At 39.3% G+C, this 72,089-nt stretch overlaps 1 protein-coding gene across 2 annotated transcripts; it reads left to right on the top strand.

Moving 5' to 3' along the window:
• Positions 1-35,823: 35,823 nt before the first annotated feature.
• On the top strand, positions 35,824-37,491 carry LOC143539769 (uncharacterized). 2 transcript variants are annotated; one of them, XM_077032986.1, is made up of 4 exons: positions 35,824-36,153; positions 36,222-36,338; positions 37,283-37,384; positions 37,462-37,491. In XM_077032986.1, exons 1-3 carry the CDS (start codon positions 35,830-35,832, stop codon positions 37,358-37,360), a joined length of 519 nt encoding a protein of 172 aa, XP_076889101.1. In that variant the 5' UTR covers positions 35,824-35,829; the 3' UTR covers positions 37,361-37,384; positions 37,462-37,491. The 2 variants fall into 2 exon arrangements, with proteins under 2 accessions (XP_076889101.1, XP_076889100.1); XM_077032985.1 differs by having other exon boundaries at positions 37,283-37,491.
• Positions 37,492-72,089: the final 34,598 nt, after the last annotated feature.

Here is a 72,089-nt window from a genome sequence, read left to right as displayed (position 1 = left end):
ATCCTGGAATGCTATCCACCTCAAGAAATACTTTTTCTGATAAGGAGCAAGTATCATCTAAGGATCAAGTATCCTTAAAGGGTCAAGGATCCTAAAATCGGTAATATCTATCTAATCACTTATTCATTTATGATTTTTGCTTATTTAAGGATAACATATTCTTAATATTTATATTTTCCAAGTTTTAAGTAACAATGCAAGATATTAATGAGATATTCAATGATCAAGAGGTTGGCCACCTCTCCTTTACATTTGAGGTACAAAGCTATTTCCCTTGGCCTAGCCCACGAATGGGTATGACCCCCGATGGTCATATCCTCCAAGTTTTATAGGTTTTCTCCTTTCTTATAAATTAGAGTTTCTACACTCTCTCCTAGAGCGCACGGTATCCAATGTATAGTCCGGGGTGGTGGGACCAGTACACGCTTAGTGGCTGACAAAATAGTTGTCCTCGGCAATATGGAGGATCCTAGGATTTATGGTAGACATACCATACCACCGGTTTATAACATTTTCATGTTTTCTCGCATTTGGGCTAAACCCCGGTTTGGGGGAGTCCCCAGTTGACATCCGTATCTTAGACCAGTCCCAGTTTTGGGCTAGTCCCCAGTTTTGGGCTTGTCCCAAGTTCACGAGCTTGTCCCCAGTTCATGGGCTTTCCCCAGTTGCACGGGCTTGTCCCCAGTTTTTTATTTGGGCTTGTCCCCAGTCTGATGGGTTAAACCCCAATTAATATTACAATTTGTTTGCAACAAATTTTCTAAGTTCAATAACAAGAATAAAAAATCATGGATTCAAAACCCTTGGCCTATTTCTACAAGAATCACCGAAGTTCTGTACTTATGATAACTTAGGTCTACCTAGACCCTATGGTATGATTTCTGGTAATGAATTTACATCGCCTTAGCTGGAATGATTTTAAACGATTCCCCCTTTAAGGATATTCTATTCTAAAAATCTTTTATCAATTTTTAAGGATATTCTATCCTACAGTTTCTTTTTTCGGAATATTCTATTCTAAATATTTTTCATGAGGATATTTTATCCTAAAATGTTTTACTCAAGATTATTGCTTAAAACATTCAACTAGATTAAATCTATATCAAACAAACTTTCAAAATAACAAGTAACAAACAGATAGTTAAAAGTTTTATATTATTTAATATAAGTCGCTGGGACTTATCCAAAATCCTTAACCCGGATTTCACCATGCAAAAGATGGACCATTGATGTGCAAAACGGTCTATTAAAATATAACATAACCTAGACACTCTAGTTTTAAATTTATAAATCTAGACTATCCTAATGCTAGACCACTAGACAGGAAAGTGTACCTATCAACTGTAGTAAAGCCTAATGAAGTCCGGATATCGAACCCAAAGGACACTAGCGACACCTAAACTAGACTCTGACTAATAACTTAAATAAATTGATTTTATTGATTTTTTTTATCTTTTTTAATTATTAAAATATAAAATAAATAATACTTAAACTAAAACTGACATGAACAAATAGGGGTAAAACTCAAATAGGAGAAACAACTACCTAGGTAAGGAATCCTACTAGTCACTCGTAAACTCTCGGAATTGGATTATGATTGGTACCGTATTCTAAAAATATGAAACTTAAGGAATAACTAAAGTATGCTAGATCACTTCCCAGTCTCACCAACAACACCTAAGAACCCTAAATATCATGTAAGGCTCAACGGTTAAATGGTTCGGATCACCTCCCGGTCTCACCTTACCCAACTATGCTAAGGTACCCAAAGATTAAATTACCTCCCGGTCTCTCTAATCACAAAACACCCTAAGGTGTAAAGGGGTATTCTGATTCAGTTATAATTCGGATCTGTAAGAATCTAAGGGAATCTAGGGTAACTCAATCTCGTACAATCACTACCCAAACCCGCAAAAGAGCAAAACAGACGACACTTAATTACCTCCTAGTCTCTCAAGAGACAGAAAATAAGATATCTTTAAACTCTCAATTATCGTTCCTGTGGAAAACGTTAACAATAAACCATAAACTAGTTACAAACACACAGTAAGAAACCTAATACGCATCCATACATGAAAGACATTCACAAAGAAGCATATGGAACAAAAACTGATAATAGAATAATACCAAATATGCATATGTATCACAACAAAAAAAAATAAAAACTTTACCAAAACATGAACCAATTAATATATAATCCAAAACCAAAAAATAAAATGAGTCTAAAAAGTATTCATTCAAACCCAGGCTGTATAACAAGTTTAGCCAACCATAATAATCAATGAAACAAGAATAAAAAATAAGGTGCGGTTCATCGAAAAAAGTAATAAATATAGTTGAGCTACTAGCCTGTGAGCTTAAATTATTGAGTTGTGTGCCTTGTAGCTTAAATTAATTCACCTGCCTGGTTGCCTGCTTGAATAATTCTCTTTTGATTCTAGCCGTGAGCAATGTTTGACGTGCTTTCTTGTTTGACTTTTCAATTAATTCTGATGCACAGCCTAGGGACGGCCCCCCTGTTCACCTCCTTCCGTCTCTCATGCACCTTTCTTAAATATGCCCCAAACTCCTTTTTATTTTCTTACGTGGATTTATATCCACAGCCCATACATATGAGAGGCCCCAAACTTTTCATAACATGCTGATGGGCTGCTCTAATCTTTTATTTCTTTTTTGCCTTGCAAACATGAATTAGTTCTCAAATAGTGGAGGGTCCACTAAAATCAATGATTTTTCCTGTACGAAGCAAACAAATAAATTTGTAATTTATGTTCATACATTTAAAATGTTAAATTCATATAAACAATAATGCATATTCTTTACACACCTCAAAATTGACTCCATGAGAATAAAATACTAACAGCAATACATCGTTTGACCATTTATTCTTTACTCTCAAGTTTCGAAATAAATAATTTATTTTAGATTGTTGTTTCTTGTAACCAATAAAATCTGAATAGAACTAATTAGGCAAATTATTCAATAAAACACTCCAAAAGTTACTCAAAAGTGTTGGAAATACTTATAATATTTATATAGAATTTTGCCCATATCAAATATCCCCACACTTAAACTTTTTTCGTCCCTGAAAAAGTACTTTGCAATGGAATCAGAATTCGAAACTGATATTTAAAACATATATGTTATCTTTTAAGAATAGATAAGCGCAAAAACCGCGATTGCCGATATTGTTGTCCACTTAAACCCAGCCACCAGCCTGTTAAGCCACCAATTGCATTAAGCGCTTTAAGTTTAAAAACCACGGCTACACCTACCCCATCTCAGACAAAGAGAGCTACAAAAACTAGAGTCAAAGCAAACAGGTTTGACAAATCACCGTAAGCCAAGGACTCGTTGATGGTACTAATTAGATGCACTCGGTGAAATTTGATGGATGAATGGTCATGTGGAGGCCGTACGAGCTATTCCTAAATATTATTGGACTTTGTCCTATATATTCCCTAAAAAAAATATTTATTGACTAAGAACCTTCGATCCCCAATAGTGTATCCTCAGAGTCACCATCCCCAAGGTAACACGTAAACTCTAAGTCCCGTCTAGTATGTGCAACTTTGGCCTCTTTTTCTATTTTTAAGAATGCTTCTTTGGCATTTTACAATACATAACTTTCTCTTTCTTTGGCTTTTCGGACCAACTTTTGGAATACTTATAACTTTCATAACATACTTTTTTTTCTTTTTTCATTTTTTTTACCACCCTAAAGTATATAACTACTTCTAAGCTCGTAAAAAGATGGACATGTGGTGGTGTGCTGGTTTAAGTGCATCTAAGTCTTACCATCTCAAAGTTTTTAGATTATGGTAATCCTCCCTCTACATCGAAATTCGGTTTCACCGTTTTTAAAATTATTATATATATATATAATTTGCTAAAGAGGACTATCAAAGCTAGTTGGGTCTACCGACACATCCCAAGCTTAGTGCGTTATCTTTTATTTAATCTCATATATAATAGTAGTTTTAAAAACCAATCTCAAATTTTTCTATCATTTTCCATTATTTGCAAAAATTTCGGTAAAAATTCGGGACAATTTTTTTTTATTTTGATATTTTTTCGAATTTTTTTTAATAGAATTTTTTAAAAAAAATTTTAGTATATTAACTTTTTTTATTATTAATTTTTTAAAATTTTTGAATTTTTTTTAATATAAAAACGTAGTTTCCCATCTCCACACTTAAATGTCACATTGTCCTCAATGAGACAGAAAAAAAGACAAAAATTAAAACACATTCAAATATAAGTAAAGTGGAACAGACTCCCCTGGTAAATATGACGATATTGCCTTGCGATTCGTGTCCAGTGCCCTCCAATTCGAAAGAAAGCCTCATACTCCAGTGCTCTCTACCAAGCTGTCACTTACGAACAAAAGTGGCAATCAATCAACAAATGGCCTACCCACACTTGAATCAAACCATGTATCATCAACCTTCATCAAGCAATCCTGGAGCAACCTGAAAGAAAAACAGAAAACACGAGGCCAGCAAACGAAAGCAAGAAACCCAAAATAATAATAATAATAATAATAATAATAATAATAATAATAATAATAATAATAACAAATAAATAAAAACAAAAACATACTACCGGGTTGCCTCCCGGGAAGCGCTAAGTTTACAGAAGAGTTCAGCCAGACTCGCTCCCGAAATCTCAATCATGAGGCTTTTCTTTTATCCAACCCCGGTCTAACCCGTTTAATTCCACCCCAACATATTTAAACAAATAGCACAATCCGGAGGCTGGAAAGAAACCAAAGGACAATTAGAGTGGGAGTTGGTGACGAATTAAATGTTGAAGCTGTTGGTACCATGCAATTAATAATGAAAACTGATCATTGTATTAAACTTTTTGATACTTTGTATGTTGTAACGATTCCGGCAAATTCAGGTATACCCTAGCCGGTATATACTATTTATGTGTTATTCAATAATGAATATATGAATTATAATGCGTTTATACGAGTATATATGATTCACATTTCGGATTATACTCGATTATACAGTTAATCGTATTGGAAATACGATTAACCGATTAACGGTTATTGAAGCCCGAACGAATCGAGGATTACATTATAGACGAGATACATGATATTTAGTGATGTTTACGAAGTATTAAAGCTTCGGGATAAGTGAATTAAAGCACAGAAAAAGAAATTTCGATTAATGATACGTCGGTACGTTAAACGAAACATTTAATACCAAACCGAGCAAGAGACGATCGATCAAGCCGAAAAAGATGCGCAATTATTAATAATATGATGTTTTAAGTTAATGAAAGTCATGGTTTAAGTTTTTTAAAGTTTTTAAATTGGTTTTAAATAAATTTCATTTTTTAAGCCGAAAACGACCGTTTTAACCTCGTTTTAAGCCGAATTAGACATTTAACCGACAAACGAACTGAATCCAAAACATTATCCGGATTTCGAGAATCCGAATGTGTGGCTAGAAATGGAGAGGTGGGCCCCACCCCACCCCCCTTGACTTCCGATCGGGATTAAAGGGGTTATCCCTTTTTCCTTGTTATTTTTTTACACAAACACATCAAGATCCTCATCTCCTCTCCACTTTAAGATCCCAAAATCCGGAATTCTAGCAAGAAAACCGAGGTAAAAATCGTGTTATTTACGTGTTCATCTTCGTTTCTTGAGTTTGTTTGCAAGAAAATGAGGTTTCAAAGATGAAAACCGATTCTTGCATGATCAAGTGATGTATACGGGTTATACAAGGGATCTTGGTCCAAGAAAGGAGTTAAACGAACCAAAAACGAATGTTTACGGTTAAATCTTTGTTTTTAAAGCATAACCGAAACCATGAAAGAAATGGCTTGATTGTGGGTGTAACTTGCTTGGTGTGGTGTTATTGTGCTTGTAGGTGTTGTATCTAGTTGTTAGCAAATGCTAGAAAGCGAGATCCTTGCAATTTGAAGCTAGAAACACAAGGTAGTTCGGTTTTTGTATAATGTTTGAGATTTGGACAGATTGTGATACGTGTAGAGTTAGGTCATGAAATTTTACAGAGGTGTTAGATATATGAAGATATGAGTTCTGTGAAATTTTGGTAATTTTTGGACAAAGGATGAATATTTGGTGAATTTAATGCTCGGTTTTGGCTAAAAATGGTGAAAAATAGTTAAATATCATGATAAATTCTGGAAAATTCCAGATAAGCTTTTTATAACATGTTAAAGTCAAACACAAAATTTTAGGTCCGTTGGAGAAGTCTAAGTAGGCTTTTCGGTTAAACGAGTTCTAGGGCTTTCTAGCTCGGTTTTAGTGAAAATGGCATGTAAAAGGGGATTTTGGTTCTAGAAAAATTACAGGGGACTATGGGGATCAGGGGTCATCCAGGAAAAACTTGGGATTTTTCTAAGGTCGTTTGGTATTTACGACATATTTAGTGTTTAAATGGTGTTTAAAAATAGATAATTAAATTTTAAATATAAAAATTAATTCTGGAAATATTTTTATAAAATTTCCCACTGTCAAAAAGTGGTTTGTGCAAAATTTCAAGATCCGAGACTAAACGGATAATTATTTGTGCTAAAAAGAAAATAAAAACAAACTTTTAAGGCTTAAAACGCGTAAACCGGTAAAGTTCGCCTAAGCGAGCTGACTGGTGTATAAAAACCCTAAAAATGGACTATTTCATATAACTAAGTTAAACAAGTAAAAATAAATCATCCGAAAATAATTCGGATGATTTGAGTAATTTTAACCGATTTAACAGTTTCCGATACGCTAAACACGGAAACGGGTCCCGCGGCCAATTGGGGCGTCTAAACCGAGCTCTAATTTCACCACTTTAATTAAATTATCAGTCAACCGCTATTTTCGGGTCGTGTGTGACCAAACTCATTTTTGAAACGTAAAAATGGATAATCGTGCTAAGCACGCAAAACGGGGAAAATAAACTATAGTAATTTTGACTGTTGAACTCTAAACGATATCACAATCTGAGTCCGGAAAAGTGTTTCTGGGTTAACATTGCCCCCAGAACGGGTACAGTACTGGGTTAACAGTGTCCCCAGATGTACCGGTTAACACGGTTAAAGTTATATTAATAGTGATTGAATAGTAACGAATTTAGGGATCGTATTACAGATCCGGATTAGTGGCTGTGTATTGTGTTACTGCTCGCTCGCGTTAAGGTGAGTTTCACGAGCCCCTTTTTCTGAATTGTTTTTAAATATTTTCCCGGGGCGGAAAGCATGTTATTAATGAAATGTTTAAGTACTTACTGAACGCATGGATTTGCGTGTATTTACATATATTTTATTGTACGGGAATCGTACGGAAATGTACTAAGATGGTAATTGTCTGAGTTGCTAACATTGTAAGGCCCCGCAACACGAGTGATTAACTGAAAGCCGGTAGAGTGTGAATAGTACTATTGGTCTGACAAACCCAACTGGTCCGGCATGGATTTGCTGATGTTTCCCAGCCAGTTGCACATGTCTATTTTGTTGTTATTTATTTTTCTATGTAATGTTAGACATAGCGGTTTGGGGCAGGTTCGTGGGCGGAGTATGCCACGGGGTTGTATGTGGATAGTCAGAGGTTTCACTTGTGGGCTCAGCATAATTACATCGCTAATATACGATTATTATAATGATTTGTCACTGTTGTTTAAATTAGTGAAACTCACCAACTATTCGTAGTTGACCCGTTTTCTTTCCATGCTTTCTAGGTACTCCCAAACTGGAATAAGTGCTACATGCTCGATGATGCGTGCTTTTTGTGGATGCTTAATGATCTTTATGTATTAAATATGTTTATGTACTGTTGGTAAAACTTATGTGTTAACGCCTAGACGGTAACTAAACTCGGAACAATGTAATATGATGTAAATTAATGTAGTGGTGTTTTCTTTATAAGCAATGCTGTTGATATCAGACGTGTCTGTTGCATCCCGTTTACGTTTCCGCTGCGGTTACGGGGTGTTACATATGTACTGAGAACAATTTCAAATTTAGTATCGGTACCAAAGTTGGATTATGACGGTTATAATGTTTTGCATGGAAATGGAAAAGTCACTATTACTTTAAACTCTCATGTCATTGGTTGTGGTTCTCTAGAAGGAAGTCTCTATAAGTTAGAACTAGAAGATCAATTTTCAGAATTATTGTTATCATGTAATGTGAATGAAAACGCTAATAAACGAAAACAAGATTTGGAAACATCATCCATGTTGTGGTATCAACGTTTAGGCCACATTTCATGAGATCGAATGTTAAGACTCGTAAAGAATAAAGTATTACCAAATTTTGATTTCTCTGACTTGGAAAAATGTGTTAAATGTATTAAGGAAAAAAGAAGAAAGGTGCCACCAGGAGTTCAGGACTTTTAGAACTCATACACACTAATATTTACAGCCCTTTCTATCCTGGTATAACCATCCATACGTCTTTCATAACTTTTTTAGATGATTACTCTCGTTACATGTACTTGTATTTACAAAGAGAAATTTGAGGCACTTGATATTTTTAAAATCTTTATGGCTGATGTTGAAAATCAGCTTAACCTTAAGATAAAGGTACTCAGGTCAGAAAGAGGAGGCGAGTATTATGGCCGACACATTGAAATTGGTCAAGATCCCGGTCCTTTCTTTGACTTTTGAAAAAGAAACGGGATCATGAACCAATTTAACATGTCGGATACTGCTCAGCATAACGGTGTTGCTGAGAGAAGAAATAAAACCCTTGAGGCTAGGGTAAGAAGTATGTTTGCAAACTCAGATCTTCTTCATTTTTTATGGACTGAGGCTTTAAATACGGAAGCTCATTTATTGAATAGGGTTCCTTCTAAGTCTATCCCTAAAAATCCTTATGAGATTTGGACAGGAAGGAAACCCAGCTTAAACTATCTGAAAGTATGGGGTTGTCCTGCTGAAGCTAAGTTTTATAATCCTCCTCAAAAGAAACTTGACATGAGGAGCGTAAGTTGTTTCTTTATTGGATATCCTGAACATTCAAAGGGATTTAGATTCTATTATCCTTCCCATATTACTCGCATCCTAGAAACTCGTAATGATGAATTTCGAGAGACCTCTAAAGGCAGTGTGAGCAGTATAAGTCAAGTCTTTGATGACAAAGAAGTGCAAGAGGAGGGGGATGGGCTCTTCTGCAAATTTACCTCCTATTACACCTCTTGTAAAGACACTTCACCACTTAATACTCCACATATCCTTGTAAATGAAGGCACATCAAACACACAAGAGTAACTCCCTGAGACAACTACTGAAACTGTTGAACCTAATAACTAGCTAAGGACTATTGAAACTATTGAACCCAATAATCAGCTAAGGAGGTCATCACGGTCTAGATGACCAACTAATTTTGACGATTATGTAACCTACCTCAATGAAGCTGATATGGATATAAGAAAATCTAAAAATCCATCCTCCTATAAAGAAACCATTTGCAACGATCATTCTTCTAAATGGAATAAAGCTATGATTGATCATCTTAATTCCATGAAACAGAATAACGTTTAGGAATTGTTTGTATTGCCCAATGGTGTAAAACCCGTAGGATGTAAATGGGTTTACAAAACCAAATTAGACCCAAATGGAAATGTTGAACTCTATAAAGCAAGATTGGTTGCTAAATGATATACTCAATATGTGGGAAATGATTATCAAGAAACCTTCTCACCTGTATCACAAAAGGATTCCTTAAGGATCGGTATGGCATTAGTAGCTCATTTTGACATAGAGCTACATCAAATTGATGTCAAAACCGCTTTGCTAAATGGTGACTTACATGAGGATGTGTTCCTGACTCAACCTGAAGGTGAAGAACACTTAGTCTGTAAGTTAATAAATCCATATATGGGTTAAAATAGGCATCACGACAATTGTACTTAAAATTTGATGATGTCATGAAGAAACAAGGTTTCATAAAAAATCAAGTGGATCAATGCACCTACCTCAAAATGAGTGGGAGCAACTTTGCTAAATTTGTCCTTTATGTGGATGATATCCTTTTGGAAAGTAATAGCATAGATTTGTTGCATGACTCAAAGTGTCACACCCGGCCCTAAACGGCGGAAACAGCCGGGCGCGCGCGAGTGGGGATTTATAGTCAAGCACGGGTCATTGCAAACATTCAAGAAAAATAAAATTTCCATTGCGCATGAAATGTCTAGTACAAAATACATTACATTGTTTAGAATTACATAAAAACATCCAAGTATGAAAATCATTGAAGATTTCCGCGCCATATCCCCTCACACGGCGGGAACAACCGCGCGTGTGGAAGGGATAGAACTAAAATCTTCCAAAAAGCTAATTTTGTAGATGTTCTGCGTGAAGTGCTCTATGTGTGACTCCTTGCGCTACTTACCTATCACCTGAAAGACACGTAAAAACATTTGAATCAGTATAAACTGGGTGAGTTCACAAGTTTTGGTGACTTGATAAATCGTATTGCAACATAATCTTGATAAAGCCATATTGAAACATATTTATGATATCATTGTTTAAACATATGCTTGATAAAACCGTCCCGCGGGTCACGCGCAGACATTCCTGAAAACCGTGGCGCTGCCACTACAACAATTTAGTTATACCGTCCCGCGGGTCACGCGCGAACGTTGTGCCGGAAAACAAGGCGCTCGTCTTTGTAAGAGGTGCGACCTCTACGAGCGGGCTCAATCCCATAGTACTACCCCGTGACATACTAGGCACTCGTCTTTGCAAGGGGTGCGACCCCTACGAGTGGGTTGATCAAACACAGTAGTCCCTACCCTTAGAGTTCCAATGGTAAAGTGATCACTTACTCATATCTTGCGCACTCACATTGAAAACCATAGATAACCGTTTACATTGCTCGAAAATATTCCATAAAGAAACATAATTTAAACAAATAATCGCTTGTATTACTTGTAAGAGTACCATGATAAAGCATAATTTAAGTACGTGTCCCTCGCCCCGAAAACAGTTTAAAACAGTGAAAATAGTGAAAATAGGGGCTGTGAGACTCACCTGTGATTCTTGTTAAGTAGTGGTTTAGATTAAACGAGATTCGGGTTCCTTGGTGTTAGCCTCGAAATTGGAAGTCTAGTGATGGAAACGGAAATGGATGCTTGGGAGAGAATTACAGATTTAAGAGAGTTTGGGGTGTGTTTGTGTGATGTTTTATTCAAGGATTGATACATATTTATAGGAAGATTCAAGGGAACACAATCCCTTGATTTAGGGGATTAAAATCTTATCATATCTAGGTGTAATGATGACAAAGTATGGGATTTATTATTATTTATTCAGGGATGGGGGTGATAGTTCTAGGGAGTGGTTAAAAAGATTCTGATTGATTTTGACAGGACATGCAGGACTGTGGTTGGTGGGAGTAGGTACGGCTGACAGCTGACATTTCGTGTTACAGTATACTTTTCCTGGTACTGTTGTCAGTGTGTAGTCAAAAGGTAAAAATATCTGAAACACGCTACTGGTCCCTTCTGGGCGGGGGAAAATCCCCTTACATTTGAGAAATAGACTTAAGTGTTTTGTGCGTGTAGCCTTGTGCGTATAGCTTTCTGCGTGTAGGCTGTTTCTTTGCTGCGGGTAGGTGCGTAACCTTCTCGCAGTCAGGGACGTTGAGTTTCATTTGTAGATTTTCCATGAGGTCTTGGTATTTCAACATAGTGATCAGTTATGTTGAAGTCAATTCCATCCTGGAGCTTCAGACAAACTAGCTCTCAATGTTCCCGCCATGCGGGGAGGTTGGCCCCCTTTCCGCACGCGCATAAATGATTTGGGATGCACCCGCCTTAGCATCAGGCGGGGCGTCCACCCATTAGACAAACGACATAAAGCTAAGTTATATGGAAACATAAAGCCAAAACATCCGCGCTTGGCGCATATAACATATGCCCGCGCTGATTCTAACATGGCGCGCTCGCGCAGGGCGCATATAACATATGCACGCGCTGATTCTAACATGGCGCGCTCGCGCAGGGCGCACATAACATATGCACGCGCTGATTCTAACATGGCACGCTCGCGCAGGGCGCAAATAACATATTTACCTAATAATTAGGTTGATTACTTGGTTTATGGGATTGGGAAATTACCGGGTGTCACATTCTCCCCCTGTTAAGAGAATTTCGTCCCGAAATTTAGGAGGCGTTGCTGGCAGGAGTTATGCTTTGAAAGAGGTGTGGGTATTTCTTGCGCATTTGGCCTTCTCTTTCCCAAGTGAATTCAGGCCCACGCTTTGAGTTCCATTGAACCTTTACTAACTTGATTCGGCTTCTTCGCAACTTTTGTTCTTTCCAATCGGTTACTGCTATAGGCTCTTCTACGAAGTGTAGTTGTTTGTCGATATGAATCTCGTCCAATGGTAGAATTAACGTTTCATCAGATAAGCACTTCCTGAGGTTGGATACATGAAACGTGTCATGAACTCCACTAAGTTCGGCGGGTAATTGGAGCTTATAAGCAACGGGACCGATCCTTTCCAGGATCTCAAATGGTCCGATGTATCGCGGATTCAACTTTCCCCGCTTGCCGAAACGGGGGACTCCTTTCCATGGAGAGACTTTCAAAAACACTTTATCCCCTACTTGAAATTCCAACGGCTTTCTTCTCACATCTGCATAGCTTTTCTGTCTGTCGCGCGCTGCCTTAAGGTGATCCCGTATCTGGAAAACCTTGTCCGTTGTTTCTTGGATCAATTCTGGACCAGTCATTTGTTTGTCACCCACTTCAGCCCAACACAGCGGGGACCTACACTTGCGCCCATACAGGGCTTCAAACGGTGCAGCCTTGAGGCTTGTATGATAACTGTTATTGTACGAAAATTCAACCAATGGGAGATGAGTATCCCAGCTACCTCCGAAATCGATTGCGCACGCGCGCAACATATCTTCTAATGTCTGAATTGTTCGCTCGCTTTGTCCATACGTCTGGGGATGATAAGCCGTACTCATGTCAAGACGAGTACCTAAAGCCCCTTGTAACGATCTCCAAAATCTTGAGGTGAACCGACTATCTCTATCAGAAATGATGGACACCGGGACTCCAAGTTTTGAAACTACTTCTCGAATATACAATCGGGTTAACTTTTCCATCTTATCGGTTTCCTTGATCGGCAGGAAGTGTGCTGACTTAGTTAGCCGGTCTACTATAACCCAAATCGTGTTGTAACCCCCCGGTGTCCTTGGCAGTTTGGTAATGAAGTCCATAGAGATTTGTTCCCACTTCCACATGGGAATTTCTGGCTGTTGAAGCAACCCCGACGGTTTCTGATATTCAGCCTTCACCTTTGAACACGTCAGGCACTTACTGACATACGTCGCGATGTCGCCCTTCAGATTGGGCCACCAATACAGCGCTTTAACATCTTGATACATCTTGTCTGCGCCAGGATGTACTGAATACCGCGTTTTGTGAGCTTCGTTTAACACTTGCTCGCGCAATCCTCCCTTGAGAGGGACCCATATGCGGTTATCAAAATATCGAGTGTCATTCTTTTTGAGTTCCAAATCCTTAACCATACCCCCAAGGGATTCGTTCTTGACAAACTCTGGTTTCAGGGCTTCTTGTTGAGCTTCTCGGATGCGGGTAGTGAGATCTGCGTGAATGGTCAATCTTAGAGCCTTAACTCGTAGCGTCCTTGCTCGCTCTTTGCTACTTAGAGCGTCTGCTACCACATTCGCCTTTCCAGGATGATACTTTATTTCACAATCATAATCATTCAATAACTCAACCCATCTTCGTTGCCTCATGTTTAAATCCTTCTGATCAAATATGTGTTGAAGGCTCTTGTGATCCGTAAAAATCAAACACTTTGTACCATAAAGATAATGGCGCCAAATCTTTAGCGCGAAAACAACTGCTCCAAGTTCCAGATCATGCGTTGTGTAGTTCCTTTCATTGACCTTGAGTTGACGCGAGGCATACGCTATGACTTTGTTTCTCTGCATAAGGACACATCCGAGTCCTTGATGTGAAGCGTCGCAGTAGACGACGATATCATCCGTCCCCTCGGGCAGAGACAAAATTGGCGCACTACATAGCTTCTGCTTTAATATTTGAAACGCTGCTTCCTGGTTTTCGCCCCAAACAAACTTCCTATCTTTCTGGGTTAGCGCGGTCAGAGGTAAAGCTATCTTGGAGAAGTTTTCAATGAAACGTCGATAGTAGCCAGCTAGTCCTAGGAATTGCCTCACCTCAGTTGGGGTTTTTGGCGCCTCCCAATTCTCGATGGCTTTGACCTTGGAAGGATCGACGTGTATTCCTTTCTTGTTTACAACGTGACCGAGAAAGTGAACTTCTCTAAGCCAAAACTCACATTTAGAAAACTTGGCATACAACTTTTCTTTCTTCAGTAACTCCAAAATCAATCTCAGATGTTGTTCATGCTCAGCTCCGGTTCGGGAGTAAATCAGAATATCATCTATAAACACAATCACAAACTTATCCAAGTATGGTTTGCACACACGGTTCATCAGATCCATGAATACGGCCGGCGCATTAGTTAGCCCGAAGGGCATCACTAAGAACTCATAATGGCCGTATCTAGTTCGGAAGGCTGTCTTCGGCACGTCTTCCTCATGGACCCTAAGTTGGTGGTATCCTGACCGTAGATCTATCTTCGAATAATAACTGGATCCCTGCAACTGATCAAATAAGTCATCAATCCTCGGTAAGGGGTACCGATTCTTGACCGTCAGTTTGTTCAGTTCCCTGTAGTCAATACACATTCTGAACGAACCATCCTTCTTCTTCACAAAAAGCACCGGAGCTCCCCAAGGTGAAAAGCTTGGGCGTATGAAACCCTTATCCAATAGTTCCTGCAACTGATTGGATAGCTCTTGCATCTCAGATGGAGCTAGTCGATAGGGTGCTCGAGCTACTGGCGCAGCTCCTGGGACCAAGTCGATTCGAAACTCGACTTGTCGCGGCGGCGGTAATCCGGGCAGATCTTCAGGAAAAACTTCTGGAAATTCGCGCACCACTGGTAAGTTTTCAATCTTTCGCTCATCTCCTTTCTTCTCTACCACGTGCGCCAGGAAGGCGTAGCATCTTTTCCTCAGGCACTTGCGCGCCTTTAGGCACGAAATGAGTTTTGTCGCAACTCCACTTCTTTCCCCTTGAATTACCAAGGTTTCTCCGCTCAACAGTGGGATCCGAACCTGCTTCTCATGGCAAATAACTTCCGTGTGGTTTTCGACTAACCAATCCATGCCTACCACAATGTCAAAACTTCCCAAGTCTATTGGCAATAAGTTAATAGTGAATCCATGACCTCCCATGACCAATACACATTGCTCAGTCCTCTCGTTCGCGCGCATCTGTCTACCATTGGCTAGTTCTATAGTATAAGGCGTGTCTAGCCTACTGGTTGCTAGGCCTAGGAAGTTTTTAAACTCAGTGGATATGAAACTTAGGTCAGCGCCAGTATCAAATAAGACAGATGCAAAATGGTCGTTAAGTAGAAACGTACCAGTTACTACATTCGGTTCTTCTTTGGCTTCGCCCGCGCCGATCACAAAGGCTCTCCCGCGAGCTTGGTTTCTCTTCTGCGGGCAATCCCGACTGAAATGCCCTGGCTTCCCGCATGCATAGCAGTTGTCGCTTCCCCCAGTTTCTTGGGTACGACAATTCATCGTCTTGTGCCCTGGCTTGTTACATTTGGCGCATACAAGGCTTGCGCATTCACCCTCGTGGTGGTACTTGCATCTGCTGGACCATGGGTGAGGCCCGTTGTACACTTTTCGTGGTGGCTCCAAGGCTTGTATCGCGTAAGCCCTTACGCTCTCCTGTCTCTTGAATGGTGGTTGCTTGGAGTCGGACCCTCGGTGGTGAGAGTTCCATTTCCTCTTGGGGTCAGAGATTCGCTGCTCGTTCCCGCGCGCAGTTAACGTGCCCGCACGGACCGTATCTCTTGTAAGAGTGATGGCCCGTGCTACTGCCTCATCAAAGGTCGGAGGCGCTGCGGCATTGAACGGAACTCTATTGACATGAGGTAACCCAAAGATATACCTCTCGATCTTCTTCTCCTCCGTGTTCGCCATATCTGGCACCATCTGGCAAAGTTCGTTGAACCGGTTGTTATAGGCGTCGATATCGGTTCCTACCATGGTGTGGTTCCAAAACTCCTGCTGCAGACTCTGAATTTCGGCGCGAGAGCAGAACTTTCTCATCATCATGTCCTTCAGCTCCTCCCAGGTCTTGTGGAGAGCAACTTCTCGCCCCAATGTTTTCGTTTGAAGCTTCCACCAAGACGAGGCTGCTTCTTGAAACATGCAGGTCGCGTAGAGGACCTTTTGATTTTCACTACATCCGCTAATGGAGAGAACTGTCTCCATCTTGTCGATCCAGTTGTAGAGCCCAATGGCCCCTTCGGTGCCCTTGAATGGCCAAGGCTTACAGGCCATGAACGTCTTATAGGAGCATCCTTTGTCCAAAGCTCCTGATTCGGGTTCTGGGGTTTCGGTCTCCTGACGACCCTGACTTGATTCGGCCTTGCTGGCCTCATGCGTTGCGATCGTCTGCGCGATTATTTCTGCGAGTTCCTCGGGTGTCATGGTAATTCCCTTGGCTCTGGTTGGAGGCATTCTCGTTTTTCTTAAAAAAAAGAGAATATATCAAACTTAGCGCATGTACCCGAGCACATAGTGTTTTTATCCTTAATGTTCACTAGACATTGTGTGACCCGTGTTCATAAGTGTGTGTGTGGTTTCTTTTGAAAAATATTCTTTGAAAAATATTTCATGCTATTCCCCTACGGTTATAGTCTAGGTTAAAACTTCTTTCCTAGTTCGCTATAACCAGAGCTCTGATACCAATCTGTCACACCCGGCCCTAAACGGCAGAAACAGCCGGGCGCGCGCGAGTGGGGATTGATAGTCAAGCACGGGTCATTGCAAACATTCAAGAAAAATAAAATTTCCATTGCGCATGAAATGTCTAGTACAAAATACATTACATTGTTTAGAATTACATAAAAACATCCAAGTATGAAAATCATTGAAGATTTCCGCGCCATATCCCCTCACACGGCGGGAACAACCGCGCGTGTGGAAGGGATAGAACTAAAATCTTCCAAAAAGCTAATTTTGTAGATGTTCTGCGTGAAGTGCTCTATGTGTGACTCCTTGCGCTACTTACCTATCACCTGAAAGACACGTAAAAACATTTGAATCAGTATAAACTGGGTGAGTTCACAAGTTTTGGTGACTTGATAAATCGTATTGCAACATAATCTTGATAAAGCCATATTGAAACATATTTCTGATATCATTGTTTAAACATATGCTTGATAAAACCGTCCCGCGGGTCACGCGCAGACATTCCTGAAAACCGTGGCGCTGCCACTACAACAATTTATTTATACCGTCCCGCGGGTCACGCGCGAACGTTGTGCCGGAAAACAAGGCGCTCGTCTTTGTAAGAGGTGCGACCTCTACGAGCGGGCTCAATCCCATAGTACTACCCCGTGACATACTAGGCACTCGTCTTTGCAAGGGGTGCGACCCCTACGAGTGGGTTGATCAAACACAGTAGTCCCTACCCTTAGAGTTCCAATGGTAAAGTGATCACTTACTCGTATCTTGCGCACTCACATTGAAAACCATAGATAACCGTTTACATTGCTCGAAAATATTCCATAAAGAAACATAATTTAAACAAATAATCGCTTGTATTACTTGTAAGAGTACCATGATAAAGCATAATTTAAGTACGTGTCCCTCGCCCCGAAAACAGTTTAAAACAGTGAAAATAGTGAAAATAGGGGCTGTGAGACTCACCTGTGATTCTTGTTAAGTAGTGGTTTAGATTAAACGAGATTCTGGTTCCTTGGTGTTAGCCTCGAAATTGGAAGTCTAGTGATGGAAACGGAAATGGATGCTTGGGAGAGAATTACAGATTTAAGAGAGTTTGGGGTGTGTTTGTGTGATGTTTTATTCAAGGATTGATACATATTTATAGGCAGATTCAAGGGAACACAATCCCTTGATTTAGGGGATTAAAATCTTATCATATCTAGGTGTAATGATGACAAAGTATGGGATTTATTATTATTTATTCAGGGATGGGGGTGATAGTCCTAGGGAGTGGTTAAAAAGATTCTGATTGATTTTGACAGGACATGCAGGACTGTGGTTGGTGGGAGTAGGTACGGCTGACAGCTGACATTTCGTGTTACAGTATACTTTTCCTGGTACTGTTGTCAGTGTGTAGTCAAAAGGTAAAAATATCTGAAACACGCTACTGGTCCCTTCTGGGCGGGGGAAAATCCCTTTACATTTGAGAAATAGACTTAAGTGTTTTGTGCGTGTAGCCTTGTGCGTATAGCTTTCTGCGTGTAGGCTGTTTCTTTGCTGCGGGTAGGTGCGTAACCTTCTCGCAGTCAGGGACGTTGAGTTTCATTTGTAGATTTTCCATGAGGTCTTGGTATTTCAACATAGTGATCAGTTATGTTGAAGTCAATTCCATCCTGGAGCTTCAGACAAACTAGCTCTCAATGTTCCCGCCATGCGGGGAGGTTAGCCCCCTTTCCGCACGCGCATAAATGATTTGGGATGCACCCGCCTTAGCATCAGGCGGGGCGTCCACCCATTAGACAAACGACATAAAGCTAAGTTATATGAAAACATAAAGCCAAAACATCCGCGCATGGCGCATATAACATATGCCCGCGCTGATTCTAACATGGCGCGCTCGCGCAGGGCGCATATAACATATGCACGCGCTGATTCTAACATGGCGCACTCGCGCAGGGCGCACATAACATATGCACGCGCTGATTCTAACATGGCGCGCTCGCGCAGGGCGCAAATAACATATTTACCTAATAATTAGGTTGATTACTTGGTTTATGGGATTGGGAAATTACCGGGTGTCACACAAAGCGATTACTTTCGCATAATTTTGATATGAAAGATCTCGGAGAAGCTTCTTACGTAATATGCATCGAAATACACAGATATCGATCCAATGGGATATTAGGACATTCTCAAAAGGCTTATATTGATCATGTTCTTACATGATACAACACGCAACATTACTCTCCATCAATAGCTCCAATAGTTAAAGGAGATGCTGTTGGTTCTTTTCAATGTCCAAAAACGAAAGTTGAGAGGGAAAAATGAGATTGATACTGTATGCTTCAGTAGTAGGAATCTTAATGTATGCTCAAGTCTGTCTCATCCAGATACTGCATATATTGCTGGAATGCTAGGCCGATATCAATATACCTAGATCATTGGAAAGCAGCAAAGAAAGTATTGCGATATCCTCAAGGAACAAAAGACTATAAGTTGACATACAAAAGAGTTGATAACTTGGAAGTGGTGGGCTTTTCTTATTCTGACTTTACAAAACGCAAAGGTGACAAAAAATCAACTTCGGGGTACATTTTTATTCTACCAGGCGGACCAATTTCATGGAGGAGTCATAAGCAGCAGTTTAGAACAACCTCCACAATGATGGCAGGATACGTTGCAGTGTACAATGCAACTTGACATGGGATGTTGCAAAAAAACCTTATTACTGGACTCCAAGTTGTTAACTCCATAACATGACCGTTGAAGATTTACTGTGACAACTCAGCTACTGTGAGTTTCTCGAGCAGTAACAGATCGAGCGAAGCTGGTTTGTACCTTGATACAAAGTATTTGTTCGTACCTGAACGAGTAGAGGAAAATAATCTTTGTATCGATTACATTAGCACAAAAGATATGCTTGTGGATCCGATGACTAAAGGTCTTCCACCCAAAACTATCCAAGAACTAGTAGCAAGGATGGGTTTTAGTAAATACTTTTTGTAATAGCATATCAAGTGTGCATTAATTATCAATGTATTTTCCTTGAATGTTTATTTTGTGTATAATAAAGTATGTGTGCACTTAATGATCTATAGAAAAAAACTTACAAATTAAGTATTGTACATTAAGGGTTTGGTTGCAGTCATTTAGGTCTTATGATTAACTGTTTTATATTGAGACTTTAGTATAATTGTTGGGCGTCTCGAATTAATTGAAATTCAAATGACTGTAACTATCTATTTCAGTTTCAATATGAGACTTGATGAGTGTTTTAACTTGGCCAAAATTAATGAATACTAATCACAAATGATCAATCGGCCAAGTGGGAGAATGTTGGAATATATCTCATGATAAATGTGGCCTTCTAGATCATTTTATAATTAACCTAATGACACAAACACTCCCTAATTAAATTGGTAATTATGTGATGGATATAATTACATAATATGAAAAGACTTAGAAACTCTTGCCCTTTGATGTCTTTCATGAGTGTATTAAAAACATCACTTGAATAATCTAATACACTTGATCTACATCAATCTAAGACATCCTAAGGGAAGTTAGAAAGACTAGGATCATGGCTTCATCCTCTTCCAAGATAACCATTCCTACAAGTAAGTATGGTTAATAATTTATTTATCTAATGTTCATGTTAATAGTTCTTAATATTGCTTATGTTTTACTGCTTATGTTCTAACGATATAATCAACAACACTTAGAACTAGCATTTTGTCAAAGAAATGGCAATATTGTTGGTAGGGCATGCCCAAACTTGTATTTTCAAACACGGTGGTCAAATTACCATCTAACTCTGGCTGCACACAATTGAAGTGTAAGCTTGTCAATGCCATCTTTCTTGTTTTGTTGTTACACAATGGCCCGAAAATACTAGACTTCAATTATTCGGTGGGTTGGATTCTGAGTTTGCCCAGATAATTATGTATCTTGCAAAGGGGAAATAAAGTGAAAGAAATAAGCTTCATTAATTACAACATATCCTACAAGCATCATGTTTCTTTCTTTTCATTGCAAGTATTGTGACTTATTTATCTGGAAGGTTATACTCTTGAACCACCATTGACATTTAACGGATTTAGTCACTCGACGAGCGTGACTTTTACCAAAGTCAAGGTTTCCACTCAAATACTTCAGCGGTTCCTCTCCAAATGCTCATTGCTTGAGTATATCGCTTGGGTAAGTTCCATATAACCGTGTAGGGGTGTTAATTGGGTGAATCCGATCAGGTTTTGGGTTAATTGGGATTTTTTAGAAAAAAAATCTAACCTTCAACCTGACCCTATTAAGGTTCAGGTTAGTCGGGTTCGGGTTAATCGTGCTAGTCGGGTCAAGTTAATTAGCTTTCTCTATATTTTTAAGTTGATTTTGTGTTGGTAGCTGGCGGGTAGCAATATTTCTCATCCACTCAATTTCCAATTTCGTTCGCAAGTAATTATCTTATTATTACATGTAGGCTTGTAAATGAAATGAACGAACACGAACAAGGGCATGTTCATGTTTGTTCATTTAACTTTAAACGAGCACAAACACAGACACTTAATCAAAAAAATATTTGGGTTTATGTTCGTTTGTTTAGAAAAAAGAAGATGTTCGTGTTCGTTTATGTACATTCATTTAAAATCCAAACAAAAATTTTACGAACATAATTAAACAAAGATAAACGAACATAAAGAAATTGGCTTCTAAGCCTCTTACTGTAGTCATTTTATGGTTTACTGCCATAGTGTCCTGGCATACAAAGAGTATCTTGAATACGTACATAATAAAATAAGAATACACACAAATAAGAGGAGAAAAAAGTAACTTGAGGAAAACCTGTAACATCCTAAATATTCTAATATTAAATAAAGAGAGTTGCATTAAATTGTCGTGTGTTAAATAGTTAATTAGTATTGAATAAAGAAAAGTCATGGACTTGGATTAATTAATGTGGATTAAAGGGGTAATGGGCCTTAGGTCCATGGGCTTTAAGGGGTATAAATACCTCCTTAACCATCATAAAACCCTAATCCTCATTTCATTTTTCCATATTTGCCTACACGCTCCAAAACACACACACACACATCCTCCTACATACGGTCGAGAGAGAAAGAGGGGTGAATCCGAACAAGCAAACGTGATTCAAGATAGATACCAGATCCAAAGTCATAACCTAGCTAACCGAGACCAAAACGGAAACGTAAAGGTATGTCGTTTACCTTAAAGTTTATGTTTTTATTAACGTTTAACCTTGAAACTTAGAACGAGAATAGATCGGGTATAAATGAAATGTAAAGTTGCGAACCTGATGCTAAAACAAACCTAATGAACCCGCGAACATAAACGGTTCGTTTAAGATAAACCGTAGACCTTGTATTGAACGTTTTTGAACTTAAAGGTCCAAACTTTACGTGTTTTCGGGTCAAATCATATCCAAAAACGACCATAGGAATGATCGCGGGCTAGTTAAATACCATATCCAAGAATTTCACGTTAGAACAAAGATGATTATGGGGGATTAAGATCGAACAGAGGTGGCGGCTGGGCAACCTCGCCTGCAGCTAACCTCGCCTGCAGCTAAGTTCGCCAAGCCAAGTTCGCCAGGCCAAGTTCGCCAAACCAAGTTCGCTGAGGTTTAAGTTCGTTGCTGAACAACTTCGCCACTCTAAGTTCGCTCATGAACATGTTCGCTTGTAGTTAACTTCGCTTAATGCTAAGTTCACTTGTACATAACTTCGCTGGTATACAAGTTGGCTTACAATTAAGTTCGCGTAAGTTAAGTTCGGTAACGAATCAAACTTCATTCGTTGTGAGGAATGAGTTAACGAATTAGAAAATAAATTAAAATCCTAATAAAAATTGTGTTAAGACAGTTAATGGAAATAAAATTTTTCCAAGCTGACCTGGCAGCTCGACCCAAGCCAGGGGCTCTGCCCCTTGGACCCTACTAGGGGTTGTCGCCCCTAGAACCCCGCTGCTAGGGGCGCTGCCCCCGGACCCCCGTTCGTTGTGGGTAATAATTGAACTAGGAAGACAATATAGATAGTGAGATGATTGATACGTGTAATTGTTATACAGTTAGTCGTGCACAGCTCAAGAAAGGGATTACGATTAACGGTGAACGTAACCGCATTCAGGTGAGTTTCTAGCCCCATTTATGTGTTATGTTTTCGGGGCTGTGTGCATACTCGATGTGATTGTTAATACATTTATCCTAAGTGATAAGTGTATGTCTTATGTGATTATGTGAAAGGTAAGAATGATTGCTTGCCGGTACGTGAACGATCTTCGGATATTGCACGTACTGTCAAGTTATAATGCTATGTACGAAATATGAATGATATGTAGGTACGTTATGAAAGGTAAGAATGATTTCTTGCCGGTACGTGAACGATCTTCGGATATGTCACACCCTCAAAATCCACTAACGGAGTTTTACCGTCAGAGGGTGTGGACTGGCAGGATCGGAATCATTAGTTACAACCAAACCAAAGAAAAACGTTTAAATGAAAGTAAATGCGGAAGCGTAAAAACCTTAATTCAAAAGTTGCGTCACGCAGGACGACTTAAAAACCAAAAGTAACTGTTTAAGTTTAAATTTGCAGAATAAAAGTGTTTTCAATAATGCATGCTCCTAAACCGCGCGCCCGCCTCGGCTACCTGAGAATAACATACTAAAAGTGTCAACACAAGGTTGGTGAGTTCACAAGTAAGATAAGATAAATTGTTTAGCGTTTTGCGTAACCTCGTTACGACGTTTAAATGTTGCGTAACCTCGTTACGGCGTTTGAGTGTGTAACCACGTTACAACGTTTAAGTATTGCGTAACCTCGTTACGACGTTTGAGCGTGTAACCATGTTACAACGTTTAAGTGTTGCATTACCAGATAGTGTTATGTTAAATTATATATCGATAGGTAGCTAATCTATACAACAAGTATTGCTAAGTGGTTCGCGACCGAAGCTGACTGTTTATCAAGTGCCCGTCACCAGGTCATCCAGACCATGGTATGTGTTAGCCCAAATTTACACCCACTCAACCTCCAGTTGAGCTATAACGTCGGGTGGGGTTTGTCAAACCCAGTAGTACTACCCAAAAGTGACTCGCTATTCCAAATATTAACCGGTCCGATGTGTGGGACTTCAAGTTGTTACAAATGCCGCTTAGCCTTTACAAGTGATATATAATTTATAACAAAAATCTTTCATATGCGTTTATCTCAGAAAATATGTTTATCGGAGTATGTTATCTCCCCCAAGTGGAAAAACATTTGAAAGCAGTTTAAGAGTGGGGTAAGTGAACTCACTGTTTGCGAAGAATATCCGATCTAGATCACCGAGTGATGCGCGTCGTAGAAAACTCTCTAGCGTTCTAAAACAACAAGGAGATTTTCTAAGTATCGGAACGTTTAACGAGTCTCTAGACTCGGCACATAATACCTATGCACGTAACATGTTTCGTGTTTCGTTTGTGTATTGTGTATGACTCTACAAGTACAATCGTGATACGACATATGAGTGAGCAATTACTTCCGTGTCATGTGTTAATAACCTACTTACTAGCAATAATTCCCGTAAGGGCAATTTGGTCAACAAACAAAGACTAACTAACCAATATTTCCCGCAAGGGTAATTTGGTCAATTCATGGCAATCAACTAGCAACTATTTCCCCGCAAGGGTATTTTGGTCAAAATTACAACAATTATATAGAAACTATCATATTTCATGCATTCCTATACAACTCAGCAGCTAGTTTCGTTATGACAGAATTTCTACTCGAAAGATTGTACTAGTTCACCGATTATAACGTCCCAATTAATTCACCAAAAATTACCACAGAAACATACATGTCTTAGGTTTCCAGAACATATTTTATCTTATTTTTATTCCATATAGATTGTTCACAATGATCAAAACATTACAGCTAACTTTTATCAGCCAGATTCATGCACATCAGAATGTTATTTGCAATTCCCGTTAAACGAAAAATCCAATAAATGCAAGACCACTTGGGTTTGGTTCCTAACTCAGTGAGTCAACTTCCAGAAGTGGAACCAACCCAATTGGTCTCGTGGTTCATGAGATATAACATTTACAACATAACCTAACAGCAGGTCTAACAGCTCAGCTTTGCATCACGTTTTTGTAAAATCATAAAAGTATACTTCCACTTATCCAAAAATTACGAATTTATACTTCATAGAAACTAGACTCAACCTAGTTTACTGCAGTACCCACAATCTCAATCAATTTCCACGTTTACACTTCGTTACAGTCAGTTAAACATCGTATATACATTCTGTCCAGAATCTGTTCACATCAAAACTCAACATAATCACAACCTATGAACTATCATGCATCCATATAACCCCCTAGACCCTATAACTACTATCCATGCATATCAATCCCACATACATGCAAGCTTAGGGTTTTATTTACACTCTCAATCAAGGACACAACAATTAACATGCAATACTATCAAACTAGTTATCAATCTATCATCCAATTAACAAGAATCATCACAATCATATACATGCAAGAATCGGCTGACTTAGGGTTTTCACATAACCCATTAAACATAAAAATTACACAACAAGGAGGTAAGAGGTGATCAAGTATACCTTCCTAGCACCTAGTTCTTGGATCAAGGACTTGAATTGATGTGTGTGTGTGTGATCTATGTGGACGGCAGCCGTGGATAGGGGAGCAAGGGGAGAGCCGATCGTAGGGTTAATAATAATAATAATAGTTAGGGTTTAGAGTTTAAGTTATATTTATAAGCAAACAAGTTACATTCTAGTCCCTAAACTTCCAATTGTTGTTTTTCTCTAGAATATTCCATCATACTTGAACAATAAGATAACATGACCATACCATTATCACATAGCACATAATCCTAACACATATTAATCATATAATTAGTGTCTTGACGTTTGTCGTTTATTTGTCAATCGTTTGCGTTAACTCGTTTGCGTTTCGGTGCAAATCCCGAAAGACTACACATGTAGTAAGTGTTAAGCGTCATTTAAACCCTAGTTTAAATGTAATGAAGTGTGCGTTAAAGATTCAACGATCTTAAAGTTTGAATTGACGGAGTTGAGTTAACGAGGTTAACCTGAAATTGACGATTGTCACATCATTCCCATGTTAAAGAATTTTCGTCCCGAAAATTGAGTCAAGTCGTGATGAGAGCCTGAAAAAGTAAGAAAAATTTTCAGTTTGTCATATCATCCCCTAGTAGAAAGAAATTTCGTCCCGAAATTTAGTTCATACCTCCGGTGATGTTTGACGGTTTGCCGGGTTTCGCAGTTTCCGGTGTTTGGTTAGCCCTTCAAAAAGGTGAGGATACTTTTTCATCATTTGATCCTCGCGTTCCCACGTGAACTCCGGTCCACGTCTCGAGTTCCAACGAACCTTAACGATTGGAATTTTGCTGTGTTTGAGCGTTTTGGTTTCCCAATCCAAAACCTCGACTGGTTCCTCAATGAACCGTAACTGTTCATCAACTTGTAGTTCCTCCAAAGGGACTACTTGGGTTTCATCAGATAGGCATTTCTTCAAATTTGATACGTGGAATACATCGTGTACGCCACCGAGTTCTGTTGGTAGATCCAGTCGGTACGCCACCGGACCAATGCGCTCAGTTATCCGGTACGGACCAACATATCGCGGGTTAAGTTTGTTTCGCTTACCAAAGCGAACCACACCTTTCCAAGGTGAGACTTTGAGTAACACTCGATCGTTTACTTGAAATTCGAGAGGTTTTCGGCGCTTGTCGGCGTAACTCTTTTGTCGATCTCGTGCTGCTGCCATGCGATTTCGGATTTGAACAATCTTTTCCGAAGTTTCGAGTACCAGTTCCGGACCAGTGATTTGGCTATCACCCACCTCTGCCCAGCAGAGTGGTGATCGACACTTCCGTCCGTACAGCGCTTCAAACGGCGCTGCCTTAATGCTTGCGTGGTAGCTGTTATTATACGAAAACTCTACCAAGGGTAAATGGGGTTCCCAACTTTTTCCGAAATCTAAGACGCATGCACGCAACATATCCTCCAGGGTCTGGATAGTCCGTTCACTCTGCCCATCTGTCTGAGGATGGTATGCGGTACTCATATCGAGACGTGTGCCCAGTGCGCTTTGCAGCGACTTCCAAAAGTGTGAGGTAAAACGAGAATCTCGGTCGGAAATGATGGAGACAGGCACTCCGTGTCTCGACACTACTTCCTTCATGTAGACACGAGTCAGTCTTTCCATTTTGTCTGTTTCCTTAATCGCTAGAAAATGTGCCGATTTAGTCAACCGGTCAACGATCACCCAGATGGTATCGCATCCCGTCGGTGTCTTAGGCAAACCCGTAATAAAGTCCATTGAGATTTGTTCCCATTTCCACATTGGGAGTTCCGGCTGTTGCAGTAGACCAGATGGTTTCTGGTATTCTATCTTGACTCTGGCACAAGTCAAACATTTGCTCACGTAGGTTGCAATGTCGGCTTTCATGTTCGGCCACCAGTAAAGTTCCTTTAAATCATGATACATTTTATCTGAGCCGGGGTGGATAGAATATCGGGACTTGTGAGCTTCGTCCATCACTAGAGTTCTCAACTCTCCGTATCGTGGAACCCAAATCCGGTTCTCAAAATATCGGACCCCGTCCGACCTGGTTTCAAGTTGCTTGCTCATGCCCCGCATGAGTTCCGATGGGAGATTATCATCTTTCAAAGCTTCCAGTTGCGCATCGCGAATCTGATCGGGTAAGCTGGCATGAATCGTGAGTTGCAATGCTCTCACCCGTCTGGGTTTATCTGTTTCTTTTCTGCTAAGGGCGTCGGCCACCACATTGGCCTTGCCAGGGTGGTACTTGATGGCACAATCATAGTCTTTAAGCAGCTCGACCCAACGACGCTGTCGCATGTTCAGCTCTTTCTGATCGTAGATATGTTGGAGACTCTTGTGGTCGGTGTAAATGGTAAACTTGGTACCGTACAAGTAATGCCTCCATATCTTAAGAGCAAACACTACAGCTCCGAGTTCCAAATCATGGGTCGTGTAGTTCTTCTCGTGAACCCGTAGTTGTCTAGAGGCGTAGGCTATAACTTTCTCAAGTTGCATCAGCACACAACCGAGACCTTGTATAGATGCGTCACAGTGTACCTCAAAATTTTCCGTTCCCTCGGGGAGGGCTAAAATAGGGGCGCTACAAAGCTTGGTTTTCAACAGTTGAAAAGCGGATTCTTGCGCGTCACCCCAGTTGTACTTAGTGCCCTTGTGAGTCAAAGCGGTTAGGGGTTGAGCAATCTTTGAAAATCCCTCGATGAAACGCCGGTAGTAGCCGGCCAGTCCTAGGAATTGTCGCACCTCAGTCGGAGTCTTAGGTGCTTCCCAGTTTTTGATGGCCTCTACCTTACCGGGATCGACATGGATACCATTCTCGTTTATCACATGTCCTAAAAAGTGAACCTCTCGAAGCCAAAATTCACATTTCGAGAGTTTAGCATACAGTTGTTCCTTCTTCAGCAGTTCCAGAATTATCCTTAAGTGTTCGTCGTGGTCAGTCTCGTTCTTGGAGTAGACGAGAATATCATCGATGAAAACAATCACGAACTTGTCGAGGTACGCCTTGCATACTCGATTCATGAGATCCATAAATACGGCTGGTGCGTTGGTTAGGCCAAAAGGCATAACCGAAAACTCGTAGTGACCATACCGTGTTCTGAAAGCCGTCTTTGAAATATCTTCTTCGCGCACTCTCAGCTGGTGATAACCGGATCGTAAATCGATCTTCGAGTAGTAACTCGATCCCTGAAGCTGGTCGAACAAATCATCAATTCGGGGTAAAGGATAACGGTTCTTGACCGTCACCTTGTTCAATTCCCGGTAGTCGATGCACATCCGGAAAGTCCCGTCTTTCTTTCGGACAAACAAGACAGGGGCTCCCCATGGCGATGAGCTAGGTCGGATAAAACCCTTATCCAACAAATCTTGCAACTGAGTGGACAACTCCTGAAGTTCCGCCGGTGCGAGCCGATACGGGGCTCGTGCTATGGGTGCTGCACCGGGTGTCAACTCGATTTGAAATTCGACTTGACGAATAGGAGGGAGTCCGGGCAAATCCTCCGGGAAGACTTCTGGAAAATCTCGCACAACCGGAATGTCTTCAATTCGTTTCTCCTCCACAGGTTTCTCAACAATCTGCGCCAGAATTGCCGGATGACCCTTTCTTAAATACTTCTGTGCCTTCATAATGGTAATGATGCTGGTGGTCATGCCGCTTCTCTCGCCTCGGACCGAAATGATCTCGCCTGAAGGGGTGGTAATATGGACGATCTTATCATGACATATAATCTCCGCTCGGTTCTCAGATAACCAGTCCATGCCGACAACGACATCGAAACTACTAAGCGTAAAAGGAATAAGGTCGATGTCAAAGACATGACCTGACAATTTCAACTTACATCCCGCAAGTATATGAGTTGTTATTACAGTCTTACCGTTAGCTAATTCAACAGGAAACTTAGCGTCTAACGGGGTTGGAGTAAGGTTTAAAAGTTGGCTAAAGGCCTTTGACACAAAACTCCTATCAGCTCCAGTGTCAAACAAAACAGAAGCAAAACAATCGTTTACAGGGAACTTACCAGACACCACGTGCGGATCTCTGCGGGCTTGACCTGATCCAATCACAAACGCTCTTCCTTTGCCATTTCCTCCACCGTTACTGCCACTCCCATTACCCCCGTTATTGTCGTTCTGTTTCAGCTTGGGGCAGTCCTTCCGGAAATGACCTTCCTGTCCACATTCATAACATCCCTTAGTCATCATCGGTGGCTTAGGAGCACCCTTCGCCACAAGGTCAACTCTACAATCCTTCGCTTGGTGACCTATCTTTCCGCATCTTTGACACTTGACACGGTCACACTGCCCAACATGGTGAAAGTTGCACCTATTGCACTTTGGATGTTTCCCAGCATACCCGCTCGAAACCTGCCCGTTACCGTTGTTGTTGTTGTTGTTGTTGTGATTCTGAGTGTTGAAACTCCGAGTAAATTCGGGCTTCCGGTAGTGTTGCGGTGGGAGGTTTGAGGATGAAGATCTGGTGTTGTCAAACTTTCTTTTCCCGCTGTTCGGGTTGCTGTTGTTGCTGTTGCTGGCATGGTCATTATTCGGGTTGTCACGGGCTTTTACAGTCGAACCCCTTGGTGGTAACGCACCCTGGGTCACAGCCTGATCCGTTAGTTTGTGAGCCAAACGGATCGCTTGTTGGATCGTGGCTGGTCTGGAAGACGTCACCATACCCTGAATCTGTGGTGCCAACCCATCAATGTACATCTCTATTCTTTTGCTCGGCGGATCCACCATCCGCGGACACATCACTGCCAACTCGTGCGAACGAGTGGTGTAGGCTTCAATCTCTGAACCCACCATTTTCAATGACCAAAACTCCGACTCTAACTTCGAAATTTCTTCCCTCGGACAGTATTCCTCTCGCATCATGTTTTTGAACTCCTCCCAGTTCATCGCGTTTGCCAGTTCCAAGCCAAGGATCTGGACGTTCGAATTCCACCAAGTGAGGGCGGAATCCTCGAGTGTCCCAGCAGCAAACTTGACCCTATTGGCATGGGGACAGTTACACATCTCAAAGGCCGACTCGGCCTTCTCAGCCCAACGCAGGAAGCCTATAGCTCCCTCAGTGCCCTTAAACGTACTGGGCTTGCAGTCTAAGTAGTTCTTGAAGGTACACGTTCCATTTGGACCTCCTGTTTGATTCTGATTGTGTGCAGCTAAAGCGGCAGCAACATGGTCATTCAGCAAGGTTTGGAGTTCAGCTGCAGTCATGCTGATGTTACCTCGTCCTCGTCCAGCGTTTCTTCCGGCCATTTCCTAGAATCACAGTATAAAATGTTAAACATGAATTTTTCTTTCATATACAACACACCATACATGTAATAAAAGGTAGGTAAGAAAAAAAATCACATCACAACCACATATTAGTCTAAATAAAAATTTTTGATTAAAACCATTGTATTCGCTACAAAGTATTTCCAATCAATCCTTAAAATCGTAGAAAAATAATAGTTTGGATGGAGACAACCCCTCCATCTAAGTGTCATCATCACTAGATGTCGTCATCTGAGGACACCTCTGAATGTGCCTCCTCCTCAGCCGGTTCCTCCTCCGGTTCTTCTTCGGGTTCCTCCTCGGGATCTTCCTCGGGATCTTCCTCAGGCTCCTCTTCGGGATCTTCTTCAGGTTCTACTTCGGGTTCTACTTCAGGCTCTGCCTCGGGCTCGGCCTCAGGTTCTGCTGCGTTCTGATCGAGTTGCGTTTGTAGGATATCGCAACGTTCTAACGCTATTTCCGTTCGGGTCCTTGCTTCTTGGAGTTGTTCTTGCAAGTCTATCATCTCGGCTTGCATCTTCATCATAACCTTGGTTCGTTGTTCACTAGTCTCTTGCATTTCTTTCATTGCCGTTGTCATGCGGGCAATCTCCTCTTGAGTCTCGGTTCCATCTTTAAACAGTCTAGCAACATTTTCTCTAGTGTAGCGCATGTAACCCACATCACGCTCCAAACAAGAAACGACAGCTGCGAGGACTCGTTCCACAGGTTCGGTTATGGGTGGTAAAGTGTTAGGGTAACCAGGGTGGTTCGGGTGAGGCAATGGGGGAACTTGTTCACGGTAGACCATACGTCTGATCATGTTGGGATACCATTCCCAGCTAACGTCGTTATCATACAGGCCTCCGGATGGGCGGTACCTCTTTGGTGCGGGAGCTTCGAGTTCCGGGACTACACGGGGTGGCGAGGCAGTAGGTAACTGCGGTTCCTTCCCGTGAGCATGCGTCATCGAATCGGATGATGATGAGGGTGGCGTCGACATTCCTACAGGTAAGCCGTGTATGCGCGCGCGTATGAGCGAAAGAGGTAAAGAGATAAGATTTCAAGACTACACAAACCTATGCAGTGCGTATTATTATAACTAATGGGTCGTCGCGGTTATAGTCTAGTATGCATGCGGCTTCTAGTTCGCTATAACCAATGGCTCTGATACCAATCTGTCACACCCTCAAAATCCACTAACGGAGTTTTACCGTCAGAGGGTGTGGACTGGCAGGATCGGAATCATTAGTTACAACCAAACCAAAGAAAAACGTTTAAATGAAAGTAAATGCGGAAGCGTAAAAACCTTAATTCAAAAGTTGCGTCACGCAGGACGACTTAAAAACCAAAAGTAACTGTTTAAGTTTAAATTTGCAGAATAAAAGTGTTTTCAATAATGCATGCTCCTAAACCGCGCGCCCGCCTCGGCTACCTGAGAATAACATACTAAAAGTGTCAACACAAGGTTGGTGAGTTCACAAGTAAGATAAGATAAATTGTTTAGCGTTTTGCGTAACCTCGTTACGACGTTTAAATGTTGCGTAACCTCGTTACGGCGTTTGAGTGTGTAACCACGTTACAACGTTTAAGTATTGCGTAACCTCGTTACGACGTTTGAGCGTGTAACCATGTTACAACGTTTAAGTGTTGCATTACCAGATAGTGTTATGTTAAATTATATATCGATAGGTAGCTAATCTATACAACAAGTATTGCTAAGTGGTTCGCGACCGAAGCTGACTGTTTATCAAGTGCCCGTCACCAGGTCATCCAGACCATGGTATGTGTTAGCCCAAATTTACACCCACTCAACCTCCAGTTGAGCTATAACGTCGGGTGGGGTTTGTCAAACCCAGTAGTACTACCCAAAAGTGACTCGCTATTCCAAATATTAACCGGTCCGATGTGTGGGACTTCAAGTTGTTACAAATGCCGCTTAGCCTTTACAAGTGATATATAATTTATAACAAAAATCTTTCATATGCGTTTATCTCAGAAAATATGTTTATCGGAGTATGTTATCTCCCCCAAGTGGAAAAACATTTGAAAGCAGTTTAAGAGTGGGGTAAGTGAACTCACTGTTTGCGAAGAATATCCGATCTAGATCACCGAGTGATGCGCGTCGTAGAAAACTCTCTAGCGTTCTAAAACAACAAGGAGATTTTCTAAGTATCGGAACGTTTAACGAGTCTCTAGACTCGGCACATAATACCTATGCACGTAACATGTTTCGTGTTTCGTTTGTGTATTGTGTATGACTCTACAAGTACAATCGTGATACGACATATGAGTGAGCAATTACTTCCGTGTCATGTGTTAATAACCTACTTACTAGCAATAATTCCCGTAAGGGCAATTTGGTCAACAAACAAAGACTAACTAACCAATATTTCCCGCAAGGGTAATTTGGTCAATTCATGGCAATCAACTAGCAACTATTTCCCCGCAAGGGTATTTTGGTCAAAATTACAACAATTATATAGAAACTATCATATTTCATGCATTCCTATACAACTCAGCAGCTAGTTTCGTTATGACAGAATTTCTACTCGAAAGATTGTACTAGTTCACCGATTATAACGTCCCAATTAATTCACCAAAAATTACCACAGAAACATACATGTCTTAGGTTTCCAGAACATATTTTATCTTATTTTTATTCCATATAGATTGTTCACAATGATCAAAACATTACAGCTAACTTTTATCAGCCAGATTCATGCACATCAGAATGTTATTTGCAATTCCCGTTAAACGAAAAATCCAATAAATGCAAGACCACTTGGGTTTGGTTCCTAACTCAGTGAGTCAACTTCCAGAAGTGGAACCAACCCAATTGGTCTCGTGGTTCATGAGATATAACATTTACAACATAACCTAACAGCAGGTCTAACAGCTCAGCTTTGCATCACGTTTTTGTAAAATCATAAAAGTATACTTCCACTTATCCAAAAATTACGAATTTATACTTCATAGAAACTAGACTCAACCTAGTTTACTGCAGTACCCACAATCTCAATCAATTTCCACGTTTACACTTCGTTACAGTCAGTTAAACATCGTATATACATTCTGTCCAGAATCTGTTCACATCAAAACTCAACATAATCACAACCTATGAACTATCATGCATCCATATAACCCCCTAGACCCTATAACTACTATCCATGCATATCAATCCCACATACATGCAAGCTTAGGGTTTTATTTACACTCTCAATCAAGGACACAACAATTAACATGCAATACTATCAAACTAGTTATCAATCTATCATCCAATTAACAAGAATCATCACAATCATATACATGCAAGAATCGGCTGACTTAGGGTTTTCACATAACCCATTAAACATAAAAATTACACAACAAGGAGGTAAGAGGTGATCAAGTATACCTTCCTAGCACCTAGTTCTTGGATCAAGGACTTGAATTGATGTGTGTGTGTGTGATCTATGTGGACGGCAGCCGTGGATAGGGGAGCAAGGGGAGAGCCGATCGTAGGGTTAATAATAATAATAATAGTTAGGGTTTAGAGTTTAAGTTATATTTATAAGCAAACAAGTTACATTCTAGTCCCTAAACTTCCAATTGTTGTTTTTCTCTAGAATATTCCATCATACTTGAACAATAAGATAACATGACCATACCATTATCACATAGCACATAATCCTAACACATATTAATCATATAATTAGTGTCTTGACGTTTGTCGTTTATTTGTCAATCGTTTGCGTTAACTCGTTTGCGTTTCGGTGCAAATCCCGAAAGACTACACATGTAGTAAGTGTTAAGCGTCATTTAAACCCTAGTTTAAATGTAATGAAGTGTGTGTTAAAGATTCAACGATCTTAAAGTTTGAATTGACGGAGTTGAGTTAACGAGGTTAACCTGAAATTGACGATTGTCACAGGATATTGCACGCACTGTCAAGTTATAATGTTATGTATGGACTATGAACGATATGTATGTATGTTATGAACAAATGTAAGAGATAGAAAGGTAAAAAAGGGACTGGACCCTAATAATATCCAAGGCAGAAAAGGGACCGAGCCCTTTAATAATCTCGAGGCTGAAAAGGGACTTGACCCTAATAATATCCAAGGCAGACAAGGGACTGGACCCTAATAATATCCAAGGCAGAAAAATGGACCGGACACTAATAATATCCGAGACATAATAGAATAGAGTAAAGTAGAATTTGAGTTATGAAAGTATGAATGAAAGAATGTATGTATGTAGAGTATGTTATGTTATTAACTAGAACTCACTCAGCGTAGCTGACTTTTAGTATGCACGCAGGTAAGTAGGATGAGACAGCTGGCTTAAGCGGGGAGGCATGGCAGAAGAGTAAGTGTTTGGCATCTGAAGATCTGTTATGTTTTATAAGTTATGTTTTGATTTTGAAAAACAAAAAAATGTCTTAAGACATGTTTATGATTTGATATGTGATGTTTTATGAATTTTTATGTTCCGCGTAAAGTTTTAATTAACTCTGATATTTAGAACTGAGTTTATGAGTAAATCCAACACCAAAGTAGGGCTACCAGTAACGGGGCCTTACAAAACCTTTAAAATATAAAAAAGGAAAAAAGAAAAGGTCAAAAATGTATAAAAAAGTTTCATTAAAAATAAAGGTAAAATAGCATTCTATAAATTAATTTTCACAAAAAAGGTTTATATTTAGAGATACGAGTATTGGCTTCTTTGATTTCCTATGCTCTCATTACGCTTCACACTCCTTGCTTTTATTCAATTTTAAGCAAAAGAATAATACAAAATAACTAAAGTTATTAAATTAAAGTTAAATATAACAAAGATTAATACAATATAGAATATTACCAACTAGAAGTGATTAAAAACACTGTTCAAAAAAAAGAAGAGATTAAAAACATTAATTAATTAATAACTAATAAAAAATATTAAGTTTTGAGTGCTCAGTGTATGGTGGGGGGAGAGTATAATGGTTATTTTATAGTCCTTCGTTTCGTTGATATTTAATTTATTAATTATTACCCAAACCATAATGATTCTGGACCAACGGTTTGGAACCACCTCTTCCACAAACACAAACACAAACACAAACACAGTCTCCAGTTCCATATGAACAACTGAACCTAGTAAGTAAAGTATTCAAATTTAGAAAACACCCACCCACCCACCAATCATGCCTGCTATCCAGTCATTATCCGTCTGCAGTTTCCACTCGCCTCTTCTTCCCAGGTTCCCCAAACCGCATCATCTTTTCACCTTCAAAACCCATCAAACCAAATACCCCAATAATTCCCACAGAAACTTAACTGTGTTTGCTGTCAAAGAGGAAGATGAACAGCAACAATCAACCACCCCTTCTTGGGCCAAACCCGGATCCGAAGAACCTCCCCCATGGGCCCGTAACGAAACCCAGCAATCTTCTTCTTCTTCTTCTTCCACTCTTGAGCTTCCGTTTTTTGTTTATCTGCTTGCCTCTGCTATCACCGCAATTGCCGCTGTAAGCTCTTTCCATTCTCCTTATAGCAAATTCATAGTGATTGATTCGATATCAAATGTTTGATGTAGATTGGATCTGTGTTTGAGTATGTGAATCAGAAGCCCGTCTTTGGCTTGTTGAACTCCGATAGCATATTTTATGCACCGGTTCTTGGATTCTTTGCGTTTACTGGTATCCCGTCCGCTGTAAGTTTCTGCTGATTTTAATGAAAGTATACGGGTGTTTGGATGTAAAATTTTCCAATATTATTGTTGTGTTAGCTGCTTGTAATCAGGATAACATACAGAACATGCTGTTAAAATCTAATTATTAGGATTATAATTTGATGAGCCCGAACAATTCCCGCATACTTATTCATTTCAATGTCATCAACCCTAACCTATACACGATTGAAGTCGTATAACCTATTTATCTAAATGAGTCGAACGCCTTGGTTTTGGTTCACATTTGGGTTTGACATTTCTGGACCTGAAAATATAGTCCAAAATATTGAATTTCGGCATGACATGCTAAAATATTTGTTAATCACTTATTTATACCTTCGGGCCTAAAACTTTGGCTCAGAATAATGAATTTAAGACATAAGTTCAATAACAAACATTCAAACTAGTTCGTCATGGTTTGGTTTTGGAACGTGGTATATCTGAAACCGAACCATAATTTTCTGTCAAGAAAAAACAGAACAATCAGTTATTAGTTTTGGTTTGGTTAATTGGTTTTCTGCTCAGTTTAATCGTTTTTTGCTCATCTAGTCATCCCTAGTAAACAAAGGTTATAATCAAGTTGTAAACAGGTTAAACATGTCATAAAGTAGTTGATGGCTTTAGTAAATGAGTCAAGCAGGGCGCTAAGGGTTGGTGGTTGACCTTATAATAAATTTTCTTTTATTCTAGTTTTCGAAGGATTGGCCTATTTAGTTAAACGAGCTAAACATGCCAACCTGAACACGACCTATTTATTAAACATGCTAGAAATGCCAACCCGAGCCTGATTATATTCGTGTTCTTTCATGTCTTGTTTTTGGTCTGGTAGATAGATGTAAAATTGCTGACCTTGCTAGCAACTTACCAATCCTAATAATTTGTAAATTGATCCAAAACGCGTCAACTAACACGCACTAAATCAACAGGCATTCCTTTGGTTCAAATCGGTTCAAGTTGCCAATAAGGAGGCAGAGGAACAAGATAAGAGAGACGGTTATCGCTAGCTCAGTTGTTGCATACTATTTCATGTAAAATGTATTTTTTGTCTTTTTAAGATTTTGTGTAACCGAATATTAATGTTAGTTTCTTATTTCGCTTCATTAAGGTATACTAACCATAACAAGAATCCGATGTAGCTTAATAAATGTATGGGCTCGGGCTATATCTTTGCTTTCATTCTCTCTTTTTGGGTTGTGGGCTGGATCTACGAAAACTGAGAGACATGCAAAATAGACAGATCATTAAAATCAGTTCGATTTGGTCACAGGCTGCCCCGTTTGTTGGCTGGGACCAAATTTCACACATCTCTATTAGTCATGGTTTTCAACCTAGTAAGTAGTTACATAAAGTGGTGCAGAAAACTAGACTTTGGGCGAAACCAGGCCGATTTGGAAAACGGTTTGGATCAAGCCAAAAAAAGTCAAAACTGCTTCGGCACAATTTGGATCGTTTATAAACTGGTTTCTAAAGGAAAATTATAACGGCTTGTTTTGGTTTCAAACAGAATTCCATGTATATATATACGGTACATACAAGTGGGTCGAATCTTACCCTAACCGGTATCTGGATGGTTTTAAGTTCTGTATTCATCTTGGTTGTGCACCACTAGTTACATAGCAAAATAGGTAAATCTGTTATTTTTAAAATTGTTCGCCAATATACCAACACCCACGGAGAAAAAAAAAGACGGGGTTCACCTAGAGTTGCATAAAAATCCGAATCCGGAACCGGACCAGCGAATTAAACCGTAACCGGTTTTTTATACCCGGGCTTTTAATTCCCGAACCCGTACCCGTAGGGTACGGACAGGGTATGTATTTCGGTACTAAAACCCGAACTCGAACCGGACCCGATTTGTACCCAGTAATGCACAAAAACATGAATCGGTTCCATACCCGGAAACGGGTATTTCAAATACACGATAAATACCTTAAAAATACCCAAAATTTACCCCTAAAAACTACAACCTCTTGAAAATTTCAATCTGTATCCGAAAAATACCCGGAAAAAGCCCCCAAAAACCCAAAAATAGGGTTTTTTAATACTCGAAAATAGGGTATTCAAATACCCGGTTTAGAATACCCGATCCGAACCCGATGCATAGGGTATGGTTTTTAGAGACAATACCCGAACCCGACCCGGGTATTACCAATACCCGATTTTACAGCAGCCGGTTCCATACACGGAACCGGGTATTTGAAAACCCCGATTTGTGCAACTTTAGGTTCACCCATAACAATTTTTTTTTTCTTTGTTTTTTAATATCTTGGTTAATCAGTTTAAACCATAATTGTCTTTTAGGTTGGTTAATTAAAGTCATTTCGCCTATGTGCGGTAACATGAAGTTACTTTTTGTAAACTAACATCCGTCCACAACACATGATTTAAAAATGTACTTTGTCAAGAAAGTTAATGGGTAGCCTGGACTACCCTTAAGGCCTCACCAATTTATATTAGAATCACCACTAGGCCCACTATAAATGCCATTATTTGGATATTATTAGAAAGGTGTTGGAATTTATGGATACGGTTGATGATGTTTATGAATTTGATTAGGAATTGGTCAAAGGATTGTTTAGATGGTTAAACTATAAGGGTGACCTGAACAAGTCAATGTATAACAAGGCAAATCTGTGTGAACAATACAAGTATCTCTTACATATATTGTGTAACATTCGTCATTTTCGGTCCTTTTTTGTATTTGTATTTGTATCAAAACCCGACCCGATTTGTAAACCAAATCTTTCACTAATATAAAATCTTGGATTTTTATGTTTCATAATCATCTCTTACTTTTTGCATTTGTTACTAGTTTGTATTATTTAAATCTTTTTTTATAAAAAAAAGCACATGCAAGTATTGATATAAAACAAGGAAAACAAGTTTGACTCATTCCCTATATAAACAACCCCATCCCCTTCATTTCTTCTTGCTCATTCATCTTCTTTCTCTCTCAAACTAAGAACACTATCTCTAACCTTCAAGGTTCATAATTATCTAACAACAACCTTCTTTAATTTTTGTTTTGTTACTTACTAATTCATATCTTGTGGTACAACATATATATAATATGCACCCCTTGTTTCCTTCGGCTTTCATCTTCTTCGGGAGGTGATATGCTACAAGGCAAGGCTTCATGGAGAACTCTTTGTAGTTCTTGATATACTATTTTTCTTTAATGCTTTACTAGTCTTGTTTATATTGTAAGTAGTTTAGTTTTAATTCATATTTAAAGAGTTCCATGGTCTTGGGTATGAAGTCACTAGTCTCGGTTTTATCCCGAGATTAGACCCGAATCAAGACCGAACTCTTGTTTACTAGCTTTTGTTTACAAGTTTTGTTTAAAATAGTTAAATAAACATGTTTATGAAAGATTTGAACCTTGTAACTTTAAAACCATTTTGATAATTCTATGGTATTTGGGTATGTGGCAACCATCCTCGGTATCATTCCGAGTCAAGGACCGAACCAAAACCGAACTAAACCGAGTTCACTTGCCTAAGACACACAAGTGTGTTTTTGGTCATCGAAACTCATCTTTTCTTCAAGAATGTATTTTAAACTAATTTTAAGTATTTTATCAACTTACTTGGTGTGTCGGAATCCAAATTGATCTTATAACAAGCTTGGACCGGTGAAACCAAATACTCACTTAACGGATGTTAAGGTTCTTCATAATAGAACTATATACTTGGTTAAGTCTTTCGATTTTATTGAGTTATCACAAAACATTTTGGAAAGTTAACTTTGAGTTTAGTTAATTATCTAGACACAAGTTAACAAAATCCGAACACTCGATTAAAACCTTGTTTTGGTGTTCATATACCCAAAGGGTCTTGCATTAGTGCATTATAACCCATATAAGTTACTTAACATAGGTTGAGTAATAATTATGAATGAAATACCAAGACCCGGTTTCGAGTAAACTTACTTTTTTTTACATGTCTTTAATTTCCCAACTATTTATATTTTTAAACCATGAACTTCATTATTTACTTTACTTGTCATATTTTACTTTAAACCCTTCCAAGACTACCTACTAACTTAAGACCCATTTAATATAGGTCTTGCTCGCTAAACCCAATCTCCAATTATTCATGAATCAATCTTTCAAGTTATCTAGTTAACGTGAGTACATTTCATCCCCCGTCTTCACTTTTATCTTTTGGGGGTAACATGCATACTTATTCAACAAAAATGATTTATATTATACTCATTTCTCAAACCATAAACTTTAGGGTGTATGATGCTAGAATACTTTTTATGTTGTTGTTGAGCCTTATTAAGTATGATCATACGCTCCCCTAACTACTTAGCCTTGTGCTAGTAGAATAGGGCCTCATTATCCGAGTATGTCGGTTGTTACCGAGTAGAAAGAATCCTCATTTACATATGTTTTATATGCCACGATTGATGCTTTTATTTATAGTCTCATATACGTTTGTGGATTTCGCTCATATTATATATACTCAAAACTATGAAATTGCTCAACAACATACGTGTTGACAAATGTTATTTTATGCATTGTTACAGGTTTGATTATTTATTGAGTTGGAGTGCGAAGCCGTCATTCTATTTGATACCGCTAGGTTATTAGAAGAATGAACAATATCTATCTTTTATATTTTGGTGTTTATTTGTATGAACAATATGTGTCACTTTGATGTTTGAATGAAATTAATGAGTTGATTAAATATTGTCACTTTAATAGTGTCTTGTGTATTTTTCCAATCAAGTTGCACCCCGACATGTTCCGCCGCCTTTGGTCGGGGTGTTACATACTGATTCATTGTTTGGCATGACGAAAAGGTGGGTTTGACGAGTGCAAATAATGTTGTAGTCGGCTTTCGTTGCTTTGGTATTAAACAAGCCGTGTAACTTCTCGAAGATGGTTTTTTATCATCTCTAGGAACTGCACCAATAGGAAGATTAAGTTCTTAATGTATCCGTGTTTCCTGCAAATGATCATCAATCATTTGGAGCCAAACCTTATCAAAGACCAGGATGTTCGAGCTGATTTGATTGAATTGAAGCATGTGAATGAAGATACTATGCAGAGAATTTAGACATGTATGGGTCAGACTGAGAAGACCAGGCCAAAATATATGCATTTGATTGGTCATTTGGCTCGTGTAGATTATATTGCTCCACATAATGATCATTGGATCCATGATGATTCAGATTCTAAACGTGAAGGTGGCGATGATGATGATGATAGAAATAATGGTGGTGATAGTGGTGCTGTGGCACGGAAACGTAAGACTAAGGGAAAAGCATTTGCTGTCGATAAGCCGAAGCCAAAATGACCCAGCAGGGGTTCAGGTGTTGATATTCAGGAGCCTCAGTCACAAGTTCCACGTGTGATTGTGTCTACTCCTTCAACTTCTGTTATTCCACCTACACCGACTGCTACTATTTCTCATAGTACACTGGTTGTTATTTTATTGACCAGGGCTTTAACAGATCCAGGCTTTGTATCTATACCACAATCCGTGTTATCTCCGATGCCGACATCTTTTCCACAACGGATGATTTCTACTACAAGTCCATCTGTTCAAGCTATGCAAATGCCGAGACTAGATTTTTTATTTATGTCTTTTAACAGACCACACAGCCCGGTTCAGCTGATTCATCCAAACTTCTACAATTTTCCAGTTCAACATCAGATGTTCCAATTGATGAATCTAATACAATTACTGGAGAATCAGATGGTTGCAAATCGACAATTTAAAGAAACTATGAGGTTAGATCAAAGACAGATCACACGAGGTCTCTAATTCTTACGAAAGGAGAATAAAGATATGAGATAACTGGTTGTTGCTCAGGGTGAGAAGATTGCAAAGCAAGACGAGACGATCCTTTAACTTACGTGTAAAAATGATATGCTGAAAAATTTGAAGGATCGCGATCATGACAAGGATCCTAAGGCAGGCGGGTTTAATAAGAAACCAGGTGGTTCTTCATCTGGTAATGTTCCTACTGAGGGGGAGTCGTCGGGGAAAGAATTAGTCGTTTATCATGATTCGACTGAGGTACAACCCATCAATACTTTTAGAGTAAAGATGGTGTTATTTATTGATAAGAATGGGGTTGTTATGAGTATGGTAAATGCGGATGAGATCGAAGAAGGCGAGTTTATAGACCATTCGTTGACTAAAGAACAAATCACTTTGCTTCTTAATTTAAATAAGGAGGATGTGGACGATTTGGAAAGACAGGAAGACGTGGAGGTTGAGGACATAGAGGAAGTCAGATTTGATAAAAGTGTTCCATCTGGGAATACTAACTTTGATGACGAGGAGATGGATGATGTAACAGCTGAGGAAAATCCAGACATGTATTCCCAGTTCAACTCTGATGATGGGATTCCATTTTTCACGATAGAACACTTTTATGAGGAAAGAGGTTGAGAAGAAAAGGGGTAAATAAAAAGTTGCTGAACCCGAGACACAAGCTTCAGATGGTATGTTTAATTATAATGCTGAGAAGATTAATAAGATGATCGAGTATGTGTGGTATGCTGAAAAAGAATATTATTTACAATCGAAGGTTCGTTCGACTGCATACCAGATGACAAAGTTTGTAGCTGTGAAGACGGTTAAGGGTAATATAGTTTATTGGATGTATGAACCTGAGCTTAAAGTATGTATCGTGAAGTGGAAGAATGGTATACAATAATTTCTACGTATTACCGATGATCTTACCATGCCACGATGGGATGTTCGTATGTTGGCGAACAAATCTTTCATGAACCGGAGTGATAATTAGTTGACGGGTTGGTTTTATCATCATTTGTTACACGAAGTAAAGTACGGATACAAGTTCTTCAAGCCACAAGTGCCGGTCAGAAGATATGTTGACGAGATAGATCAATGCACCGGCTGGAGGAAGTTAGTACCTAAAGTAAAGTCGTCGCGAACGTTAAAGAAACTTCTTTTGAAGACTCTTCCCCAAAGTCTTTATAAATGATTCAATCGGTGGTACTACGATGACAAGACAGGTGAAGCTGTAATTGTATTGGGATAAGGATTGAAGACAGAGTTTATACGAGTAATTGATCCTATGTGGCTGGTCGACTTATCTGAATCTGATTATGAAGTGCTATATCATAACTGAATCAGATGGGCACATACGAAAGATAATGAGCAAGCTATGTATTTCCAAAGAGTTGTTCGAGTTTGTCATGCATTCGGGATTCATAGCTATGCAGATTAGAAGACCAACATGTTCAAGAATTGAAGACAACAAAGAGCTCGAGACGAGGGGGAGTTTGTTAATGAATCATTTTGCGTCTCGATCTTTGTTTAATGTATTTGGAATTAGTTTAATGTATAGGGGTATTCTGGTCAATAGTATAAATGACTCATTCGTTAGGGAATGTTAATGAATGAGTTCGTTTCTTTCGTCCCTCATTCGTTAGAGAATGTTAACGAATGAGAATAATGTCACACCCCAACCTAAGGCTAAAATGCTGGAGCGTGAGCTGATTGCTCACAGCTCTCAAGGTATTATCATGCAATAATTAATATGACAATATCTGTTCATTTAATTTAAATATTTAAACAAAATCCAACTAAAACAAAGTGCATCATTCATAAATAAAGCAGACATGATAATAAATGGTTCAAATTTAATTAAGTCTTGATAATCTTCTATCTAGCATACCAAATCCTAAGTTCTTCAATAATTCTTGATTAATCAGTTCACACGGTAACCTACAAATGCGTATAAAATACAAATAATTTTGTCAACACGAGGTTGAGTGAGTAAAACACCAGTTGAGTGAGATATAATATAATATATAAAGAAAATAAAAACCATTCCCGTGAGATAAGCAATTTAACCAATGAGAAAATTATAAATGTCGGTAAAATCATTGCCTTGAGAAGTGGGCATTGGCTACTACGACGATCGTATGATCATACTATTACTGAGATTATGATGGACCTCTTCGAATGCGGTAAAATATAGCAAACAAGCAAATAGCAAGTTAGTAATAAACTAGTACACGCACAAGGGTTAGCAGTTGCAATTGAATACTATATAATAAGTAAATATTTAAGTTACGCATATGCCCCCATAATATTTTAATACGAATGAAATATTCACGTTATGAATGAATAAGGGGATAATGATTTGATAAGAAAAATAACGGTGGATCAAGCTCTTCGGAAAAAACCAACGAGATAGCCTAATAGAGAATAGTTGTGGAAAAATAAATATAAATGGATGATGGTTTTTAGAGATTTGGGATTCGGTTATTGTTAGATCACGAATAATCAGTACTGAGGATATGTTATTCTTGAAGACGTGTCTGGATCAATTATCCTTATTAAGAGTTCTAGAGTAATGTCAGGATCAAGGATCCTCAGTAATTGGTATTACTAACGATTGTTTCTTATGTGTAGGTTTATATTTGATCGGTATAACGGCTGGAAGACCTAGTCTACCTATTAACTCGCTACTGGACTCGTTCAGCACGTGGTCAAAAGGAGTGGACGAAGCTAGTGGAAGAGTGGCGGATTTATAGAACTTCTAGTTAGTTATTATTTTTTGTTTATAACAAGTTTATGATAAGCTAGGTTATTCACTTGTCACTAAGCACACCTTAGCAGTACTCATAATTCTCTTTAGCGATACACACACACATAGCTTTCATTGTATTACTGATCATATTCTCCAAACCTTGTAACACCCATTTTTAGATTAATAAAGTGGTGATAGACGATTTGTCATCACCCGAGATTTTTATGCCGGCGATCCTCTAAAGATCAAGGGCTTTTCCCCTTATAAATCTATGTGTTCATCGATATATTATGTATACAATTGCAAACACCAAGTCCCACAATTACTACTTTGGTTACTTGATCATTTAATCGATTTTTGACCAAAACAATTTGGCACCCACCGTGGGGCAATTGGTGCTATAATCCAGATTATTTCTTATCAATTTTCAACCTTTTCTATCCATATCACTTTCAATGGCCTCTCAACCAACCTATGCTTCAACCACTATGCCTTCTTCGGCTTCTCTCTCATCAAGAGCTTCACTGTCAATGCCTCCTCCACTTACAGGGGCACCGAAGACCACCGCTGCTAGAAACAAGACGCATATTCTAGTCTTCCAGAGCTAAAAAACCACTGCTGCCACTTCGGCGGTTAACTCTAACAATGATGTTTCTGATATGTTTTCGCAGGTTAAAGCATATATGGAGCAGCAAAGTAGGGCTAACCAGAAGATCCTGTGTGAGATAGAGGATCTCAAGAAGACTAAGAGGCCAGTGGAGGATCAGACTCCCCTGATACCTAGGATGCTGGATTTCACTACTCCAGGATATGTGGTTCAATCCGCTCAAGGATCATTTATCCTTTAACCAGGATCCATTGATGTGCGAAAATATATATAAATAAAACACGAAATCGAAACTAAGCTTTAAAAACCAAACAATCTATCCCAGTTCACACAAACGGCAAGTGTACCGGTCGCGTATAGCAAAGATGAGGAAAGTCTGGATATCGAACTCGAAGACACGTGAGAACGGCTCAAATAATAGACCCTAATCCAAGTCCTACCTTAAAATATTTAATTGATTCTATTATTATTTTTTTATTTTATTTTAATTGACTAACTTGCTTAACTTAACAAAACTAACGAGAAAACTTAACGGCATTTACGGAGCTTTTAACAAATATGGAGAAACAACTACCTAGGCAAGAATCTTATTGACAGTTCAACGGTTAACGAAATTAACTAATCACACGACACCGGGATCTTAAAATAATTAACTATGACTTATTAAAGTTCGCTAGATCACCTCTCGGTCTCACCAACTAACCCTCACAAATCTAAGAAAATTTAATAAATGCACCGGTAAAATGATTACTAAGGTACCCTACTGACGCATCTCCTCTCGGACTCAACGACACAAAACCCGCTTAAAATTGGTACTAGCAATTATAGGGATAAGGGGGTAACAATATTTAACTAAATCTAAGACAGATATTTGCACGCAAAACTAAACCGGATAAGACCAAAACTCGCTCTCGCGCAATTCTAACCTAACTGAATAAAGACGCGAGACAAACCGACTCCCTATTACCTCTCAGTCGCAAGGTAGGTGAAACTATTAAATTTTAGTAATTAATTGCTCACAAGGTTCCTATGGCCGTGCTAACCACAAATAGATCAAAAACACCAAGTCTAAGACCTAAACGTAGAACCCTAACCGATCGACACACAATCACTCAATCAAAGTCAAACGCGGAATCTCAGACAATAATTATATAAAAACAATATTTTAACACATCAAAGATTAAATTAAATAAAGTCTTCAATAATAATACGTCATGTGATAAATTAAAACCAAATAAACTGCTAAACAATATCAATATTCATCTCAACCTAGGTAGTTCAATTAGTTTAGTTACTCATTATAAGAAACGAAAGCCAAACTTATAATAACAACCAAAAGATATTATGTTTCTTGCCACCTTAAAGCCAACAACCAACAAAGCTCATCTGTTCCCTCCTTAAGACCAAAACAAATTAACAAACTCTTTTATTTATTTGTCCTCCAAGTTACCGCCGATTAGAGATTTTGCAAGGAGGTGTTCAAGGTTTAGTTTATTATTATCTCTTCTTGATTGCTTCTTCAGCCACTTGACCAAACAAAACCCACGAGAGATTGTTTTCTTTGTGATTGCAAACTGCCGATTGGGAGTATTCAAGGAGGTGCGAGGTTTTTTTTATTTTTTTTTGATGTTGAATATATAATATGCATTTAAAGGTTTCTACTAGTGGGCTTGAGTCGGGTCTTGAGCTTGTTCTTGTTAACTTGATCATAAAGGCCTCCAATGTCTTCAAAAACCCGAACCTTTTCTTCTTTAAAATTCGTCACCTACACAAAATAATAAACATTGTAAGATCAAGTTAAAACGAAATAAAAGCATTACTTATTATATAATTAAGTCATTAAATGATGATAAAAATGTACGGAAAGTAAGTGTGTCTTACAACACATCATCCATGGGTCAACAAGCTCCGGGATCCTCGCTCCTCCAGCAAGGATCATCTATCCTTCCGCAGGGATCCATGGGTCAGCAAACTCAAAGATCTTCGTTTCTTCAGCAAGGATCATCCATCCTTCAGCCAGGATCCTCTTGGTTGTATCATCAAGGATCCTTCAACTTCCAACCTCAAGGATCCTTCTGGAAGAGTCAGGGATCCTCGGGACTTCAGCATCAAAGGTCATCAGAGGTCCATGAAGGAGACATCATACCCATGCAGACCATTACCTTTGGTGGACTAACTACCATAGCAGATGCTTCTTATCTTGGCTACTCTTCTGGGATGCCAACGTTCGCTCAACAGAGAGGTAATCCTTACAATCATATATCCTTAGACACTAACCTTGGTTCCATGAAGGATACATGTATCAATCAGGCTATGACTAAGGAACATCAGAAGCTTAAGCATATGATATCCAACGTGCGAGGAGTGGTCCGACCAATTCCTGAAATACCAGAAGGAAGCCACAAGCTATCCGGATTCGCTCCACCAATATGTGATGCTGAAATCTCAAAACGCTTTCAAACCCCCAATATGAAGGTGTATGACGGAACGACTGATCTAGAAGAGCATGTGGCTCAGTACAAAGAAAGGATGGAGATCAACCCTATTCCTGAAAGACTCAAGGAAGCCTGCCTATGCAAGGGCTTTGGATCCACTTAAACAAGATCCACACTCAAATGGCTGCTAAGTCTTCCTCCCTATTCTGTTACTTATTTTTCGCACTTAGTTAATTTATTCAATAGCCAATTTTCTTGTAGTAGAAAATTTGAAAAGTTAACTAGTGATTTATATACAGTTATCCGACTTCGTGATGAATCCCTAAGGGATATTGTTACAAAGTTTGGCAGGGAAGCACTGGAAATCTTTAATCTCTATATGGCAACGGTTGTTGAGGCATTCAAGATGGGGTTACGTAAGGGCTCCCCATTTTATGACGATCTTGTGATGACCCCATGCAGGACGTTAGATGAAGTCAGAAACATGGCACTCAGGTTTATATGGCTAGAGGATGATAAGAAGATCCAAGAACGGTCAGGAGATCCAACAAAACAAGAGTCATCTGACAAGAATCAAGGATCGTCATTCTAGAACAACAATTCCAAGCCTTATTCAAAATTCAACAACCAAAATGTCCGAGAAGTCGAAGAAGAAGACGATGATGATGAGGATTATCCAAGTATTTCTGAGTATTGCTTCTCTGTTGATACTCATGACTTAATTTGTTCCATGAAGGATCTTGGATAAAAAGCAAGATGGCCTCGGAAAAATGAGAAAACAACATCCTTCAAGGATAAGTCCAAGTAGTGTGCATCCCCGAAGATTTCGGCCATATGACCGATGACTGCATCGGTCTAAGAATGGAAATTGGGTATCTTCTAAGCAAGGGCCACTTCAAAGAGCTCTTGGAAAGAAAGAAGTCAAGGATCCAGGATCCTGAAGATGTCCCTCAGAAAGTAGCTCCGCCCCCACCTGATGCACCAGTAATCAATTTCATATCCGATGTTTCGGATATATGTGGAACCTCCTTCCCCTCGGCCAAGAGACATGCTAAAGAAACTATGTTGGAATACGGAGAGTGACCTGTCGTATCCACTACCTTAACAACTGATAAGAGAATCTTCTTTGATGAAGAGGGTAAAACAAGCATCCAGGATCCTCTTCTTGATGGTTTGATTATAACTCTATTTATTGCTAATCATTATAGGCGCATGATCCTAGTTGATGGAGGAAGTTCGGTCAACATCATTCAACATGATGTGCTCAAGAAGATGAATATCGCGGATTCAGAAATCGTTCCCCGATCATCAGTACTCGTTGGTTTCAGTGGTGAAACTAAGAAAACAACAGGGGACACCAATTCCAATATACATTGAGGGGTGAACTCTTACCAAAAATTTTGTGTTATAGATAATTTGTCTTTTTGAAATGTAATTCTTGGCATGCCATGGCTACATGGAATGAAAGCTGTAGCGTCTACTTAACACCAGTGTATCAAACTACCAACTCCTTGGGGGTAGTGAGAATAGATGCCGACCAAGTGGAAGCTAAGAACTATTACTTCTCATCTATGAAGCCGACAGCTAAGCAAACGATAGCATAGAAACTATAGCAAAATCCTAGGAATGTACTGGAAGCTCGAGAACAGGACCTAAAAGAATTATCCTTGGACCCCGAGGATCTAGATGTAAAAATTTTCCTAGGATCCAGTATCCCTACTAATATTGAAGAGGATCTAGTATCCTTCCTCAAGCAACGAAAATCCACATTTGCCTTCAAGCATTCTGACATGAAAGGTATATAAAAAGAGGTAACTACTCATAAACTAGGCCTTGATAATTCTATTAAACCCATTCACTAGAAGCAAAGAAACTTCACTCCTGAGAGGAATGCGATCATACAAGAAGAAGTTGAAAAACTTCTTAAGGCCGGTATGATCACAGAGTTTAAGTATCCTCGATGGTTAGCTAATGTTGTGGTTGTTTCAAAAAAGAATGGAAAGTGGAGCGTATGTGTCGACTTCACAGATTTAAACAAGTCATGTCCCAAGGATCCTTTCCCATTACCACACATTGACTCCATGGTCGATGCAACAACAGGACATGAGACACATACTTTTATGGATGCTTCCTATGGATTTCAACAAATTCAGATGGAACCATCTGAACAAGATGACACAACATTCATGACCCTTACTTGAATATATTGCTATATTGCCATGCCTTTCGGACAAAGAAATTCAGGTGTGACCTATCAACGCTTAGTCCACATGATGTTTCAAGATCAAATAGGGAAGACCATGGAAGTTTATATTGATGACATGGTAGTCAAGTCCAAGAAGGCTGAAGATCATCTTAAGGATTTGGAAGAAGCCTTCAATATCCTTGACCAGTATAACATGAAACTCAACCAATCTGAATGTCGTTTTGGTGTTAAAGCGGGAAAGTTCCTTGGTTATATGGTCACTAAGAGGGGTATAGAGGCTAGTCCGGAACAAATAAAGGCCATCATCAACCTGAAGTCCCCCGTGAATGCAAAAGATGTGCAAAGGTTGACTGGAAGAATTGCTGACTTGGATAGGTTCATCTCCCGATCTTTGGAGAAATGTAAGGATTTTTATGATATCTTTAGAAAGAATAAAAAGTGCGATTGGACGGATAAGCAAGAGGCTGCACTCAAAGCCTTGAAGGATTACTTATCCTCAGCACCGGCATTAATGAAGCTAATAGACGAAGAACCCCTATCCTTGTACCTAGCCATCTCGGGAAATGCAGTAAGTGTTGTCCTTGTAACGGTGTTTTGGATAAAAATCGGCTAAGGATAATGTATCTAAATATGTCAAGTTAGGTATAGTGCTAACACGGGAATAATGGTTGTATAACTAAGATCTTGACGAACACAGGGATTTGATCACGAGGGAAAAAACCCTTAATTACGATAATCTTTACTTCGGTCAAAAACTAACAAGGTAATCTTTGGTCGAATTGCTTCGGTCAAGGATTAACAATGTAATCTTTGGTCGGATGGTACGTGATTATAGTAATCTCCAGCACAAAAAAACCCCGGATGGGGAAAACTATCACCGTCAAGTTTATTAATAGTAAAAGATAATTACAAGTGTTTTGGAGTTGATGATCGACGTTACAATGCAAGCTAGTGAATAGAGAGAATATTTGGTTCTGCTCTAGTGTGTGTGATAGTATATGTGTGTTTCTAGTCGTTCATAACTCGATAATATAAAAAAATACAAATAACAATAACTCCTACTAATCCGCAAGTCTTCCACTAGCCACTCCCATGACTTTGACCACGTGCCACAGATGTCCAGTAGCGAGATAAGCGGAAGAATAAGTCTAAGAGCCGTTGTTGGTATTTATACATCAATCTTCACACGAGATCATCCATTACTAGCTACGTTTAACAAGGATCCTAGATCCATATTCCAGCTAGAGAATACTCCATGAGGATAATTGATGCCTGCACGTCTTAAAGTCGTCATACCTGTCTAACACATCACCATACTAAACGCAATCATTAGTAAACAAATAATACCGAGGATCGTCAATCCTTTATATCCTGATATATATCTCAAGGATAAACTATCCACAAGATAGATAAGGATTAAGGATCCTCAGCATAAAATTCATGCCCTAACAATTGCTCCCAAAATGGGGGTGACAGTGGAATACAGCTGTCATTTTGAAATTCAAAATTACTACAAAAACAGATAGATGGGTCGGTTTTGCCAGAATTGTTTACCATTTAGCCCCCAGGTTAATAATAACCGTCTATATATGCCGCCCTATATCTTTGATTATATGCACACCTTCAGCCGACGCATCAGGTATCCTTCTTACTTCTCTCTTATTTTCTTTAACCATGTCTGCTGCTTCGTCTTCTTCTTCTCCGTCTCCCTCTAAACCTTCTGAACAAACCTTCGATGATTCTGAGTTAATGGAGTTGGAACCCCAATGTCTGCTGGCCAACCCGTCCACCGAAATTTGTAAACTCACGGATCCAGAGGTTGAAGACTTTCGCTTATTGTTCCCTCTGAAAACCCTATTCCGACCTTATGAATCCAGCGTCCGTTGCGATGTATATTCCAAGGTCTGGGTTTGCTTTCCGGCGACTCCATTTCTGATCGGCTACATATATTCCTTTTCGTCTTTTACTTAAAGTTTCTTCGATTCTACCGGCATATCCTAGATACAGGCTTTGCCTATGGTTTGGAGGGTTCTCAGCACTATCGAGAGAATCATAGAAGAGGAAGAGATGGACATCGGCCTTCGAGAGTTATCACATTTGTACACCCTCACTACCCACGGTCCTGCCCGATTTATCTTCAAATCCAAGTCCCGAAAACCGCACCCGATATCAAAAGTCACTTTAAACGATACATTGTGGAGGAACCAGTTTTTCTTTGTAAAACGTAACTCAATACCAGGGGGGATTGACCTTCCTTCAAAGTGGGTTAGAAAGGGTAGGATCCTGGATCCTTAAGAAATAGCAGGATCCTTGATGCTTTAATTTGAATTCTGTTTTTTCCTCTTTATTTGCAGTTGACAACTTTGCTTCTTTAGGCAGGTTACCTGGCATAGAAGAAAAGACAAAACGGTTCCTAGCACTGGATACCGAGATTAGGACCTTTCAAGCTCGTTTTATTAAAGGTTTTTGTGATATCTCCTCGGGTTCAAGCATGTCAAGTAAGTTAATAATTTTAATATAAATAAGATTAGAATAAAAAAACTTATGTGTTAACTTTTTTCCTTTCCAGGTGCCAAGAAATCCTAGAAGTCAGCCGGAAAGTTCTCCTTGGAAGATGTTGACTGTATGGTCACCTCCCCTGTTGTCAAGAAGGAATCTCCGAAGGCAGGCACTAGCTCCGAGCCCAAGACTGCAACAACCAGGGCTAAATCCACGGCTTCCAAGAGGAAGAGGTCCTCTGATCCTGAGACCCATTATGACATTTTCCTCTCTGTAAATATCCTGTATCCTGACACTTTGATTTGCAGGATCCAATATCCTTCTGACTTTGATTACTTTGTTGTGTGCAGGCCATGAGTGCTCTCAAAGAGCATTATGAAAAGATCATCGGCCAAACGAGCGACAAGTTTTCGGGATTAGGGAAAGCCGTGGTTGCAAAGGATAAGGCTAAGATCTAGCTCTCCAAAGAAAAAATATAGTTTGAGGATCAGCTATCCTTAGCCGAAGCCCAAAGTCAAGAGGCAGTGGAGCAGGCTACAGACGAGGCCAAGGTGTGGGCTGCTAGGTCGGTATTCCAGGCACGGATCAAGATGGAGAAGGAGGCCGGTGATCCTGCTTTTGACAAGTCGACCTGGGATGTGGAGACGTGGAAGACCTCACTTGACGATCTTGGTGGTGAGGACGACGAGGAGATGGCTGAGAACACCGAGGCTGGGACTAGTGGCGTCAAGGAGGCAGTTGAAGCTGGCAAAGGAGATGGTGCTGCCGAGGGTGAAGATGCAGTGTAGGTGGGCGATGAAGGATATAGAAGACAAGGCCTGAGCCCACCTTTTTATTTTGTGTTGATGTTTTCCTGAACAATTACTTTGGTCCGTAATAAACAATAGTAACTAGGATGAAGGATCCATGATCCTTAAGACAATTTGCGGGGGTGACAAAGGTGGAGGCATCCTCTGTTTGTGGGGATGAAGCCTTTGTTTCCCCTATCTTTTAATTTTTCTGCACTTATGAACTGTTAGTAGTACTCACTTAACCCGGATGGATGGTCCATCTTTTGCATGGTGAAGTCCGGGTTAAGAATTTTGCATAAGTCCAGGTGGCTTATTTTAATTAATATAAATCTTTTAACTATTTGTCTGTTGTTTATTTCTAAAAGTTTATTAGATATAACTTTAGCATTATTGATAGTTTTGAAAAATAATCTTGATTAAGAGATTTTAGGATAAAGATCCTTATGAAAATTACATAGGATAGAATATTCTTAAAAAACAAACAGTAGGATAAGGTATCCTTAAAGGATGATAAATTTATACAATAGAATATCCTTAAAGGACAAATTTTAGGATAAGGTATCCTTAAAACTAAGTAAAAAAAAATTTTAGTAATAAAATACTTTCAAAGGAATAACCTTCTAACTTGAAATATCCAAAATTATTGCAACTAAGACAATACATAAATTCATTAGCAGAGACCATACCAGAAGGTCTATGTATACCCACGTTACCATAAGTACGGAACTCTCAGTGATCCTTGAAGGAATAACGTTAGGATTCTGGATCCTTAGTATTTTGTCTTCATGAAAAACTTAGTAAATATGTTGCAAACAATTCATAATATTAATTGGGATTAAACCCATCAAGCTGGGGACAAGCCCATAAATTAACTGGGGATAAGCCCGTGCAACTGGGGACTAGCCCAAAACTGGGGGCATGTAACTGGGGACAAGCCCGTGAAACTGGGGACTAGCCCAAAACTGGGGACAAGCCCAAATACGAATGTTAACTGGGGACTCGCCCAAACGAAGATAACGTGAAAACGTTATAAACCTTAGCTAATAAGAAAAATGTTAGAAACCTTTGTCTTGAGATAACGTGAGAACGATATAAACCGGTGGTACGGTACGTCTACCATAATTCGTAGGATCCTCCATATAGCCGAAAACAACGAAATTGTCAGCCACTAAGCGTGTACTGGTCCCGCTGCCCCTGACTATACATTGGATAGCGTGCGCTCCAGGCGAGAGTGTCGAAACTTTATTTATAAGAAAGGTGAAAACCTTTAAACATTAGAGGATATGACCATCGGGGGTCATTCGCAAACGCGGGCTAGGCCAAGGGAAATAGGATAGTACCTTGAATGTAAAGGAGAGGTGGCCAACCTCTTGATCATCGAACATATTATTATAACCCTGCATTGATACTTAAAACTTGGAAAAGATAAAATGTTAAGAATACGTTATCCTTAAATTAGTAATAAGAAGTTGAAAAGGATAAGTAATCGGACAGATATTACCAATTTCGGGGATCCTTGATCCTTTAAGGATAATATATCCTCTCAGGATACTGGATCCTGATCAGAAAAAATACTTCTTGAGGTGGATAGAATTCCATGCTCTTGGTAATCTATTACCTTCCATTGTGAGCAAATGATATGCCCCCTTTCATGCTTCTGACTCGATCTGATAAGGTCCTTCCCATTTGGGTGCTAATTTTCCATCAGCGGGATTGGTAGTATTTTGGAAGGCTTTCCTCAAAACTAGATCTCCTTCTTGAAATCTTCTGATCCTTATATTCTTGTTGTATGCCCCAGCTACCCTTTGTTGATAAGCTGCCATTCTGATTTTGGCTAGGTCTCTGAGTTCTTCAATAGTATCTAAGTCTTCAAGAAGGATTTCTTTATTGGCTTCAGGATCACGGATGCTCGTTCTTGCTGTAGGAACCACCATCTCTGTAGGGATCGCTGCTTTTGATCCAAATACCAACGAAAAAGGTGTTTAGCCTGTTGCATTCTTAGGTTTTGTCCTGTCGGCCCAAAGAACATATGGTAGTTCTTCGGCCCATTTTCCTTCTTGGATCCTAGCTTCTTCTTTAAATTGTTGATGATAATTTTGTTGCTAGACTCCGCCTGACCATTAGCTTGAGGATGCACTGGTGTTGAAGTAATCATCTTTATGCCCCAGCTATCACAAAAGTTAGTTGTTCTTTTCCCAATAAATTAGGAACCATTATCACATATATTCTCAGAAGGAATGCCAAATCTAGTTATAATATTCCTTTTAATAAAATATATAACTTCCCTTTTTCGGACTTGTACGAATGCTTCTGCTTCAATCCATTTAGAGAAGTAGTCCGTCATGGCAAGCATAAAGACCTTTCCACCTAGTCCCTTTGGTAGCTTCCCAACAATGTCCATTCCCCATTTAATGAAAGGCCATTAAGAGGATATAGGATACATTGGTTCTGCTGGTTGGTGAAGGATATTTGCATGCCTTTGGTAGGCATCACACTTCTTTGAATACTCTACTGCATCCTTCTTCATTGTCGGCCAGAAGTACCCAGTTCTGAGTATCCTGGAGAATAATGCTCTTCCTCCTGTGTGGTTGCCGCAATCTCCTTCGTGAAAGTCTTTAAGTACTTCTTGGATTTCAGGATCCTCGATGCATCTCAAGTATGGACCTGCAAGAGATTTTTCGTATAGCATATCATTTAATAAAATGTATTGTGATACCTTGAGTTTGAAGGATTTGGGATTCTCGGTAGTTGGAATCTCTCTTGTTTGAATGTACTTCTTGAGCGGAAGGATCCATGATTCTCGGTTATTTGAGGATAAGGGATCCCAGAGTACAATTTCTTTGTCATTCTTTATCTCTCCAACTTCTTATTCTCCTATTGCTGGTGAGAGAACATGAATGATTGGAATCTTCGTATCATCTGGAATTTTCAGAGATGAGGCTAGATTTGCCAAAGCATCCGCCCCGACATTTTCTTCTCTTGGTACCTGCACAATACTAAACAATTCGAAGGATTTTGCTAGTTCCTTCACAACATCTAGATATTTGATTAGCTTTTTTCCTTTAACAACATATGAGCCATTAAAGTGGTTAGCAATCAACAATGAATCTATATATACTTGAAGATACCTGATCCTCATGCATTTAGCTAATTGCAAACCTGCGATCAAAGCCTCGTATTCTGCTTCATTGTTTGTTGCTTGAAACTCACAGGCTATAGACTGGGGTAATATGTCCCCCTGTGGCGATTTCAGTAGGATCCCCAATCCTGTTCCTCTTACATTAGAAGCGCCGTCAGTGAAGAGTGTCCAAGGATCCTGGGTCTTCTCTAGTTGTTGGACCTCCAAGTCAGCTTCTTTCTGTAGGTCACTAGTGAAATCAGCCACAAAGTCCGCCAGTGCTTGAGACTTGTTTGCTGTTCTCGGATAGTATTGGATATCATATGCACTTAATTTCACAGCCCACTTGGAAATTCTACTTGATAACTCTGGTTTTCTAAGAACATTCTTCACAGGATAATTAGTTCTCAAAATAATAGGGTGAGTTTCAAAATAACGTCTCAATTTAGTAGAATCCATAATGAGTGCAAGAATTAACATTTCTAAATGAGAATACCTGGCTTCTGCATCTAGAAGACTTTTACTTACATAGTAAACAGGATGTTGTTCACCTTCATGATCCTTTACTAAGACGGCACTCACTGCATTTCCCGAGACAGCTAAATACAGATTCAAGGATTCTCCATCCACAGGCTTCATTAAAGCTGGAGCCGAGGATAAGTAATCCTTCAAGGCCTTAAGCGCAGCCTCATGCTTTTTCATCCACTCAAACTTCTTATTCTTCCTAAGGATATCATAGAAGTCCTTGCACCTTTCGGAGGATCTTGAGATGAACCTATTGAGAGCGGCTATTCTTCTTGTGATCCTTTGGACATCTTTTGCGTTTGTAGGAGACTTTAAATTGAGGATTGCTTCAATTCCTCTTTTAGTCACCATAAATCCCAGAAATTTTCCAGCCTTAACACCAAAGTGGCATTTTGCCAGATTCAATTTCATGTTATACTGGTCGAGGATATTGAATGCTTCTTCAAGATCTCTGAGGTGATCCTCAGCTCTCTTTGACTTCACAACCATATCATCTATGTAGACCTCCATAGTCTTACCTAACTGATTCTTGAACATCATGTTGACTAGTCTTTGGTATGTTGCCCCTACATTTCTTAGTCCAAACGGCATAGCAGTATAACAGTATATGCCGGTAGGAGTCATGAATGCTGTATCCTCTTGATCAGATGGTTCCATCTGAATTTGTTGGAATCCAGAGGAAGCATCCATAAAGGAAAGCATTTCATGTCCTGCCGTTGCATCCACCATGGAATCTCTATGTGGTAATGGGAAAGGATCCTTGGGGCATGCCTTGTTTAAATCGGTAAAATCGACACACACCCTCCAATTTCCATTCTTTTTTGAAACAACGACAACATTAGCTAGCCATCGAGGATACTGAACCTCTATGATCATACCGGCCTTAAGAAGTTTTTCAACTTCTTCTTGTATGATCTTGTTCCTCTCAGGAGTGAATTTTCTTCGCTTCTGATGGACGGGTTTAACAGATAAATCAAGGCTCAGTTTGTGAGTGATGACCTCTTTTGAAATACCTGTCATGTCTGAGTGTTTGAAGGCGAAGGTAGATTTTCTTTGTCCCAAGAAGGATACTAAATCCTCCTTGATTTTGCTGGGGATACTGGATCCTAGGAACACCTTTATCTCTGGATCCTCAGGGTCCAATGATACTTCTTTAAGGTCTTTCTCCCGAGCTTCCAGCACGTCCCTAGGATGTTGTTGTAGTTGCTATGCTATAGTTTGTTTGGTTGTTGGCTTCATTGATGAAGAATAATAGTTCTTGGCCTCCACTTGGTCACCAACTATCTTCACAACTCCCCAAGGGGTAGGCAGTTTGATGCACTAGTGATACGTTGAGGCTACTGGCTTCATTCCATGCAGCCAGTGCCTACCTAAAATAACATTGCGACAAGAAAGGTTATCAATAACATAAAATTTCTGGTATGAATTTAACCCTTCGATATAAATTGGGAGGTTGATGTCCTCCAATGTCTTCTTGGTTTCACCACTGCAAACCGACTAGCACTGATGTTCTAGGAATGATCTCTGAGTCCGGTATGTTCATCTTTTTGAGGACATCATGCTGGATAATGTTGACTGAGCTCCCTCCGTATACTAGGATCCTGCGTACATAATGGTTAGCGATAAATAAAGTAATGATCAAACCGTCATGATGAGGATCCTGGATGTTTAGTTTGCCTTCCTCGTCGAAAAATATCCTTTTGTCTGTTCTTATGGTAGTGGATACCATCGGTTGGTCTCTGTTATCCATCTTGACTTTTTTGGCAAGTCTTTTCACTGCAGAGAAGGAAGTTCCACAAATGTCAGATCCTCCAGAGATGAAATTCACCATTCGGACATCCAACTTATCCTTCTGAGGATCCTGGATCTTTGATTCGAAGAAGACCCTCCGATCAGTCACTCGAGTAATGGAGATAAGCGGTCTTCTTTCATCGTCCAACTCGAATTCTTTTATGGGCTTTTCTTCTATGGCACACGAGTCTTGAAACATTTCATAGTCTCTGGAGACAAAGTTGATCACATGAGCGTCTGGTGGTGGCGGCGTCGCTTTTTGTGGAAGATCTTCAAGATCCTGGATTTTTTCCTTCCCAGGAGTTCTTTAAAGTGACCCTTGCTCAGGAGGTATCCAATTTCCCCCCTCAAGCCGATGCATTCGTCTGTTGTGTGGCCAAAGTCTTCGTGAAAGGCACACCACTTAGACTTGTGTTTGAAGGCAGTCGTCTTCTTGTTTTTTCGGGGCCACCTTGCCTTCTCTCCTAGATCCTTCATGGCGCAAATCAAGCCATGGGTGTCTACGGAGAAACAATACTCGGAGATGCATGGATAATCTTCATCATCCTCTCCTTCTTCAACTGCTCGTACGTTCTGGTTGTTGAACTTGTTATATGGCTTTGTTTTGTTGTTCTTGAACGAGAATCCTTGCTTCTTGTCGGAGGATTCTTTTTTCGTCTGATTCCCCACACGATCCTGGATCCTCTTGTCACCCTCCAACCGTATGAATCGGAGCGCCCTGTTCCTCACTTCATATAGAGACCTACAAGGAGTCATCACAAGATCATCATAAAAGGGGGAGCTCCTATGAACTCCCATATTGAAAGCCTCAACAGCAGTGGCCATGTCAAGATTAGGGATTTCTAGAGCTTCCCTACCGAACCTCGTAACAAAATCCCAAAGGGATTCATCACTAGGTTGGATAACTCAGTATAAATCACTAGTTAACTTCTCGAATTGGCTGTTGAACAAGTTAACTAAATGTGTAAAAGAAGTAACTAAGAAGGGAGGAAGACTTAGCAGCCATTTTAATGCAGATCCTGTGAGTGTGGATCCGAATCCTTTGCATAAGCAAGCTTCTTTCAGTCTCTCAGGAATGGGGTTGATTTCCATCATTTCCCTATATTGTGCAACGTGCTCCTCAGGATCCGTGTTCCCATCATAAGTCTTCATGATGGGGGTTTGGAACCGCTTTGGAATTTCAGCATCACAGATAGGTGGAGCAAATCTTGATAACTTGTGGCTTCCCTCAGGTATCTCGGGGATTGGTCGTATCACCCCGGGAATACTGGATATCATATCCTTAAGCTTCTGTAGTTCTTTGGCCATGGCCTAGTTGATACATGTATCCTGCATGGGACCACGGTTAGTATCTAAGTATATATGATCATACAAGTTACCTCTTTGCTGGGTGAAGGACGGCATCCCGGATGAGTAGTTGGGATAAGAAGAATTTGCGATAGAAGTTGGTCCTCCAGAGGCGATGGTATGCATGGGGATTATATCTCCTTCATGGACTTCAGAGGATCATTGATGTTGGACTCCTAAGGATCCTTGATTCTGAAAGAAGGATCCTTGAGGTTGGGAATTATAGGATCCTTGGTGATACAGTCCAAAGGATCCTGGTTGAAGGATGGATGATCCTTGTGGGAAAGTTGAGGATCCTTGAGCTAGTTGACCCATGGATCCCGGTTGACGGATAGATGATCCTTGCTGGAAGTATAAGGATCCTTGAGTGTGCTGACCTATGGACCCTTGTTGAAGGATAGATGATCCTGGCTGAAACAGTGAGGATCCTTGAGTCAGTTGACCCATGGATCCTTGTTGAAGGATAGATGATCCTTGAGTAAACTGAGCCATGGATCCTGGACTGGCAAAATCCAGCATCCTGGGTATCAGGGGGTGTGATCCTCCGCTGGCCTCTTAGTTTTCTTGAGATTTTTTATCTCACGAAGGATCCTCTGATTGGTCTTGTTATGTTGCTTCATATATGCTTTATCCTGCGAAAACATAGATGAAACATCACTGTTAGTATTAACCACCGGCGTAGCAGCTGCGGTCATCGAGCTCTGGAAGACTGGTAGTTGCATCTTGCTTCCAGCAGCAGTAGGCCATTGTGTTCCCATAATTGGTGGAGGCAGTGGTAGTAAGGTCCTTGATGAGAGAGGAACCATAGCCGGCATGTTAATGAAGCAGAGGTTGATTGAGAGGCCATTGGAAATGATATGGGTATGAAAAAATCGAAAATTGATAGGAGTAATATGGATTATAGCACCAATTGCCCCACCGTGGGCGCCAAATTGTTTTGGATAAAAATCAGCTAAGGATAATGTATCGAAATCTGTCAAGTGAGGTATAATGCTAACACGATAATAATGGTTGTATAACTGAGATCTTGACGAACACAGGAATTTGATCACGAGGGAAAAACCCCTTAATTACGATAATCTTTACTCCGGTAAAAAACTAACAAGGTAATCTTTGGTCGAATTGCTTCGGTCAAGGATTAACAAGGTAATCTTTGGTCGGATGGTACGTGATTATAGTAATCTCCGGCACAAAAAACCCCCGGACGGTGAAAACTATCACCGTCAAGTTTATTAATAGTAAAGGATAATTACAAGTGTTTTGGAGTTGATGATCGACATTACAATGCAAGCTAGTGAATAGAGAGAATATTTGGTTCTGCTCTAGTGTGTGTGATAGTACATGTGTGTTTCTAGTCGTTCATAACTTGATAATATAAAAAAAATACAAATAACAATAACTCCTACTAATCCGCAAGTCTTCCACTAGCCACTCCCATGACTTTGACCACGTGCCACAGATGTCCAGTAGCGAGATAAGCGGAAGGATAAGTCTAAGAGCCGTTGTTGGTATTTATACATCAATCTTCACACGAGATCATCCATTACTAGATACGTTTAACAAGGATCCAGGATCCATATTCTAGCTTGAGAATACTCCATGAGGATAATTGATGCATTCACGTCTTAAAGTCGTCACACCTGTCTAACACATCACCATACTAAACGCAATCATAAGTAAACAAATAATACCGAGTATCGTCGATCCTTTATATCCTGATATATATCTCAAGGATAAACTATCCACAAGATAGTTAAGGATTAAGGATCCTCAGCATAAAATTTGTTGGAATTACGTATGCCCGAGACACATACTTATATTAATGTGGCTAACTGTGTTTGATCCAAGTCGGGTCATACCCAATAACAAGCTAGACAACACCAAATGTATTCTTTTAGTGATTTGATCATTTAAACGAATACCGAACACTACGTGTTTAGAAAATTGGTTTTCTAAACAAACACACTTGAGGATTTAAATAAATTATCTGGATAATTTGTTTATATAAAATAATTATTTAATTGGTTAAATAATTACATAAATGTATGTGCATTTTATAAAAATGAGTTTTATAAAATAAATGGAGATGTTTTTAAATGTTAAAACAAAACAACAATAAAAAAAAAAAAAAAAAAAAAAAAAAAAACCGGCCACCCCATGTGGGTGGAGGTTTTGGTCCAACCAAATGTTTTGTCCTTTTGTGTTGACCATCCCTTTATATCTCCATTCAAATTACATGCATTTGGGTCTTGTCCCCTTTTTGGATTCTCAAGTAAACTTTTGAATTTTTCAAACTCTCTTTCTCTCTACACACCCCACGGCCAACCTTGGCATTTTTGGGAGAGCTTGGTGAGCTTGTTTAAGTGTTCATAATTCCTAGCAATCAAGTTGGTGTTGTTGCAAAAGCTTGGGGTATCACACTCTTGAGGTCTTCTTCCTTGGAGGCTTGCCATTCATCCACCATCATCTTCAACATCTTGCTTGTTCTTCTAAAGGTAGAAGAAGGTACACTTACATTTTGTGAGCATTATGTTCTTGTAATTTTGATCCTTGTTAATTGGGTTTTAGTTTTAACATAATGGTATGTTCATAACAAGATTTATAATCTAAGCTTCCGTTGCGTTTTCTAGTTAAATATGGTTAACTTGACTTTGATAAACTTGTATAAACCCCAACAATGGCATCAAGAGCCGGTTACAAGGACTTATGCTCCTTGCATGTTCATAAATTTCGGGTTTTTTCATGGGTGAAAAAGGGGTCCGAAATTTTGGTGGATTTAACCCCCATGGTTTTGTAAGATCTTGACATGCATGGAAAGATCTTAGGAAACCATTATTAACATTTGCATGTTGAAAATTGTAAAATTTTGGGGGGGGGGTTTGGGCCGTAGCCTCTTGGGGGGGGGGGGGGGGCGATTCCTTTGATGTTTTTGGGCAATGGTTGCTTAGGTTGCATGCTTAGAACATTTGGTATGTTTGGATGTGTCATAACCGAAACCGAGACCTTGGATGTGTTGATTGTTGTTATGTGTATGTTGGTTATATTTATTATTCAATATGGTTGTAATAATTCATATTTTAGGCTTGTGTAATTTATTTATTCATAAGTTGGTATGTAATAAATAGATTAGTTGCATTTTCTTTGTTTTAGAAAAATATGTATTAGGATACATTTTGTAAAAATTGAAGATGCAAGAATTGGTGGATTTGGGCCTTGGACCAAATTTTGGGCTTGTTGGGCCTCACCGGCCCATCATGGGATTCAAGCCCATTAGGCCCATAAATTTCACTCTTGGGCCCAAGAAGACTTTTGGAAGTTTGGAGCCCATTTACAAGCCCAACAAGAACACAACAACTTGGAAAGGATACTTGAAGCATTTGGATGCAAGATCAAGTGGGAGTCAACATTCCATCCTTGTGTCATGTTTTGTCCCTTAGGTGAGACTTATGACCTATACTTGTTTCGGCTAACAAGTATGGTCAAACTTAGCGGTTCTCGGTTATGACTATATTTTGCATGTATGCTTGGTTGTTTGTTTTACTTTATGTAACGTGTGGTTGATAGATATTAGGATATCCAAACCGTCACATAGGAACGACAACTAGCATAAAACGGGTTCTATATATATTTGGTAATATCGCGTCAATTAGTTAATAAAATGGGTTTATTAAAACTAAGCGATTACTCACATATAATAAAATTGGTTTTATTATAACTTGAACCTTGAAAATTGGTTTTCAAAATCGCCATATTACTAAATGCATGTTAGGATATGGCATAATGTTTTTCAAACTAGAATATTGGAAAACTTAAAATCCCTTTTTCATAATTACCAAGGAAACAAGTCTAACACCATCCTTTTGTAAGACACTTAACGTATTAGGAAACTTTAAATGGGATAAAGGTCACCTAACCATTTTAGAGCAAACTAATATACTTAAGGTAATATTAACATATTTGTGGGATAAAGGTCACCTAACCACTTGTATGTTAATCTTACATGTTTATACAAGTAGGACGACTTGAATTGGAAACCATGTGATAAAGGTCACCTAAGCATGGGGTCCAATGGTGTTGATGGGATAAACATGCCAACACGAAATAAGGATTTCGAATGGTCCCATACCTCTAGAAGTTGCAAAGGGTTGCAATTGTCAAGGTTGACTACCTTGTTAAATCAAATAACGGGATAAAGGTCACCTAACCGAAATTTGATTTATCGTTGGATTCTAGAATTTAATTATTATTTTAAAATTTGGAATAAAAGGGTATTAATAATTAAATTGTTTATAATACTAAAATAAAACTTTGTTAAATTTTGTAGATGGCCGCTAACAATGCAAACACCTCTACCCATAACACCCGTAACCTATCCTTAAGAACCATCCTTGAAAAGGATCGTCTAAACCATAATAACTTTATGGATTGGTATCGCAACTTGAGAATAGTTCTCAAACAAGAAGAGATATCATATGTCTTAGACGATCCCATTCCCGATGAGCCTAACGTGGAAGATGAGGAGGCGTATAACGATTGGGTCAAGTACACCAAAGATTCGGTGCAAGCCTCTTGCCTCATGTTGGGGACTATGATTCCCGAAATCCAAAAGGATTTCGAGCATCATGGGGCATACGACATGATAACTCAATTGAAGGAAATGTTCCTTCAACAAGCTAGAGCGGAACGTTTCGAAACGGTTCGAGCGTTTCATGCATGTCGTATGGAGGAAACCCAAAGCGTCTCATCTTATGTCCTAAAAATGAAAAGCTACATTGAAAAGCTTCGTAGGTTGAATTGTCCCGTCTCTAATGAGTTGGCTACGGATTTGATTCTCAACTCTTTGACCAAAAGGTTTGAAACATTTGTCATGAACTATAACATGAACGGGTGGGACAAAAGCATTGGTGAGCTTCACGCAATGCTAAGAACGGCCGAAGCGGGAATGGGTAAAAGGGTTTTACCCGTTCTAACAATCAATGAAGGCAAAAGGGGACATAACTCCAACCCCAAAGCAAGTGTTGCTAAGGGCAAGGGCCACGTCCAAGGAAAGGGAAAGAGAAAAGCCATCACGCCCATCAAACCGAAGGAAAAGAAGCAAAAGGTTGCGGCGCAAGATCCATGCTTTGAGTGTGGAGAGATAGGTCATTGGAAAAGGAATTGTCCGACCTATCTCAATGCGTTAAAAGATAAGAGGGATGCGGGGCATACCTCAGGTATTATCTTTACTATACATATTGAACTAAATGTTATTTCTTCAAATACATGGGTACTTGATACCGGATGTGGAACTCACATTTGCAATTTGTTGCAGGGGTTCAAAAGAAGTAAACAACTCAACAAAGGGGACATTAGTCTCTTTATGGGCAATGGAGCAAGAGTTGAAGTCCAAGCCCAAGGAGACTACATATTAAAGCTTCCAAGTGGTTTGGAAGTAATTTTGAAGAATGTTTTGTATGCTCCTAAGTTAAGGAGAAACATTATTTCCGTGTCTCTTTTAAAACAATGTGGCTTTGATCTTAAGTTTATTGATTATGATATTCATGTTTTGATGAATGGCATATTTTATTTTAAAGCTATACCCATGAATGGTATATATGAAATAGATCAAAGTGGTATGTCACATAATAGTTCAATGTATAATGTCAACACCAAGAAACTCAAGAAGGACTTGGGTGATTCCTATCTTTGGCATTGTCGCCTTGGACATATAAGCAAGAATCGCATGCAAACTCTTCGCAAGAGTGGTATTCTAGAAACCAATGAGTTTGATTCATTTGATGTATGTGAATCTTGTTTACAAGGCAAAATGACAAAGCAACCCTTTAATAAAACTTTTGAAAGGTCAAAAGAATTATTGGGTATCATACATTCGGATGTATGTGGTCCTTTTAGACCAATGACTAGGAATGGTGAAAGATACTTCATTACCTTTATTGACGATTATAGTCGATATGGTTATGTGTACTTAATGAAACACAAAGATGAAGCTTTTGAAATGTTCAAAGACTTCAAAACTGAAGTAGAAAGGCAACTCAAAACCACAATCAAAGTACTTCGTAGTGATAGAGGAGGTGAATACCTAAGTGGTGTTTTTCAAGATCATCTTAAGAGTTGTGGAATTATTTCACAACTTACTCCACCTGGAACACCACAACATAATGGTGTGTCTGAAAGGAGAAATCGTACCCTATTAGATATGGTTCGATCGATGATGGCTAGAAGCACTTTACCTCTATCATTTTGGGGCTATGCTTTACTTTCCGCTGTTCGCATATTGAATATGGCTCCAACCAAGAAAGTGGAGAAGACACCTTTTGAAGTATGGCATGGAAAGGCTCCATCGCTATCATTCTTAAAAGTTTGGGGTTGTGAAGCTTATGTAAAGCAATACACCCCAAACAAATTAGAAGTCCGATCCACTAAGTGTATCTTTATAGGTTATCCTAAAGATGATTTAGGATATTACTTTTACGATCCTAGTGAGCAAAATGTTATTATTGCTCGAAAGGGTAAGTTCTTGGAAACTAAGTTCCTTGAGGAAGGAACTAATAGTAGAACAGTGAAATTTGATGAGGATCAAGAATCACAAGATGATACACAATTGGTTGATACTAGCACTCAACAAGAGGTTGTTGAAAGTGATCAAGTGGTTGATCAAAACACACAAAACGTTCGCAGATCTGGTAGAATTAGCAATCCACCTGAAAAATATGGATTTTTTGTAGAAGGTTGCTACGTGGTAGATTCGGATGAACCAACCACATACCGTGATGCAATGTCCAAGAATGATTGTGACAAATGGCTTGAAGCCATGAACGTTGAGATGCAATCCATGTATGACAACCAAGTTTGGGAATTGGTTGAACCACCACTCAACTCCAAAGCTGTTGGAAGTAAGTGGGTTTTCAAAAGGAAAACCGATATGCATGGAAACTTGGATACTTATAAAGCAAGACTTGTAGCTAAAGGTTTCACTCAAACTCAAGGGGTTGATTATGATGAAACTTTTTCGCCTGTGGCAATGCTAAAGTCTATTAGGATATTATTTGCCATAGCTGCACATTATGATTATGAAATCTGGCAAATGGATGTCAAAACCGCTTTCCTAAATGGATATCTTGAGGAAGATGTCTATATGGTTCAGCCTGAAGGTTTTGTCGATCCAAAACATCCTAATAAAGTATGCAAGTTAAAGAAATCAATCTATGGATTGAAACAAGCATCTAGAACTTGGAATCATCGTTTTGATGAAGAAATCAAAAGTTTTGGGTTCATCAAAAACGCTGATGAGGCTTGTGTGTATAAAAAGGCTAGTGGGAGTATAATTACATTCTTAGTATTGTATGTCGATGACATTCTACTATTTGGAAATGACATTCCAACCATGGAAAGCGTTAAGGCTTGGCTTGGAAGTAGATTTTCCATCAAGGATCTAGGTGAAGCTGCCTATATTTTGGGAATAAAGATCTATAGGGATAGGTCAAGGCGCTTGATAGGTTTGAACCAAAGTACATACATTGATAAGATCTTGAAAAGGTTCAAGATGGAAAACTCCAAGAAAGGTTTTGTACCTATTCAAAGAGGGACCATATTGAGTTCAGCTCAATGTCCAAGCTCAAAGGGTGAGCAAGAGACGATGAAACAAATCCCATATGCTTCTGCTATAGGATCCATCATGTATGCGATGATATGTACTAGACCGGATGTGTCATGCGCTTTGAGCATGACAAGCAGATACCAACAGAATCCAGGAAACAGTCATTGGATGGCTGTTAAGAGCATATTGAAATACCTTAGGAGAACTAAGGATATGTTTCTGATATATGGATCTGGTGAGGAGGAACTCGCTATAAAAGGTTACACGGATGCGAGCTTCCAAACTGATCGAGATGATTCTCGATCACAATCTGGGTATGTGTTCACTCTTAATGGAGGAGCTGTCTCTTGGAAGAGCTCAAAACAGGAAGTGGTAGCATTGTCCACTACAGAATCAGAATACATCGCCGCTTCATTGGCAGCTCAGGAAGCTGCATGGTTGAAGAAATTCATTACTGATCTAGGGGTGGTCTCTTCCATTCAAGACCCCCTAGAAATCTTTTGTGACAACGAGGGTGCGATTGCACAAATCAAGGAACCTCGTTCGCACCAAAAGACAAGGCACATAGAGCGGAGATTCAACTACATAAGGGATGAAGTTGAAAAGGGAAAGATATGTATTCGCAAAGTTGGAACTGATCAAAATCTTGCGGATCCATTCACAAAACTCCTAGAAAGACCGAAACATGAGCGTCATGCGAGTGGCTTAGGACTTCGATATTCTAGTAATTGGATTTGATCTATTTTGTATTAAAGTTTAAAAGACTTTTGTAATTTAACTCTTTTATATGATTATGGAATCTTGAGTTAAATTCTAATTTTGCATGTTTAATCCATGAATAAGTTATCTTATTCTAAAAGTCCGTAGTCGATCACATTTGTGGGAACAAATATGAAGCAAGACTATTATGAACTAGGTTTGGTGGATATTCATAAGAAATGAATATGGAGCATAGGTTTGCTGCCAAAGTTCATAGATATTTGTGGGATACAAATATTGGACTGACCCGCTCTCAATATTACTACATGGAGTCGATTGACTTGATCATTAGTAATCTTGAGTAAAGGAGAATTTCATATTATCCTTAGACCTGAGATGTATATTGGGTCTTGATTTTCACCGAGTATTACACTTTGACTCTCCCCTTCGCTATTCGTAAAAGATGGTACATAAGGATGAGCTCAGGTGGAGTATAAAGTGATAGTGAGAGGCGTATACAGTCAAGACGGAATTTGTTCCTCTTATGTGTTGAGAGTTTAGATGTCTAAGGCCTGATAAAGTTGAATTGTAAAGAGAATGATCACCTATGTCTCTTAGATTCAACATGACATCTAGTAACAAAGGGATATAATGATAGATTCACCTAAATCATATCAAGTAAGGGACTTGAAGGGATGATGTTATTGAATGGCACTTCGTCAAACACATTAGGGGTGGTGAACTGTTGTTAGGCGGTATTCACCACTTGCATTAATTTTCTATGTATCTCGTGCAAGTGGGAGATTGTTGGAATTACGTATGCCCGAGACACATACTTATATTAATGTGGCTAACTGTGTTTGATCCAAGTCGGGTCATACCCAATAACAAGCTAGACAACACCAAATGTATTCTTTTAGTGATTTGATCATTTAAACGAATACCGAACACTACGTGTTTAGAAAATTGGTTTTCTAAACAAACACACTTGAGGATTTAAATAAATTATCTGGATAATTTGTTTATATAAAATAATTATTTAATTGGTTAAATAATTACATAAATGTATGTGCATTTTATAAAAATGAGTTTTATAAAATAAATGGAGATGTTTTTAAATGTTAAAACAAAACAACAATAAAAAAAAAAAAAAAAAAAAAAAAAAAACCGGCCACCCCATGTGGGTGGAGGTTTTGGTCCAACCAAATGTTTTGTCCTTTTGTGTTGACCATCCCTTTATATCTCCATTCAAATTACATGCATTTGGGTCTTGTCCCCTTTTTGGATTCTCAAGTAAACTTTTGAATTTTTCAAACTCTCTTTCTCTCTACACACCCCACGGCCAACCTTGGCATTTTTGGGAGAGCTTGGTGAGCTTGTTTAAGTGTTCATAATTCCTAGCAATCAAGTTGGTGTTGTTGCAAAAGCTTGGGGTATCACACTCTTGAGGTCTTCTTCCTTGAAGGCTTGCCATTCATCCACCATCATCTTCAACATCTTGCTTGTTCTTCTAAAGGTAGAAGAAGGTACACTTACATTTTGTGAGCATTATGTTCTTGTAATTTTGATCCTTGTTAATTGGGTTTTAGTTTTAACATAATGGTATGTTCATAACAAGATTTATAATCTAAGCTTCCGTTGCGTTTTCTAGTTAAATATGGTTAACTTGACTTTGATAAACTTGTATAAACCCCAACAAAATTCATGCCCTAACAAAAGGACCATGAAGGGGAACAACATCCTATTTATTATGTAGGTAAAATTCTTCTAGATGCTGAAGCCAGGTACTCACATTTAGAAAAATTAATTATCGCATTTATTATGGCTTCTACTAAGTTAAGGTATTATTTTGAAACTCATACTATAATTGTGAAAACTAACTATCCTATCAAGAATGTTCACATAAAACTAGAGATGTTAGGTAGGATGGCTAAGTGGGCTGTAAAGCTAAGTGAAAACGATATCCAATACGAGTCAAGGACTGCTATAGAGTCTCAAGAACTAGCTGACTTTATGGCTGATTTCAGTGGTGATTTACAAAAGGAACCAACTTAGAGGTCCAACAGCTAGAGGAAACCAAGGATACTTGGATCTTATTCATGGATGGGGCATCCACCTTAGAGGAACAGGTCTAAGTGTTCTACTTAAATCGCCACAGGGGGACATTATACCCCAGTCTATATCCTGTGAGTTTCATGCCACAAATAATAAAGTGGAATACAGAGATTTAATCGCAGGTTTGCAACTAGCTAAACACATGAGGATCAGGTATCTTCAGGTGTACATAGATTCGTTATTAATAATTAACCACTTTAATGGATCATACGCTGTTAAAGGAAAAAAACTAATTAAATATCTAGACATTGTGAAAGAACTGTCCATGTTCTTCGATTCTTTTAAGATTATACAGGTACCAAGGGAAGAGAATGTTGGGGCAAATTCCTTAGCAAATATAGCTTCATCTTTGAAGGTTCCGGAAGCCACGAAAATTCCAATCATCCGTATACTATCACCAGCAATAGGAGAACAAGAAGTTATGGAGATAACAACTAACACGGAGAGTGTGCTTTGGGATCCAATATCCTCAAATAATCAAGGATCTTGGATCCTCCGGATTAAGAAATTCATTCAAAACGGAGATATTCCTGCCACAGAAAATCCTAAAACCTTCAAACTTAAGGTATCACAATACATCTTATTACATGATATTTTGTATAGGAAATCTCTTGCAGGTCCATACTTGAGGTGTATCGAAGAACCTGAAATCCAAGAAGTAGTAAAAGACTTTCACAAGGGTGATTGTGGTAATCACAATAGTGGCAGAGCCCTATTCTCTAGGATTCTAAGAATATGATACTTTTGGCCAACCATGAAGAAAGATGCTATGGAGTATTCAAAGAAGTTTGATGCTTGTCAAAGACATGGTTACATTCTGCACCAACCAGCGAAACCTATGTATCCTATATCCTCATCATGGCCTTTCATGAAGTGGGGAATGGATATTGTGGGTAAGCTACCTAAAGCATCAGGAGGAAAAGTGTTTATGCTTGCCATGACTGATTACTTCTCAAAATGGATAGAAGCAGAAGCTTTTGTACAAGTCCGCGGAAAAGAGGTGATGTCCTTTATTAAAAGAAACATTATTACTAGATTTGGTATTCCTTTAGAAATTATTTGTGACAATGGTTCCCAGTTTATCGGGAAAAGAACCACAAGCTTTTGTGACAGTTGGGGAATCAAGATGATCACTTCTACACCAGTTCATCCTCAAGCCAATGGTCAAGCAGAGTCAAGCAACAAGAATATCATCAACAACTTGAAGAATAAATTAGGATCCAAGAAAGGAAAATGGGCTAAGGAGCTTCCTTATGTTCTTTGGGCTGATAAAACAACACCAAAGAATGCAACAGGTCAATCACCCTTCTCATTGGTGCTTGGATGAGAAGTTGTAATCCCTACCGAGATGGTGGTTCCTACTGCTAGAACAGGCATCCGTGATCCTCAGACCAACAATGAAATTCTTCTAAAAGATCTAGATACTGTTGATGAGCTCAAAGACCTAGCCAAGATCAGAATGGCAGCATACCAACAA

The sequence above is a fragment of the Bidens hawaiensis genome, unplaced genomic scaffold, assembly GCF_021521415.1.
Source record: "Bidens hawaiensis isolate Kalapana, Puna unplaced genomic scaffold, B.hawaiensis_p1.1 tig00012045_1, whole genome shotgun sequence".
NCBI lineage: Eukaryota > Viridiplantae > Streptophyta > Magnoliopsida > Asterales > Asteraceae > Bidens > Bidens hawaiensis.
Note: the sequence above shows the minus strand (reverse complement) of the source record. Positions and strands in the feature narration are given on the sequence as shown.

Excerpts from the sequence above, each read along its gene's own strand:
- LOC143539769 (XM_077032986.1), top strand. The coding sequence starts at position 35,830 with ATGCCTGCTATCCAGTCATTATCCGTCTGCAGTTTCCACTCGCCTCTT. Across the intron at positions 36,154-36,221 it reads CTATCACCGCAATTGCCGCT|ATTGGATCTGTGTTTGAGTA; the intron begins GTAAGCTCTTTC and ends TGTTTGATGTAG. Across the intron at positions 36,339-37,282 it reads TTACTGGTATCCCGTCCGCT|GCATTCCTTTGGTTCAAATC; the intron begins GTAAGTTTCTGC and ends CTAAATCAACAG.